The following is a 54,143-nucleotide window of genomic DNA, read 5'->3' as shown; positions in this document are numbered from 1 at the left end:
TTTAATTATAAAGGAATATTTTTCCAAGAGTCTATCAAAGGCCTTTATTTATTAAGGACATTTTTTCAAGGGTCTATTAGAGATGTGATTTTTAAAGAATATTTTTTCAAGTTACTATCAGAAGCAGGTATTTTAAAAGAATATTTGTTCAAGGGTCTATCAAAGACGTGGATTTTGAAAGAATATTTTTTCAAGGGTCTATTAGAGGCTTTGATTTCAAAATAATATTTTTTCAAGGGTCTAGCAGAGGCCTTGATTTATTAAGGAATATTTTTCTCAAGGTTCTATCAGAGGCCTTTATTTGTTAAGGAATATTTTTTCAAGGGTCTATTAAAGACCTGGATTTTAAAAGAATATTTTTTTAAGTAACTATCAGATGCAGGTATTTTAAAAGAATATTTTTTCGAGGGTCTATCAAAGGCGTGGATTTTTAAAGAATATTTTTCAAGGGTCTATTAGAGTCTTTGGTTTCAAAATAATATTTGTTCAACGGTCTAGCAGAGGTCTTCATTTATTAATGAATATTTTTCAAGGGTCTATCAGAGGCGTGGATTTTTAAAGAATATTTATCAATGGTCTATCAGAGGCCTTTGTTTATTAAGGAATATTTTTTTCAAAGGTCCATAGAGGCCTTTACCTATTAAGGAATATTTTTTCAATGCCCTATCAGAGGCCTTTATTTGTTAAGGAATATTTTTCCTGGGTCTATCAGAGGCCTTATTTTTTGACGAATATTTTTCGGGGTCCACAAAAGACATTTTTAACGGATTATTTTTTCCGGGTCCACAAAAGGCATGGATTTTGTAAAGGTATAATAAATTAAATATTTTCATGATGTTCCTCTGTGCGTATAACTAACGTCATAAAGTATACGCCTTAGGTGACACACTACTAAATCTCATGAATTAATTACAATTAGCTCCCGATAATTATTTGCATAATTCCTACTGTTTATAAAATATACATATAATTAAAATATATTGCTTAATTACCAGGCAGCTGTATAAAATAATCACTGCTATTAAAAGAAGAAGAAAAACCAAATAAGCCATACTTATTTACATACACACACAAATGTTTATAATTATGCTAAATATATGATAAGTTTCCATGATATTGCCTAAACAAAATAAAAAAAAAACCCTTATCATAAATTTCCACATGAATGACTAACTACCTATCTGTCTGTATGTCTGCTGGTCTCTAATTCCTCATGATATTAGAGATTGTTTGTACTTAATTTTTTATTCACCTCTTTTTGTGAGACATTTTATTTAAATCCCCCATTCTTCTTCTTCTTTTTCTGGTATTTTTCATTTCATGTCTGGCCGTACGTATGGAACAAATGATGATAACAATAAAAAAACAATTCACTCTGAACTGAACTGAACACTCAAATCCCTGCTGGTGATATGATAACACGGGCAAATACGGCACAACACAACCAAAACAACAACAACAATGATGCTGCTGTTGCTGACGACGACTACGACAATGATGAAACCTCTCAACGACAATACATTAATCTTTGATATCTGAATGTTTGCAACAATGACACCATACCACTAACAACAACAACACAACCACCGCCAACACATCACAACAACAATAACAATGCTACAATGTCGGCGCTAACATTGTTGACGACTTCTCATCTGTGTCTAACTTCGTGTGTGTGTGTGCTTCGATGTTCGTCTCTGTATAAATAATATTGTGTGGATTTCTTTACTCATTCACTCACCTTTACTCTCCACCTCTCCCCACTCTCTCACGCCATAACATTTCTCAATCCCATACAACCAACTGTGAATTCTAACATATTTTCACCGGCGGATGTAAATTAATGCCATCAACATAAATCCAAACAAACACACAACTCTTGCCTCATATGCACACACACACACACCGATACACTGATACATGTCTTAACTACTGTCTGTACATTCACAATAAATCCGTTAAATAATGTTATTGTATAATATATATAAACGAACGAATGTGTGGGGGAATGCCTCTCTCTCTCTCTCTCCCAATCACACACTCCCTCTCTATTACTGCACATGTCTGTGTCACTGTGTGTTCGTTACATATTTGTTGTTATGACAATGATAAAATCATATTTCCATTTTCCTGCATTCACTGGCGTGCTCATATCTGTCATAACTATTCATGTAAATACACTCTCACTCACTAACTCATTCTCCTCGTTGTCGCCCACCTCCCTCCCTCTCATAAACTTATTTCAACAACTCTTAACTAAAGCAGAAATGCAAACACACGAAGAGTTACTCGAGGATATCAGAGATGATACCGGCGTTAACATAATACCCGACAAAGGTAAGTGATGCAAATTTTGTTTTGTATGTGTAGTTGTTGGTATTGCTGATGCTGCTAATGTTGTTGTGTGTGTTATCAGCAACAGTGGCAATAGCAGCAACAGCATCAGTATAGAGAGTGGCAATAACAGCTGGTGTAGAAATAATTGGGAGGTATTAAAAAAAGAAAAGGGTTATTGAGAAAGGCTTCTAAATAGGTTGGGAAAAGATTTTTTAGGACCAACAATAGGCGAAGGTTTTTATACCCTTCACCACACAGTGGAACAGGGTATTATGTCTTTGTGCATATGTTTGTAAAAGGCAAAAGGAATCGAGATAGACCCATGGTTCCTTTTGAGAATATGAATAGAATCACTTTCTGAGTCGATTTATGCATGTCCGTCCGTCCGTCCATGTATTTTTGTGAACAAAGTACAGGTCACATTTATGATCCGATTTGGATGGCACAGCTCATTTGTTTGGCCCAAGGACGAACCCTATTGAAATTGGGCAAAATCGGTTCAGATTTCGATATAGCTCCCATATATATTTTCGTCTGATTTAATGTAAATGGTCCACCAATGTCCCTATATATCTTCCGATTTGCACGAAATTTGGCACAGCGTACTGAATTGAGTTTAAAACGATGTGTGTTAGGTTTACTGAAAATCGGATAAAATTTGGATACAGCTCCCATATATATTTTCGTTCGATTTAATGTAAATGATGCACCAAAGTTCCTATATATGTATCGATTTGCACGACATTTGGCACAGCGTAATGAATAAGGTCTAGAATGATATGTGTTAAGTTTCCTGAAAATCGGTCCAGTATAGATATAGCTCCCATATATATTTCGTCCGATTTAAGGTATATGGTGTACCAAAGTCCCTATATATCTTTCGATTTGCACGAAATTTGGCATAGCGTAATAAACTAGGTCTAGAATGATGTGTGTTAAGTTTCCTGAAAATCGGAAAAGATTTAGCTATAGCTCCAATATATATTTTCGTCCGATTTAGTGTAAATGGTGTATCAAATTTGGCATAACGTACTGAACTAAGTTTAAAACGATGTGTGTCGAATTTCGTTTTAGGATTCTGTTGAATATACCCAAAGTGGTTTAAAAATATTTTTATACCCTACACAACTATGTTGTCAGGATATTATAGCTTTGTGCAGCCCCAAGAGTTTATAACGCCGCGAAATATTGGTCCTAGACCCACGTTTAAGTATACCGATTGTCATATCTCGACTAGCTGAGTCGATCTAGACATGTGTGTCCGTCCGTCCGTCTGTCCATTATAATTTGTAAACACGATGCAGGCCACAGTTATGAACCAATCTTCACGAAATTTTGCATGTAGGAAGGGTTCGGCCCAATGAAGATCCATATTGTTTTTGGTAAAGATCGATCAATATTTAGGGGATGAAATAAACCAAATACTTAATTTTTGTCGGTTTTTCTGGTCGCTCCAGAGGCCGTAATTATGGCCCAAATATCGCGAATTTTTACATGCAGAAGAGAATCGGACCAAAGAATAAGCATAAATAACTATGTTGTCAGGGTATTATAGCTTTGTGCAGTACCAAGAGTTTGTAACGCCGCATAATATTGGTCCTAGACCCACCTTTAAGTATACCGATCGTCATATCCCGACTAGCTGAGTCGATCTAGACATGTGTGTCCGTCCGTCCGTCTGTCCATTATAATTTGTAAACACGATACAGGCCACAGTTATGGACCAATCTTCACGAAATTTTGCACGTAGCGTTGGTTCTGGCCAATGAAGACCCCTATTATTTTTGGTAAAGATCTGTTAATATTTAAGGAATGAAATGGACCAAATACTTATTTTTGTCGGTTTTTCTGGTTGTTCCAGAGGCCGCAATATAGCCCAAATATAGCGATTTTTACATAGAGAAGAAAATCGGGCCATAGAATAAGCATGCCTGGTTTGATAAAGATAGGCCAATATTTAGCGGGTCAAATGGACGCTAACTTTTGTGTAAAAAATTACAAAATTTGTTTTCTATGGGGTATAAATTTACCCGATAAGTTGATAGTATATCCAAGGGGAGTTGTTGGCCTTTAAATTGATACCAATCATATTGTCCGATGTGGGAGTTACACTTAAACATTTACAGGTACTGACGTATTCAGATATTATTTACCACACTGGAGGGCGGAAATATAGCGCTGATCGCTTTAAAATGTTCCCGGAGGTTCCAGTTATTGTCAAGGACAACGTCTATAATTTTTGGTGATGATCAGATAATAATTTTGGGATGAAGTGGACCGAAAACTTAATTTGTTTGTGTTTTTTTTTCGAGATGATCGCAACACAAACCACGGTGAAGGGAATCTGTGCAAGTAATTAGAAGGACTGTACTGAATATTAGTATTCGGAGAATTTGTCAGTGTAAGGAAGAGGTTCTCTTGAACTCTAATCGGGCAAGGGGTGCAAATATTACGAAATATTGGCCAGGCTCGAAATAAACATCCGCAGAAAGTTAGAGTTCCGTGGTAGTTCTGCCGGGTATCCTATGGTCGGCTCCGTCCGACTATACTGTTCCGCTCACTGGTTTTCTTGGGGATCAACAATAGGCGAGGTTTTTATACCCTAAACGACTATGTTGTCAGGGTATTATAGCTTTGTGAAGCCCCAAGAGTTTGCAACGCCGCGAGATATTGGTCCTAGACCCACCTTTAAGTATATTAGATATTATTTAGTAACCCATTACCACACTGGAGGTCGGAAATATTGCGCTGATAGCTGAAGTTCCAGAGAAGGTCAAGGACAACGTCCATAATTTTCGGTGATGATCAGTTAATAATTTTGGGATGAAATGGACCGAAACTTAATTTGTTTGTGTTTTTTCGAGTCGACTTATTGGCCACAATTTTAAGCCGAACATCACAACACAAGTCACGATGAAGTGAATATGTATACGTAATTAAAATGGCTATACTGAATATTAGTACTATTCGGAAAATATGTCAGAGTAGGGACCTCTAATCGGGCAAGATGATGCAACTATCTCCAAATATTGCACAGGCACGGAATAAAAAATTCGCTGAAACTTAGAGTTCCGTGGTAGTTGTGTAGGATATCGTATGTTTGGCCCCGTCCGACTATACTGCTCCGCTCACTGATTTTAAAATATATTTCCAAGGGTCTATAATAATATGTTCTTCCTCAAATAACCCCTTTCTTGCATTTTCAGCATGACTATAACAATGCTCGTTAAAATTCCAACATTAAAGCAACAGCTACAACAACAGCAATTGTATTAGCAACAACAATGATAAAAGTAATATTGTACAGGAAAAAAAAACAACAACAACAAATTACATATTTATGAATTATTCTAAATAATTCAATGGCGAACAGCTACATATCTCAACAGCTATGAAGAAGAAAGAAATAAAACACAATTGAAATGGAGATAGAGGAATACGAAAAAAACTCTGAATCAGACCCAGACACAATATGAATAATAACAATTTGTGATTTCTCCCACATTTTTCCCCATTGTTGTTGCAGCTGTTGTAGTGACCTTTTCTTATCAGCCCGCCAGGCTACCATCATTTTCTTATTAAGATAATAGAATCATTTTTATTTTGTTTTTAGAATTTGATAATTTGTTGGAATTTTATTGTAATATCATTTTGTTTTGTGTTGGTGCGTCCGTGTGTTCTATTTCAGATCTTCCAAAATTTGGTGAACCATTACAAAATGTTACCGTACCTGTGGGTCGTGAAGCTGTACTGCAGTGTGTTGTTGATAATTTACAGACGTATAAGGTAAGAAAGATTTATTTTTATTTATTTTAAAATTATTTAAAATAAAAAACAAACATATGCACAAAGACATAATACCCTGTACCACAGTGTGGAGAAGGGTATAAAAAATTGAATAAAATTGAAGCTCTAACATGCAGAAGTAAATACATGTGCATGTTTATGGGTCATTGGTTCGTATGATTCCTGATTATGGTCAAGCATTGTGTATACGTCAGACTGGACGTATAACTTCCTCTATATGAAGCGTGGATTTTTTAAAGAATTTTTTCTTGGCTCTATATGAGCCATGGATTATTTAAATTTACATTTTTTAAGGCTCTATATAAAGCGTGGATTTTTTATTCGACATACCCACACTTACTTAACTTTCGTTCCATACCAGGCGCGTCGGTCTTTTGCGCAGTTTTTCCAATTTGAAAGATCATTTTCGGCGATGTTGTCTTCGACTTGATCTTTCCATCGTATTCTTGGTCTTCCCCTTCTGCGTGAACCATCAGTTGGTTCGCTTTTATATGCCTTCTGGGCTGGGGTATCTTCATCCATTCTCACAACATGACCTAGCCAACGTAGTCGCTGCAGCTCTATATAATCCATGGATTGTTTAAATTTAAATTATTTGGGACTCTATATAAGGCGAGGATTTTTTAAATAATTTTTTCAACATACCCACACTTACTTACTTAGCTGGCTTGTGACAGAACTTTCGTTCCATAAGCCGAGCTTGAAAAGATTTCCAGGCGCGTCGGTCTTTTACGCAGTTTTTCCAATTTGAAATACCATTTTCGGCGATGTTGTCTTGGACTTGAACTTTCCAACGTATTCTTGCCTTCCCCTTCTGCGTAAACCATCAGCTGGTTCGCTTTTATATGCCTTCGGGGCTGGGGCATCTTCATCCATTCTCACAACATGACCTAGCCAACGTAGTCGCTGCTGCTCAATACGTCTAACAATGTCGATGTCCGAGAATAGCTGGTATAACTCATGGTTCATTCGACGGCGATATTCACCGTCAACACAGATCGGCCCACAGATCTTTCGGAGAATTTTTCTCTCAAACACTCTATGAGCTGCCTTCGCAAGTACCCATGCTTCAGATCCGTATAACATCACGGGTAATATCAGCGTCTTGTAAAGTGTGAGTTTGGTCTGGCGGGAGGTGGCCTTGTTTCTGAACTGCTTACTTAGACCATTGCAGCATTTGTTGGTCATCACTATCCTTCTCCGAATTTCAAAACTGATGTCATTCGTTTTGTTTATGGCGCTACCAAGGTATATAAAATCTTTGACTACCTCGAAGCTGTAGTTCTTAAGTTCCACTGTTTGTCCGAGTCTACTAGACCAACTGATCACACAGATCTTTCGGAGAATTGTTCTCTCAAACACTACAGGAGCTACCTCATCTGCTTGCACAAGTACCCGTGCTTCAGATCCATATAACAGCATGGGTAGCATCAGCGTCTTGTAGAGTGTGAGTTTGGTCTGGCGGGAGGTGGCCTTGCTGTTGAGTTGTTTGCTCAGACCATAGTAGCAGCTTTTGGTCTTCACTATCCTTCTCCGAATTGCAAAACTGATATCATTCGTTTTGCTTATGGCATTAACAAGGCATATAAAGTCTTTGACTTCCTCGAAGCTGTAGTTCTCAAGTTCCACAGTTGGCCCGAGTCTACTGGACGTCTTGCGCGTTGATGCCATCAGCTTGGTCTTCTCGCCGTTTACTGCCAGACCCACTTTGGCAGACTCCTTCTCAATTTGTTCAAAGGTGGTTGCTACCGCTCTCAATGTTTGACCCCTTATGTCGATGTCATCGGCGTAGGCGAGTAACATGTGTTGTTTGGTGTACACAGTGACATTTCTGTTCACTTTTGCCTCTCGTATGACCTTTTCCATCACGATGTTAAATAGATCATACGATAAACTATCACCATGTCTGAATCCTCATTCGGTATTAAATGATTCCGAGAGGTCCTTTCCGACTTTAGCTGCTGATCTTGTGCCCGTTAAAGTTATTCAGTATAGCCTTTATACACCTCTGGACAGATAGGGCTGTCGAATAAGGGTTTATAGTCGACGAATAGGTGGAATGTGTCAATGTGTTTTTCGTGGGTTTTTTCAGATTTTGGCGCATAGTGAGAATCTGGTCAATGATGGATTTGCCAGGTCTGAAGCCACATTGGTGTGTTCCAATAATGTCATTGACCATTGGCTTCAGTTGTTCACTCAGTACGATGGATAGCACTTTATATGCGATGCGAAGGAAACAGTTTCCTCTATAGTTGGCACATATCGTCTTGTCTCCTTTTTTGGGCACGGGACACAGAATACTGAGGATCCAATCATTAGGCATGCATTCCTCCAGCCAAATTGTACTAATCAGCTCGTGCATGCTCTTTACCAGCATCTGACCACCAATCTTGAATAGTTCGGTTGGTAACCCATCGGCACCTGCTGCTGTATTATTCTTCAGCCGATTGATTGTTATTCTGACTTCATCTTGGCTAGGTGGTATGCACTCTATACCGTCATCACTTATTGGTTCTGGGGTATCTTCTTCAATGCCAATATTTGATACCAGAAGCTTTTCAAAATGCTCATTCCAGATTCTCAACACGCTTTCTGTATCTGTAACCAGGTTGACATATTCATCTCTACAGGAGGATGTGCCTGCATCAAAACCCTCGGTTTAGTGTTTTATCCGTTGGTAAAATTTGCGGACTTCATTCTGACTCCTGTACATCTCGATTTGCTCACGCTCACGTTTTTCTTGTTTTTTCTTCCTTAGTTTCTGAAAATACGTTTCTCCTCTCTCCTTTTCTCCCGATAGTTCTCCATCGCATTACCTGTTGCTACTGTCTGCAGGGTTGCCCTATACGCTGCGTTTTTCACATCAGTAGCATTACGACACTCCTGATCGTACCATGGGTTTCTTGGCGATGGTTTTGGAACCCAAGAGTTGCTTTTGCTGCAGTTTGTAGGGAGTGTGCAATTATCTGCCATTGTGCTTCTATATTATTATCGGTACCAGGGGATGCTTTCGTCAAGCAGATGGGTAAGTTGAGCGGAGTAGGCTTCTGCTATCTGTTGTGTTTGCAGGTTTTCGACGTCAAATTTCCGTGTTACATTAGATCGCACCTTTGCTGCTACATTAAGACGGGTGCGTACCTTGGCTGCCACAAGGTAATGGTTCGAATCGATATTCGCTCCCCGGATCGATCGGGCGTCTAAAACACTGGATGAATGCCTTCCGTCTATCACAACATGATCGATTTGATTTCTCGTTGTTTGGTCGGGTGAAATCCAAGTGGCCTTGTGTATATCGAGATGCTTGAATCAAGTGCTGCTAACTACCATGTTTTTTGCTGCCGCGAAGTCAATCAACCTCATGCCGTTGTCGGATGTTTCTTCATGGAAGCTGAATTTTCCGACGGTGGGGTCAATGATATTTTCCCTTCCGATTTTTGGCTTAAAATCTCCTAGCAGAATTTTAATGTCATGGACAGGGCAACGGTCAGTTGCTGTTTCTAGGCGCTCGTAAAATATATCTTTGGTCTGTTCATCTGTATCTTCGGTCGGAGCATGGGCGCAAATGAGACTGATGTAGAAGAAATTCGCTTTTATACGCTTTTATACGGATTATAGCAATTCGCTCATCTACTTGAGTGAATCTGGAGATGAGGTCTTTTATTCTCCCGTTAACCATAAATCAGCAGCCAAATTCAGGTCTCGTTTCATGGCAGTTATAATACAGGGCGTAATCATCTGATTTACTTACGCCAGTTCCTTTCCATCGCATTTCCTGTAAGGCAATAATATCGGCTTTGTACTTCTTGAGTACATCTGCCAAAGCGAACACTGCTCCTGTTTTGTACACCGTGCGCACATTCCAATTGAGATGAAAGAGGGACCAAGATAAGCCTAGACTTCGCCATGTTAAAGCCAATCAGAGCCGTTGCTTGGTATTTATCATACCCTACGCCACCCAAACATACCCACAAGTCATGGATTTTTGAGGCATACCCACAAGGCGTGGATTTTTTAAATAGGAATTTGTAGCATACCACCAAGGCGTGGATTTTTTAAATAGGAATTTTTAGCATACCACCAAGGCGTGGATTTTTTAAATAGGAATTTTTAGCATACCACCAAGGCTTGGATTTTATACATTGGAATTTTTAGCATACCACCAAGGCGTGGATTTTTTAAATAGGAATTTTTAGCATACCACCAAGGCGTGGATTTTTTAAATAGGAATTTTTAGCATACCACCAAGGCGTGGATTTTTTAAATTGGAATTTTTAGCATACCACCAAGGCGTGGATTTTTTAAATTGGAATTTTTAGCATACCACCAAGGCGTGGATTTTTTAAATTGGAATTTTTAGCATACCACCAAGGCGTGGATTTTTTAAATTGGAATTTTTAGCATACCACCAAGGCGTGGATTTTTTAAATAGGAATTTTTAGCATACCACCAAGGCGTGGATTTTTTAAATAGGAATTTTTAGCATACCACCAAGGCGTGGATTTTTTAAATAGAAATTTTTAGCATACCACCATGGCGTGGATTTTTTTAAATAGGAATTTTTAGCATACCACCAAGGCGTGGATTTTTTAAATTGGAATTTTTAGCATACCACCAAGGCTTGGATTTTATAAATTGAAATTTTTAGCATACCACCAAGGCGTGGATTTTTTAAATAGGAATTTTTAGCATACCACCAAGGCGTGGATTTTTTAAATAGGAATTTTTAGCATACCACCAAGGCGTGGATTTTTTAAATTGGAATTTTTAGCATACCACCAAGGCGTGGATTTTTTAAATTGGAATTTTTAGCATACCACCAAGGCGTGGATTTTTTAAATTGGAATTTTTAGCATACCACCAAGGCGTGGATTTTTTAAATTGGAATTTTTAGCATACCACCAAGGCGTGGATTTTTTAAATTGGAATTTTTAGCATACCACCAAGGCGTGGATTTTTTAAATTGGAATTTTTAGCATACCACCAAGGCGTGGATTTTTTAAATTGGAATTTTTAGCATACCACCAAGGCGTGGATTTTTTAAATAGGAATTTTTAGCATACCACCAAGGCGTGGATTTTTTTAAATAGGAATTTTTAGCATACCACCAAGGCGTGGATTTTTTAAATTGCATACCACCATGGCGTGGAATTTTTTAGCATACCACCAAGGCGTGGATTTTTTAAATTGGAATTTTTAGCATACCACCAAGGCTTGGATTTTATAAATTGAAATTTTTAGCATACCACCAAGGCGTGGATTTTTTAAATAGGAATTTTTAGCATACCACCAAGGCGTGGATTTTTTAAATTGGAATTTTTAGCATACCACCAAGGCGTGGATTTTTTAAATTGGAATTTTTAGCATACCACCAAGGCGTGGATTTTTTAAATTGGAATTTTTAGCATACCACCAAGGCGTGGATTTTTTAAATTGGAATTTTTAGCATACCACCAAGGCGTGGATTTTTTAAATTGGAATTTTTAGCATACCACCAAGGCGTGGATTTTTTAAATTGGAATTTTTAGCATACCACCAAGGCGTGGATTTTTTAAATTGGAATTTTTAGCATACCACCAAGGCGTGGATTTTTTAAATTGGAATTTTTAGCATACCACCAAGGCGTGGATTTTTTAAATTGGAATTTTTAGCATACCACCAAGGCGTGGATTTTTTAAATTGGAATTTTTAGCATACCACCAAGGCGTTGATTTTTTAAATAGGAATTTTTAGCATACCACCAATGCGTGGATTTTTTAAATAGGAATTTTTAGCATACCACCAAGGCGTGGATTTTTTAAATTGGAATTTTTAGCATACCACCAAGGCGTGGATTTTTTAAATTGGAATTTTTAGCATACCACCAAGGCGTGGATTTTTTAAATTGGAATTTTTAGCATACCACCAAGGCGTGGATTTTTTAAATAGGAATTTTTAGCATACCACCAAGGCGTGGATATTTTTAAATATGAATTTTTAGCATACCACCAAGGCGTGGATTTTTTAAATTGGAATTTTTAGCATACCACCAAGGCGTGGATTTTTTAAATAGTATTATTTTTATAATATCCTTTAACAAATTGTCATGTCCTTTAACATATTGTCATGTCCTTTTTCCAATATTTATTTCTTCATTTCCCATAACATTTATTTAACTTTCTCACATTAGGAAACAAACAATGAGTTTATCATTGTGTGTATAAAAAACAAATTGCCGGACATTTTGTGGTAAATTTTTTGTTACTAGTCCAAGGCCTTGTTGCCATTGTCATTAGTTGGCCGGATGGTTGGATGGCCGTTTTGTTTGAGTTTTGTAATTTCAGCAATAAAATATTTCAACAATCTCACATAACATTTACTTAGCACACCATTACGAGGACCAACAACAACAACAATAATATTCAACAAAATAAAATTTATTTAGAGAAGAGAGGAAAAAATCCCAACAACAACAAATAAAAATATTTCTCTAAACTTTTGTTAAACATTTTTTGTCCGGTTGGTTTTTTTTTCCTTGTTGACCAGTATCCTCTGAAACTTTATTTACCCAAAGCCGGACTAAGGTCAATTTTCCTGCCGCCCACCTGAAGAAAAATTTTATTTTATATTTTTTTATATTATACTTCCGACCACCCACCTGATCGTCCACATTTAATGTCATTTAAACACGCACCTGTAAATTTACACTTCAACTAACTTTCTGGGTTGTGGGCAGTGGTTCGGTTCGTTTAAGGGCCAAGTTTATACCCCTCGATTTTTCTTCCTTCTGCTGCCGACCACCAGTCCTTCATTCTTCTTGACTTGTTAAGCGGATAATGTAGGTTATGGGTAGAGTTTAATATCTTTAGCCTAACTTTTGACCCAAACAAGAGAGGCAACAACAACGACACCAAATGTCTTAACAAGGAATGGACATGGCCAGCAACAACAACAACATCACGAAATATCCAAGAAAAAACAGTAAAAATAACAGATAACGATTACAAGGAAAAAAACAAACAGGCAGGCACATAACAAACAAGTTTGCAAAAAAAACAGAATTCCAAGATCCTTAAAGGATGTCTTCAACCATCATTGAATGGTTTGAATAGAAAGGATACCCTCTCATATTTTGTTTCTTTCTTTATTTCGATTGAAGTTTGAATTTGTTTTTGTTTCTCAATTGATGGTCATAATGATGATGACGACCTTTCCAAACAATTTACTCCCAAAGAAATGTGCAGAAGGGTGTGGAAGGAAACGTAAATTGTGTGTGCCATAATCGACAGGACTTTGACACCCATAGAAACATATTTGGTCAAGAGGTCCTTTTGTCAACATTTGTTTTGTTTTTTTGTGTGGGAACAAATTGTTAAAATTTCCTTTTTGTAGAACTCCGAACAAAAGGATATCACCATCATCTGTGTGGTGGCTACTACACATTCATTGGGAATGATAATTTTAATGAATTGCCAGGACATTATGGACAAGGAAAAAAATTGGCTAAATTTTCTTTTCTCAAGTTTATTTTTTCTGGAATTGTTATATTGTTGCCTAGCAAATGCAGACAATATAGTTTATTTTTATATTTATGAGTATGTCTGGGTTATTGATAACCTTTTTCTGTTTTTTTATTCCTCCCGAAAAAGGTAGTTTCTTAATTGAATTTGAAATATGAGGAAAGGAAGGGTGGTAAAACGTGACAAGTTTGGTATCAAGGGAGAAGCCCTGTTTCTTTTTTTTTTTGAATAAAAAAACTGAATAGGTATACATTAAAATTCCCATTTAAAAAATCCACGCCTTAATGGTGTGCCAAAAATTCCCATTTAAAAAATCCACGCCTTAATGGTATGCCAAAAATTCCCATTTAAAAAATCCACGACTAAATGCTAGGCAAAAAACTCCTATTTAAAAAATCCACGTCTTAATGGTAGGAAAAAAATTCTTATTTAAACCAGTAAGGAAAGTATGTCGGAAAAATTCCCATTTATGAAATCCACCCTTCAATGCTAATTCCCATTTAAAAAATCCACTTTAATGGAATGCTAAAAATTCCCATTTAAAAACTCCACGCCTAACTGATAGGCAAAAAATCCCCATTTAAAAAATCCACGCCTAAATGGTAGGGAAAAACTCCTATTTAAAAAATCTACGCCTTAATGGTAGGAAAAAAATTCCAATTTAAAGAAAAGTAGTAAAGTCGGACGGGGACTTTGGTGCACCATTTACCTTAAATCGGACGAAACTATATATGGGAGCTATATCTAAATCTGGACCGATTTTCAGGAAACTTAACACACATCATTCTAAACCTAATTCAGTGCGCTTTGCCAAATTTCGTGCAACTCGAAAGATATATAGGGACTTTGGTGCACCATTTACCTTAAATCGGACAAAGCTAAATATGGGAGCTATATCTAAATCTGGACCGATTTTCAGGAAACTTGACACACATCATTCTAGACCTAATTCATTACGCTATGCCTAATTTCGTGCAAATCGAAATATATATAGGGTCTTTGGTGCACCATTTACATAAAATCAGTCGAAAATATATATGGGAGCTACATCGAAATCTGAACCGATTTTCACGAAACTTACCACTCATCATTCTAGACTCAATTCAGTACGCCATGCCAAATTTCGTGCAAATCGAAGGATATAAAGGAACTTTGGAGCACTATTTACCTAAAATCGGAAGAAAATATATATGGGATCTACATTAAATCGGACGAAAATATATATGGGAGCTATACCTAAATCTTATCCGATTTCCAGGAAACTTAACACACATCATTATAGACCTAATTCATTACGCTGTGCCAAATTTCGTGCAAATCGAAAGATATATAGGGACTTTGGTGCACCATTTACATTAAATCGGACGAAAATATATATGGAAGTTTTATCTAAATCTGAACCGATTTTCAAGAAACTTAACACACATCATTATAGATTTAATTCATTACGCTGTGCCAAATTTCGTAAAAATCAAAAGATTTCCAGGGACTCTAGTGGACTATTTACCTAAAATCGGGCGAAGCTATATATGCGAACTATATATAAATCTGAACCGATTTTCATGAAACTTTGCACACATCACCTTACATTACACCTTATTCATTACGCTGTGCCAAAATTTCGTGCAAGTCAAAAGATTTCCAGGGACTTTGGTACACAATCTACCTTAAATCGGACGAAGATATATATGGGAGCTATATCTAAATCTGAACCGATTTTTGCGAAACTTTGCACACATCATTCTAGACCTTATTCATTACGATGTGCCAAATTTCGTGCAAGTCGAATGATATATAGGGATTTTGGTGCACCATTTAGATAAAATCGGACGAAAATATTTATAGGGAGCTATAGTTAAATCTGAACCGATTTTTTTCCCAATTTCAATAGGGTTCGTTCTTGGGCCAGGCAAATAAGCTGTTCCAAATTTCATCCAATTCGGATCATAAATGCGACCTGTACTTTGTTCACAAAAATACATGGACGGACGGACAGTCGGACATGCGTAAATCGACTCAGAAAGTGATTCTATTCATATTCTCAAAAGGAACCATGGGTCTATCTCGATTCCTTTAGCCTGTTACAAACATATGCGCAAAGACATTATACGCTGTACCTCAGTGTGGTGAAGGGTATAAATATAATTCGATCTTTACTAAAAACAATAGGGAAGATTGGTTCGTAAAGATTGGTTCATCACTGTGGCCTGTATCGTGTTTACAAATTATAATGGACAGACGGACGGACACACATGTCTAGATCGACTCAGCTAGTCGAGATATGACGATCGGTGGGTCTAGGGCCAATATTTCGCGGCGTTATAAAATATTTCTTTAAAAAATCCACGCCTTGTGGGTATGCCTTAAAATATTTCTTTAAAAAATCCACGCCTTGTGCTTATGCCTTAAAATATTTCTTTAAAAAATCCACGCCTTGTGCTTATGCCTTAAAATATTTCTTTAAAAAATCCACGCCTAGTGGTTATGCCTTAAAATATTTCTTTAAAAAATCCTCGCCTTGTGCTTATGCCTTGAAATATTTCTTTAAAAAATCCTCGCCTTGTGCTTATGCCTTAAAATATTTCTTTAAGAAATGCACGCCTTGTGGGTATGCCTTAAAATATTTCTTTAAAAAATCCACGCCTAGTGGTTATGCCTTAAAATATTTCTTTAAAAAATCCACGCCTAGTGGTTATGCCTTAAAATATTTCTTTAAAAAATCCACGCCTAGTGGTTATGCCTTAAAATATTTCTTTAAAAAATCCACGCCTTGTGGGTATGCCTTAAAATATTTCTTTAAAAAATCCACGCCTTGTGGGTATGCCTTAAAATATTTCTTTAAAAAATCCACGCCTTGTGGGTATGCCTTAAAATATTTCTTTAAAAAATCCACGCCTTGTGGGTATGCCTTAAAATATTTCTTTAAAAAATCCACGCCTTGTGGGTATGCCTTAAAATATTTCTTTAAAAAATCCACGCCTTGTGGGTATGCCTTAAAATATTTCTTTAAAAAATCCACGCCTTGTGGGTATGCCTTAAAATATTTCTTTAAAAAAATCCACGCCTTGTGGGTATGCCTTAAAATATTTCTTTAAAAAAATCCACGCCTTGTGGGTATGCCTTAAAATATTTCTTTAAAAAATCCACGCCTTGTGGCCATGCTTTAAAGGTATTTCCTAAAAAAATCCACGTCTTAGTTTCTTGTTCTCAACTTAAAATTGCATTTTCCCTAATTTTCTTTTATTGCCACGACCTTGACATAAATATTTTAACTGCATACCAGAAAAGTCTAAGTGGACAATTTATGAAATGTACAAAAAGCGCTATTAGACGTAATAAACATTTTCTTACAAGAACGTGATTCTTAATGGAGAGTAATTTATAGTCGTTGTTTATGGCGCTCCTTGCTCCCCTCCAAGGGTGGTGTTGATGAGCTAAATCAGCGTTTTTTTTATTTTTATGTTTTATCACACATTTGTTCATTTAGTTTGTTTACAAATTGTTATTTATGTTTTTTCAACCCCCTAGCAATCTTTCTCCCCCCTACAGGACATTCGGTTAAGGTACGCTTTTTTACAAGAGACGAAAACAACCGCCATTGAAACCGAAACAAACATTAATCTTTGTAAGATGTAGAACAACAACAGTACCAACAACAACAACATCTATGATGACAACAAGCAATCCTTTTTATTTCTTAGCAAACACATATATTTTATGTTTACCAACCTCTCACCCCTCCCAATTCACTCCCCTCCATCCTTTCTACTCTCCTTACTTGAGCACTTGAAACAAAATAATGTTATTTTTGCCAAAAAAGAAAAAAAAAACCCACGAAGACAACAATGTGAAACCGAAAATATTTATTTTTCTATGACTCTTCGTTTTCTTCTCTTACAGATTGCGTGGCTACGTGTCGATACCCAAACGATTCTCACCATCCAGAATCACGTTATTACGAAAAACCATCGCATGAGCATAACGCACGCCGAAAAACGTGCCTGGATCCTTCGTATACGCGATGTTAAGGAATCGGATAAAGGATGGTATATGTGTCAAATAAATACGGATCCGATGAAAAGTCAAGTTGGGTATTTGGATGTTGTGGGTAAGTAGAATAGAAGTTGGAGGATAAGCGTTTTTTATTAAGGAAAAAAGAGAAAGGAAAAATTGCTTTGATTTTTGTAAATGTGGTAAAATTCTCACGATATTTGGTGGTTATGGCAAAAAAATAGCACGAGATATTCTTAAGAAAAATTTTATACTTGAGAAAAAAACATTCTTTAATAAACCTGTGGCTTGGAGTGTCTCCAAGGCCTAAGCATTTTTCCTCCAAAAAATGCTGACCTTACTTGCAGCTTGGAGTGGCTCCAAGGCCTAAACGTTTATCCTTTAAAAAATGCAGACCTTTCCCAGGCCTTCTTTAATAAATCCAAGCCTTGTATTGGTCCAACACAAATTATTCTTTAATAAATCGAAACTTTCACTGGTCTCTTGACTTTCTGCAACCTAAGATACATTTAATTTAATTCGGGCAGATTTAGAGTCGTCTGCGTACCATGGGACAAATTTATGGAAAACGATTTATAGCAAAATTGATACACGCTCTTCGGTACGCCGCACTGCTAAAAATTTAATCTCAATCAGACACCCATTCGAAATACATATGGAAGCTATGACTGCATCTGCACCAGTTTCAACAAAACTCAATAACGTCATTCAAGTCTCAATTTGATACGTTGTACGAAATTTCGTGTTAATCGGTCAAACATTACGAGTTTGGTGCACCATTTATGTAAAATCGGACGAAAATATATATGAAAGCTATATCTACATCTGAACGGATCTTCACGAAACATAGCACACATAATTCTACTCTTAATTGAGAACGCTGTGAAAAGTTTCGTGCAAATCGGAAGATATTAGGGACTTTGGCGCACCATTTACCTTAGATCGGACGAACATATAGATGGGAGCTATATCTAAATCTGAACCGAATTTCACGAAACTTAGCACACATCATTCTAGACTCAATTCAGTATGCTATGCCAAAATTTTTGCACATCGAAGGTATAAAGGGACTTTGGTGAACTATTTACTTAAAATCGGACGAAAATATATATCTATGGGAGCTATATCTAAATCTGAACCGATTTATACCAAATTTAGGACACATCATTCTAGGCTCAATTCAGTACGCTCGGCCAAATTTCGTGCAAATCGAAAGATACTTATGGACTTTGGTGCACCATTTATATTAAATCGGACGAAATATATATGGCAGCTATATCTATATCTAAACCGAATTTCACAAAACTCAGCACACATATTCTAGAGTTAATTCAGTACGCTATGACAAATTTCGGGAAAATTGAAAAGGGTTTTTGGTGCCCAGTTACCTTAAATCGAACGAAAATATCTATGGGAGCTATATCTAAATCTGAACCGATTTATACCAAATTTAGGACACATCATTCTAGGCTCAATTCAGTACGCTCGGCCAAATTTCGTGCAAATCGAAAGATATATAGGGACTTTGGTGCACTATTTACATGAAATCGGACGAAACTATATATGGGAGATATATCTAAATCTGGACCGATTTTCACGAAACTTGGTAGACATAACTCTAGACCTAAATGATTAGGCTGTACCAAATTTCGTGCAAATCGAAAGATATATAGGGACCTTTTACATTAAATCGGTTAAATATATATATGGGAGCTTTATCTAAATCTGAACCGATTTTTCCCAATTTCAATAGGGTTTGTCCTTGGGCCGAATAAGTGACCTATGCCAAATTTCATCCAATTCGGATCATAAATGCGACCTGTACGTTGTTTACAATTTAACATGCACAGAATTTGTATTCTATAGCGTATATATTTACTCCTGCAGGACAGAGAACCGAGAAGTTGTTAGTATATCCTAGAGAAGTGGTTGGCCTTTAAATTCATACCAAATATATTGTTGTATGTGGGAGTTACACGTAAATATTTACAGGAGCTTATGTATTCAGATATTATATAGTAATCCATTACCACACAGGGATCCAAGAGATTCCAGGACAGCGCGGATAATTTCCAGTGATTATTAGATAATAATTTTGGGATGACGTGGACGTAAAAGTTAAGGGGACTCCCCATTCTCGGGGTCAAAAATTTTTTTGATTTAATTCGAATCTACACTAATTCAAGAATGTCCCTACAAAATTTCAAGAGAAAATCTCAAGAACTCTTGAAGATATAGCCGATTTATTGTGTCAGCATCAAGTGACGCCTGAAGGGCTTCTAGTTCATACGAGAGACAGACATGTGCTCTTTCTAACACCGTTGGAATTTTGGGATACCGATGTTCCAGTGGGGAGTTGTCATGCCCGCCATCAAAAATATGGACTTTTCTTTAATTACAAAAAACAATAAAAAAAATTTGTAAATTATTTTTCTTCCCGTTTAAATCTTCAAATATATATATATGCAAAGTTACAAACCTTAACAAGCATTGGTATTGATTTACCAGTCCATTGAAAATCTTGAAAAATTAAAATCGAGAATGGTTGGGGTTCCCTTAATTTGTTGTGTTTTTTTTTTTCGAGACAATCTGTAGACCACAATTATAAGCCGAACATCACAAAACAACCCACGGCGAAGAGAATATGGGCAAGTAATTAGAACGACTGTACTAAAGAGGTGCTTTTGACCTCTAATCGAGCAAGAGGGTGCACCTATCACGAAATAATCCCAAGGTTCGGAATGAAAATCCGCAGAATGTTTGAGTTCCGTGGTAGTTGTGTAGGGTATCGTATGGTTGGCCCCGTCCGACTATACTGCTCCGCTCACTGGTTGTTTTTTTTTTAATCCACCCCTATGTTGAGACCCATAAACAATAAAGAATCCACGTCTATATTGGGAGCATTAAAAAATCTACGTCTATGTTGGGAGCCATAAAAAATCTACTTTTTTGTTAAGACTCTGAAATTTTTTTTTAATAAATCCACGCCTTGAAAAAGAATTTCTTTCCACTGCCCCACATTTAAGTGTTGTCCGTATTGTGACTACTTTATTTACTGTGTAATTTTGTAACTGACATAAATATGATTTCAAAATGACAACTGTCACGTTTTCGTGACACTACTTAACATTTTTTGTTTTGTTGTCCACCAGATTTAAATGACAAAAACACAATTCACAATTTCCCCCCATTAACATCATGATTCTATCCTCCTCATCCACTTCTCGGTTTTCCGTTTTTATTCTCCTTCGATGTCAAATAAATAACATATTTATGTCATTACAAATATTTATATATTTTTTCTGTATTCACCCCGTTTAATTATTTCAATATTAATATTTATAAATCACTTCTCGGTAACACTTGCAGCTTTGTTGTCGTGGTTGTTGCAACTTTTGTAACTTCACACAGAACGTAAAAAAGTGATAAAGACAACAGACAGCGGCAATGGCAAACAAAAATACCGCTCTATTTGTCATTTATGTCAAGCGAGCGAACGAACGAACAAACGAGCGAGTTGAAATGAAAACATGTAAAAATTTGTTGTGATTTTTGTTGTTGTTGTTGTTGTTGCTGTTGTCATTCCTGGCACAGATTTTCCTTCCGTTACTCAGAAAACAACAATTGTTCGCCATTGTTGCTGCTGCTGATTTTTTGCTGTATTCTTCGTCGTTACACCCATTATTTGCTTTAAGGTCAGATCCACTGCAGGCGAAACAATCAACTGGGAAAAAACAGAGTTACAAAAAAACACAACCCGTTTTCCATTCATTCAATACTTTTTTATTTATTTTTTGGTGAAAATAAAATAATCCAACAACAGCAGCAACAACAATACAAATTAAAAGTTATGCCAAAAAGTCGCATGCAATGCAGAAATGCTGCCACCTCGTGCTAGCTGAGAACACTTTCATTCAACATCATTCGGCAACAATTGCATTTACATTTGTTAAATATTTAAAATACGAATATTTGTCGGATGGTTTCCAAAAAACAACAACAACATAAAATGGAGGACAAAAGTAAATAAAATAAAAACGAGGAGAGGGGATGTGGATCTCGTCTTATAGGACCTGTAATAAAATTTTATTTGCATATGAAAATGAAAGTAGTACAATGGTAGAATACAAGTTAATACCTGGGTATGAGTGAGGTGTTAATTTTTAAAACCAAAATGCGATTTAGTAAAAAAATAAATTAAAATAAAAAAATTTTAAAATATTTTTGGGCAGTGGCATGGATTTTTTACAAATATTTTTTGTAGACCTAATAATGGCGAGGATTTTTAAAAAAATATTTGTTTTGAAGACCTAACAGAGGACTGTAACAAAGGTGTGGATTTTTTTAAAAACACTTTTTGGGGACATAACAAAAGCGTGGATACTCAAAAAAAAAAAAAAAATTGTCAGAATATTTTTTAAATAAAATTTTGTAGGGCCTACAATAAGGCGTGAACTTTTAAAGAAAAATATTTAGGGCCTACAAACGGACGTGGATTTTTTAAAAAAAATATTTGTTTGGGCCTAAAAATATATATTCTTTAAACCAATGAGCGGAGCAGAATAGTCGGTCGTGGCCGGCCATACGACACCCTACACAACTACCACGGAACTCTAACTTTCTACGGATTTTTATTCCGAACCTGGGAAATATTTCGTGATAGTTGCACCCTCTTGCCTGATTAGAGGTCAACAGTACCTCTTCCTTACACTGACATATTTTCCGAATATTACTAATATTCATTATAGTTCTTCTAATTACTTGACCATATTCCCCTAACCGTGAGTTTTGTCGCGATGTTCGGCTTTCAATCGTGGCATATAGATCGATTCGACCAAAAAAAAGATTAAGTTTTCGGACCTTGTCCTTGATCATACCTGGATCCTCATGGAATATTTCAAAGCGATCAGCGCTATATTTTCGCTCTTTAGTGTGGTAATGGGTTACTAAATAATATATGAAAACGTAAGCACATGTAAATATTCAAGTGCATCTCCCACATGCGCTAAATATTGACCGATCTTTATCAAAACAGGCATACTTATTCTTTGGCCCAATCCACTTCTCCATTTAAAAATTCGAGATGTTTGGGTCATATTTTGCGGCCTATGGAGCGGCCAGAAAAACCGACAAAAATTAAGTATTTGATCAATTTCATCCCCTAAATATAAACCGATGTTTATCGATAGGGGTCTTCATTGGGCCGAACCCTCCCTACATGCAAAATTTCGTGATGATTGGTCCATAACTGTGGCCTGTATCGTGTTTATACCCTTCACCACACTGTGGTACAGGGTATTATGTATTTGTGCATATGTTTGTAACAAGCAAAAGGAAACAAGATAGACACATGGTTCCTTTTGAGAACATGCATAGAATCACTTTCTGAGTCGGTTTACGCATGTCCGTCTGCCCGTCCGTCCATTTATTATTTTGAACAAAGTACAGGTCGCATTTATGATCCGATTTGGATGAAATTTGGCATAGGTCATAGGGTAAAATCGGATTAGATTTAGATATAGCTTCCATATATGTTTTCGTCCGATTTAATGTAAATGTCCAATGTCCCTATATAACTCTCAATTTGCTCGAAATTTGGTATAGCCTAATGAATTAGGTCTAGAATTGTGTGTTAAGTTTCCTGAAAATCGGCTCAGATTTAGATATAGTTCCCATATATATTTCCGTCCGATTTAATGTAAATGGTGCACCAAAGTCCCTATATATCTTTTTTATACCCTTCACCATAGTATGGAGGGTATATTCTAAGACGATCTAGCCCTGTCCGTCTGTCCGTCCGTCCGTCCGTCTGTTGTAATCACGCTATCTTCTGAAGGAATTGAGATAGGGTGCTGAAATTTTGCATACGTTTTTCTTTTGTCTGCAGGCAGGTCAAGTTCGAAGATGGGATATATCGGTCCACGTTTAGGCATAGCTCCCATATAACAGTACCTCCCAATTTTCGGTATTTTGGGGTTCTTGAACGCGTTTTTCAACCGAATACGCTGAAATTTGGTACATTGAGTTCTTATTGGGTACTAAATGTCTCCACAAAAATTATAAATATATGTTCACTTTTTTTGGTAGCCCCCATATAACGGTACCTCCTAATTTTCAGTATTTTGGGGTTTTGATCGTATTTTTTCACCGAATTGGCTGTAATTTAGTATTTTGAGTTCCTAATAGGTACCAAATCTCTCCACAAAAAATTATAAATATAGGTAAATTTTTTCGGATAGTTACCATATAAGGGTACCCCCAATTTTCGGTATTTTGGGGTTCTTGAGCGCGTTTTTCAACCGAATTCTCTGAAGTTTAGAACATTGAGTTCTTATTTGGTCCCAAATATCTAAACTAAAAATTATAAATATCGGTCTCCTTTTTCTGGTAGCCCCCATATAACGGTACCCCCAAATTTCGGTATTTTGGGGGTTTTGTTCGCATTTTTTCATCGAATTGGCTGTAATTTAGTACTTTAAGTTCTTATTGGGTAGCAAATTTCTCCACTAAAAATTATAAATATAGGTCCATTGTTTCGGAAAGCCCCCATATAAGGGTACCCCCAATTTTCGGCATTTTGGGGTTCTTGAGCGCGTTTTTCAATCGAATTTGCTGCAATTTGGTATTTTGTAGTCGTATGTGGTAAGAAATCTCCCCACCAAAAATTATTAATATTCGCCCCCTTTTTGGGGTAGTCCCCATATAACCCCCTTTTTATATTAAAATAGTTATCTGATTTGTTCCGCGTTTTGGGTTTGGTTCTAACGCTCTGTTGTAATCATTTCTCCTGCGGAGGATATCGACATCAAAAAATAGAACGTAAGGTTCGATAATGAACTATATATGAACTATATCCCTCATTTAGGTCTAGCTCATGTGTGGGATCTTCGAACTTGAACTAAGCCCAATATGCCTGATGAGCCGCTTAACCGACGGCGAAACGCGTCGCATAATGGTGGGTACGTAGTTCTTCTCCTGGCTTTCCTTTTCATTGCAAAACTTAGATCATCAAGCTCGACTCGAAAGATTATAAATAATCACTTTAAATTACTTTGAAATGATCACTTCCCTTACAAGGCAAAATTCAAATAACAAAAAAAGTCCCTATATATCTTTCGATTTGCACGAAATTTGGCACAGCGTAATGAATTAGGTTCAGATTTAGATATAGCTCCCATATATATTTTCGTCCAATTTAAGGTAAATGGTGCACCAAAGTCCCTATATATCATTCGATTTGCACGAAATTTGGCACAGCGTAATGAATTAGGCCTGGAATGAGGTTTGTTAAGTTTCCTGGAAATTGGTTCAGATTTAGATACAGCTTCTATATCTGACCAAATGAAAAATTTAGTATCGGTTACAGAATGACATGTTTATGGATCCACTTTCATTTTACTGGCCCTTTAAAAATATGACGTCTGCTAGTATTCATCTGTTGAATATACCCAAAGTGGTGAAGGGTATCATGTAATCGTCATGCCGCAAAAAATATTCTTTAAAAAATCCACGCCTCTTATAGAGCCACAAACATTTTTTTTAAATATATATATATATATATATATATATATATATTTTCGAAACTTACCACTGTACCCATAATAAACTACATTACAAGATTACAGTTATTTATTTAGTTTTTTTTAATATTATGTGTTCGTTTGTTTGTGTGTGAAACCTCATCTGAAAAATGAGTACTCCAAAACAAACTGTCACAATTTATGTGGATATAAAGCGTAAAATTATTAAATATTTAAATTAAATAAACAACAACTACACACACAAACACACTATACAAAATAAACCGAACCGAAACGAAAAGGAAAACGACACATAAATATAAAACGCAAAAATAAAAAAAAAACTGAAAACAAATGTAAAAACCAAAACAAACACACATACACACGATTTTTATTCATAACATTTATGGCCATAAAAATTATCATGAAATGATAAATGGTGGAATGGAAGAGAAATAAAAGAACACCAAAAGGGGAGGCAGGAAAAAAGGAAACATATTTGGGTACAATCTCCTACAATATCCGTGCCATGGTCCCATCACTGTGAGGATAACCCGGCCAAAATAAAAACCCATGTAAAAATAAAACATTTAAATGTGTGTCAATGCTCTCCTTCTATGTGGATGTGTGACTGTATGTGTGTGTGTGTGACGACTACCCCTACCACTTAGCCAAAGCATTTAAACTCCACTTCACCAGACTCAATGGGAATTCCCCAATCTGACAAGTTTAAATCACTTCAAGTGTGAGCTTTTCTAGCCGGGTGTGTGTGTGTGTGTGTGAGAGTGTGTTTGTGTGTGTACGCCTGAGAGTAGACATGTGTTTTAGTTGGGTATTTAGGGGATTTGCAATACGCTTCCTCCTTTTTTTATAAAAAAGAAATGGCTTCAATTTATATCAGCGTTTATTTTCATTCTCCGGATTCGAGTTTATCAAGATTTTTATTAGCTCTTCCATAGCTAACCGCTCCATTGTTCGGTTGATGGTTAATGTAAACAAATTTGTTTTTTGGGGTTATTGGAACAAGATTTATTCACTTCATCCTATGACCTCTCAAAAGCCGCCGGAACCACCACCACCGCCGTCATCATCATCATTAAAATTACATTATTTTTGTTTTGACTGTTCGCCCATTGTTGTTCGCTGTGGGCCTTAACACAAAATATTTTCCAAATCGCTATTATTCAACGATATCGATTCATGGGTATGCATAAATAATCGATGAAGTTTAAATTGGACTGTATTAAACAAAAGGCAGCAGAATTTATATGAACACAATAAATTAAGCAATTTTTGTCAGGCAATTTTTAAAGCGTACATTTTAGGGTTCTACCTGGGGCGTGTATATTTTTAAAGAATATTTTTCTAAGGTCCATAAAAGGCGTGGATTTAAAAAATCGAGGGTCTATATAAGGCGTGGATTTAAACAAAAAATCTAGGGTCTATATAAGGCGTGGATTTTTTAAAAAACCATTTTCTAGGGTCTATATAAGGCGTGGATTTTTTAAAAAACCATTTTCTAGGGTCTATATAAGGCTGCGGATTTTTTAAAAAATATTTTCTAGGGTCAATATAAGGCTGCGGATTTGTATATATATTTTTCTAGGTGGCTTAGGGGATGATAGATACCAAGCAACGGCCATGATTGGCTTTAACATGGCGAAGTGCAGGCTTATCTTGGTCCCTCTTTCATCCCAATTGTGGACTCTGTCCTCCCCGCGGTGCCAACTTGGGAGCTACTTTCATCACCCGATAAATAGTGAGCTAATATGTGCCGCGAGTTCACCCATAAAAACTATAAAACATGTGTTGAGGCGTCTGGTTAGTTGCCCATTCTCGGAAAACCCAACCTACTAAGAAAAAAGCAAAGAAAAAGAAAATCAAACCCCCTCTAATGTTGACGACCCCCGCAAACGTATAAAGGACCACGATCTGCGAATCTGTACTTGGAATGTGCGCACGTTGTATAGAACAGGCGCAGTGTTCGCTTTGGCGGATGTACTCAAGAAGTACAAAGCCGATATTAGTGGCCTTACAGGAAATGCGATGGAAAGGGACTGGCGAAAGTAAATCAGATGATTACGCCCTGTATTATAGCTGACATGAAACGATACATGAATTTGGTTAACAGGAGAATAAAAGACGTCGTCTCCAGATTCACTCCAGTAGATGAGCGAATTGCTATAATCCGTATAAAAGCGAAATTCTTCTACATTAGTCTCATTTGCGCCCGACCGAAAATAAAGATGAACAGACCAAAGACATATTTTACGAGCGCCTAGAAACATCATATGATGGTTGCCCTGGCCATGACATTAAAATTCTGCTAGGAAATTTTAATACAAAAATCGGAAAGGAAAGTATAAACGAGACAAAAAAAAGACCTCGTCTCCAGATTCACTCCAGTAGATGAGCGAATTGCTATAATCCGCATAAAAGCGAAGTTGTTCTACATCATTCTCATTTGAGCCCATGCTCCGACCGAAGATAAAGATGAACAGACCAAAGACATATTTTACGATCGCCTAGAAACAGAATATGATCGTTGCCCTGGCCATGACATTAAAATTCTGCTAGGAGATTTTAATGCAAAAATCGGAAGGGAAAATATATTTGGCCCCACCATCGGAAAATTCAGCCTCCATCAAGAAACATCAGACAACGGCATGAGGTTAATTGACTTCGTGGGAGCAAAAAAAACGTGGTAGTTAGCAGCACCAGATTCAAGCATCTCGATATACACAAGGCCGCTTGGATTTCACCCGATCGAACAACGATAAATCAAATAGATCATGTTGTAATAGACGGAAGGCATTCATCTAGTGTTTTAGACGTCCGATCGATCCGGGGAGCGAATATCGATTCGGACCATTAACATGTGACAGCCAAGGTACGCACCCGTCTTAATGTAGCAGCAAAGGTGCGATCTAATGTAACACGGAAATTTGACGTCGAAAAGCTTCAAACACAACAGATAGCCGAGGCCTACTCCGCTCAACTTAACCAACTGCTTGACGAAAACACCCTTTGTCCCGATAATAATATAGAAGCACAATGGCAGAGTATTGCCCACTCACTACAAAGTGCAGCAAAAGCAACATTTGGGTACCAATAACCACCACCAAGAAACCCATGGTACGATCAGGAGTGTCTTAATTCTACTAATGTGAAAAACGCAGCATATAGAGCAACCCTGCGGACAGAAGCAACACGTAATGTGATGGAGAACTATGGGGAGAAAAGGAGAGAGGAGAAACGTGTTTTCAGAAAAAAGAAGAAAGACCAAGAAAAACGTGAGCGTGAGCAAATCGAGATGTACAGGAGGCAGAATCATGTCCGAAAATTCTACCAACGGGTAAAAGACAGAACCGAAGGTTTTGGTGCTGGCACATCCACCTGTAGAGATGAAGAAGGAAACCTGGTGACAGATACAGACAGCGTGTTGAGGATTTGGAAGGAGCATTTTTAAAAGCTTCTGGTATCAAATAGCGACGGTGAAGATGATACCATAGAACCTATAAGAGATGATCGTATAGAGTGTATACCACCTAGCCAAGATGAAGTCAGAATAGCAATCAATCGGCTGAAGAATAATACAGCAGCAGATGCCGATGGTTTACCAGACGAACTATTCAAGACTGTTGGTCAGATACTGGTCAGGAGCATGCACCAGCTGATTAATACAATTTGGCTAGAAGAATGCATGTCCTATGATTGGAACCTCAGTATCCTGTGTCTCGTACACAAAAAGGAGACAAGACGATATGTGCCAACTATAGAGGAATAAGTCTTCTTCCCATCGCATATAAAGTGCTATCCAGCGTACTGTGTGAACGACAGAAGCCAATGATCAATGGAATTATTGGACCATACCAATGTGGTTTCAGACCTGGCAAATCCACCATTGACCAGATTTTCACTCTGCGCCAAATCCCTGAAAAAATCCTCGAAAAAAACCACATTGGCACATTCCACCTATTCGTCGACTACAAAGCCGCTTTCGACAGCCCTATCCGTTCAGATGTGTATAAAGCCTGGCAAATCCACCATTGACCAGATTTTCACTCTGCGCCAAATCCCTGAAAAAATCCTCGAAAAAAACCACATTGGCACATTCCACCTATTCGTCGACTACAAAGCCGCTTTCGACAGCCCTATCCGTTCAGATGTGTATAAAGCCATGTAAAGCCAGATTTTCAATCTGCTCCAAATCCTGGAAAAACCCACGAAAAAAACCACATTGGCACATTCCACCTATTCGTCGACTATAAAGCCGCATTCGACATCCCTATCCGTTCAGAGGTGTATAAAGCCATGTCTGCGTTTGGCATTCCTGCAAAATTAATTCAGCTATGCAGGATAATTTTAAATGGTACAAGGACAGCAGTTAAAGTCGGAAAGGACCACTTGGAGCCATTTAATATCGAACGAGGATTCAGTAATGGATTCATCGACGTAATGGGTCGAACAATTGAGAAAGAGTCTGCCAAAGTGGGGCTGGTGGTAAACGGCGAGAAGACCAAGCTGATGGCATCAACGCCCAAGACGTCCAGTGGACTCGAAATATAGCTACGAGGTAGTCAAAGATGTTATATACCTTGGTACCGCCATAAATAAAACGAATGACATCAGTTTTGAAATTCGGAGAAGGATAGTGATGGCCAACCGACGCTACAATGGTCTGAGCAAACAACTCAAAAGCAAGGCCACCTCCCGCCAGACCAAACTCACACTCTACAAGACGCTGATACTACCCGTGCTGTTATATGGATCTGAAGCATGGGTACTTACGCAAGCAGATCAGACAGCTCTTGGAGTGTTTGGGAGAAAAATTCTCTGAAAGCTTTATGGGCCGCCTTATAGAGACCCTAGAAAAAAAAAATATATATATATATTTTTTTTCTAGGGTCTCTATAAGGCGTGAATTTTTAAAAACATATTTGTTTTAGGGTATATTTAAGACGTGATTTAAAAAAATGTCCACAAGTCTTAAAAGTTTTTTTAATACATCCACGCCTCTTCAAAAGCCTTTAATTTTTATACCCTTCACCACACTGTGGTACAGGGTATTATGTCTTTGTGCAATAGAACCATGGTTTCTTTTGAGAATATGCTTAGAATCACTTTCTGAGTCGGTTTATGCATGTCCGTCCGTCTGTTGGTTTTTAATTGTAAACAAAGTACTGGTCGCATTTATGATCCGAATTGGATAAAATTTGGCACAGCTCATTTGTTTGGCCCAAAGACGAACCCTATTGAAATTGGGAAAAATCAGTTCAGATTTAGATATAGCTCCAATATATATATTTGTCAGATTTAATGTAAACGGCCCCTATATATCTTTCAATTTGCACGAAATATGGTACAGCCTAATGATTTAAGTCTAGAATGGTGTGTGTTAAGTTTCTTGAAAATAGGTTCAGATTTAGATAAAGCTCTCTTATATATTTTCGTCCGATTTAAGGTAAATGGTGTACCAAAGTCCCACATATCTTTCGATTTGCACGAAATTTGGCACAGCGCACTGAATTGAGTCTAGAATGACGTGTGTTAAGTTTCCTTAAAATCGGTCCAGATTTAGATATAGCTCTCATATATATATTTGTCCGATTTAATGTAAATGGTGTACCAGAGTCCCTATATATATTTCGATTTGCACGAAATTTGGCACGGCGTACAGATTTCGATCTAGAATGACGTGTGTTAAGTTTCCTTAAAATCGGTCCAGATTTAGATATAGCTCACATGTATATATTCGTCCGATTTAATGTAAATGGTGTCCCTATATATCTTTTGATGAGTGACGGAATTTGGTACAGCGTACTGAATTAGGTCTAGAATGATGTGTGTTAAGTTTCCTGAAAATCGGGTCAGATTAAGATATAACTCCCATATATAGCTTCGCCCGATTTTCTGTAAAAGTACTTGTGTATCTTTTGATTTGGACGAAATTTGATACGCCGTACTGAATTAGGTCAAGAATGATATGTGTTAAGTTTCCTGAAAATAGGTCCAGATTTAGATATAGCTGCCATATATATTTTCGTCCGATATAAGTTATATCGTGTACCAAAGTCCCCATATATCTTTCGATTTGCACGAAATTTGGCACGGCGTACAGAATTACGTCTAGAATGATGTGTGCTAAGTTTCTTGAAAATCGGTCCAGATTTAGATATAGCTCCCATATATAGCTTCGCCCGATTTTCTATAATATCTTTTGATTTAGACGAAATTTGGCACAGCGTACTAAATTAAGTCTAGAATGATGTGTGTTAAGTTTCCTGAAAATCGGTCCAGATTTAGATATACATAGCTCCCATATATATTTTCGACCGATTTAAGGTATATGGTGTACCAAAGTCCCTTAGTATCTTTCGGTTTGCACGAAATTTGGCACAGCGTAAAGAATTAGGTCTAGAATGATGTGTCCGACTTTACTACTTTCCTTACTGATGTTTTTTTTTATAAATCCGCGCTTCATCTAGAACCTTAAAAATATGATCCACTCTTTTTATAGAGTGTCAAAAATATTTAACTTTTTTCCACTAGAATTTTATTGTATTTTTTAGAAACCTCAACAGGTTGCCCTGTCAACTGTCACCTTTAATCATATCAATCAATATAGCCGCTATACCAAATGAACACATACACACATCCGTGTGTGTGTGTGTTTGCACTGTGAAAATATAAAGCGATACAATGATATTTATTGATATTTTTAGGTGCTATCATGTCAATATTGATACAGACCAAACACACACACAGAGACATCACAATGACATGAATCCAAAAAATTCGCAATATTTGTTGAGCTTCAATGTGTATTTATAAAATTCCACGAATGAAGGATGGCATAGATGTGGAATTAATTGCGAGTGCATGAAAGACAGTGGAACCTCTGAAAATAGGATTTGTTTTTATCAAAAATTAGCCCTACGAGTGTTAGCCTAATTTTTTGAAGAGTGTGTGTGTGTGTTATGTTTCCACTTGTCCAGGTTCCGCTGTTTATGTAAACGAATATTATTTGTTACGTTTAATTAAAAAGGCTAGCTTTGCCCTCCAACGACCCCGTCTGAATTTAGTACCGGAAAAATATATCACCTCGTTCGATGCTGCTACAAAAATGTGACTAAATACACTTTGTTTTGAATTGAATTATATAAATAAATAATAATAATAAAATATTGAATAATTTTTTTTGTATATGAAATCTCTAAATGATAGACATTGTTTATGTATGTGTGTATCTCTATATTTGATTGACTGATTCGCCGAAGCTTTGAATTGATTGGCTGGGTGGATAAATGAATAAATGGCGTAGACATTGTCAAAGTGAATTTTCCTGATAATATAAATAATAATAAATTTTATATATTGAATAAATTGTTGTTGTTGTTGATTTTATTGTTGACACAGTGAGTTTTGTTACTGCCACCAAATATATATATATATATACATATAGTGGGAATTTTTAATAAATGGTGGAAGCCACCATTCGAACAGCAATGGCCTGATTTTATTACTGCATTGATCATTGTAAATTTTTGTATCGAAATTTATTGCCTAGTTTTGCTATTGTTGTAGTAATTAAATTAAACAGCAAAATAGATTTAAGTGTTTGAAATTAAATATATGCAATTTAATAATATTTTAAATTTAATTAACTTGAAATTTATTTAGTGAAATTTAATGAGAATTTAAAAAAAATACTCATTAAATTGTTTTTCCAATTTGAAAGACCATTTTCGGCAATGTTGTCTTCTTCGATCTTTCCATCGTAGTCTTGGCCTACCCCTTCTGCGTGAACCATCAGCTGGTTAGCTTTTATATGCCTCCTGGGCTTCTGGGCATCTTCATCCATTCTCACAACATGACCTAGCCAACGTAGACGCTGCAGCTCAATACGTCTAACAATGTCGATGTCCGAGAATAGCTGGTACAACTCATGGTTCATTCGACGCCGATATTCACCGTCAACGCAGATCGGCCCATAGATCTTTCGGAGAATTTTTCTCTCAAACACTCCAAGGGCTGCCTCATCTGCTTCAGATCCATATAACAGTACGGGTAGTATCAGCGTCTTGTAAAGTGTGAGTTTGGTCTGGCGAGAGGTGGCCTTGTTTCTAAACTGCTTACTTAGAACATAGTAGCATCTGTTGGCCATCACAAGCAGATCGGCCCATAGATCTTTCGGAGAATTTTTCGCTCAAACACCTCAAGAGCTGCCTCATCTGCATGCGCAAGTACCCATGCTGCAGATCCATATAGCAGCACGGGTAGTATCAACGTCTTGTAAAGTGTGAGTTTGGTCTGGCGGGAGATGGTCTTGCTTTTGAGTTGTTTGCTCAGACCATAGTAGCATCTGTTGGCCATCACAATCCTTCTCCGAATTTCAAAACTGATGCCATTCGTTTTATTTATGGCGGTACCAAGGTATATAAAATCTTTAACAACCTCGAAGCTGTAGTTCTCAAGTTACGCAGTTGGTCCGAGTCTACTGGACGTCTTGGGCGTTGATACCATCAGCTTGGTCTTCTCGCCATTTACTGTCCGATCCACTTTGGCAGACTCCTTTTCAATTTGTTCAAAGTTGGCTGTTACCGCTCGCAATGTTCGATCCATTATATCGATGTCATCGGTGTAGGCGAGTAACATGTGTTGTTTGGTGTACAGAGTGCCATTTCTGTTAATCTCTGCATCTCGTATGACCTTTTCTAGCAGGATGTTACATAGATCGCACGACAAACTGTTGCCTTGTCTTAATTCTCGTTCGGTATAGAAGGACTCCAATAGGTCCTTTCAGACTTTAACAGCTGACCTTGTGTCATTTAAAGTTATCCTGCATAGCTGTATTAATTTTGGAGGAATGCCGAAAGAAGACATGCTTTTGAACACCTCTGAACGGATAGGGCTGTCGAATGCGGCTTTATATCGACAAATAACTGGTATGTGCCGATGTGTTTTTCGTGGTGCTTTTGAACACCTCTGAACGGATAGGGCTGTCGAATGCGGCTTTATAGTCGACAAATAGGTGGTATGTGTCGATGTGTTTTCGTTGGTTTTTTCCAGGATTTGGCGCAGAGTGCAAATCTGGTCAATGGTGGATTTGCCAGCTCTGAAGCTGGATTGGTATGGTCAAATAATGTCATTGACCATTGGCTTCAGTCGTTCACACAGTACGCTGGATAGCAGTTTATATGTGACGGGAAGGAGACTCATTCATTTGTAGTTGGCACATATCATATTGTCTCCTTTTTTGTGCACGGGACACAGGATGCTCAGGTTCCAATCATTGGGCATGCATTTTTCTAGCCACGCTTCGTTTTTCATATCAGTAGCATTACGACACTCCGGATCGTACCATGGGTTTCTTGGTGGTGGTTTTTGGTACCCAAGTGTTGCTTTTGCTGCAGTTTGTGGGGAGTGGGCAATTCTCTGCCATTGTGCTTCTATATTATTATCGGGAGAAGGGGTGCTTTCGTCAACCTGTCGGCTACCTGTTGTGTTTGCAGCTTTTTTCGACATCGAGTTTCCGTGTTGTGTTAGATCACACCCTTGCTGCTACATTAAGACGGCTGACAACCATGGCTGCCACAAGGTAATGCCCCGAATCGATATTCGGTCCTCGGATCGATCGGACGTCTAATACACTGGATGAATGCCTTCCGCCTATCACAATATGATCAATTTGATAACTCGTTGCTTGATCAGCAGAGACCCAGGTGGCCTTGCGTATATCGAGATGCTTAAATCTGGTGCTGCTATCTACCATGTTTTTTGCTGCCGCGCAGTCATCAACCTCATGCCGATTTCGGATGTTTTTTCATGGAGGCTGAATTTTCCGACGGTGGGGCCAAAGATATTTTCCCTTCCGATTTTTGCATTAAAAAATTTCATGGTCAGGGCAAAGGTCATATGTTGTTTCTAGGCGCTCGTAAAATATGTTCTTTCTCTGTTCATCTTTATCTTCGGTCTGAGCATGGGCGCAAATGAGACTGATGTAGAAAAAATTCGCGTTTATGTGGATTACAGCAATTCGCTCATCTACTGGAGTGAATTTGATGACGAGGTCTTTTATTCTTCTGTTAACCCTTAATCCGCAGCCAAATTCATGTCTCGTTTCATTGCAGCTATAATACAGGGCGTAATCATCTGATTTACTTACGCCAGTCTCTTTCCATCGCATTTCCTGTAAGGCAATAATATCGGGTTTCTACTTCTTGAATACATCCGCCAAAGCCAACACTACGCCTGTTCTGTACAACGTGCGCACATTGCAAGTGCAGATTCGCAGATTGTGGCCCTTTATACGTTTCCTGGGGTCGTCATCGTTAGGGGGGATTGGTTTTCCTTTTTCTTTGATTTTTCACAGTTTGTTGGGTTTTCCGAGTGTAAGCAACTAACCTGACGCCTCAACCCATGTTTTTATAGTTCTTGTGGTTGAAATCGCGGCACATATTATCTCACTATTTCATGGGGTGATGAAAATAGCTCCCCAGGTGGCACCGTGGGGAGGTCAGTGTCCATAATTAAGGTAATAATATCGGCTTTCTACTTCTTGAGTACAACTTCTTCTGTACAACGTGCGCACATTCCAAGTACAGATTCGCAGATCGTGGTCCTTTATACGTTTGCGGGGATCGTCAACATTAGGGGGGTTTGGTTTTCTTTTTCTTTGCTTTTTCATAGTAGGTTGGGTTCTCCGAGAGTGGGCAACTAACCCGACGACTCAACCCATTTTTTATAGTTCTTATGGGTGAACTCGCGGCACATATTAGCTCACTATTTCATCGGGTGATGAAAATAGCTACCCAAGGTGGCACTACGGGGAGGGCAGTGTCCACAATTGAGGTGAAAGGGGGACCAAGGTAAGCCTTGACTTCGCCATGTTAAAGCCAATCAGAGCCGTTGCTTGGTATCTATCATCCCAAATATATTTGAATTGAATTTATTAAAAAAAAAATATTTTTAAGGCTCTATAACAGCCGTAGATTTCTTAAAACATAGGTTTAAAGCTCTAAGAGAGCCACGGATTTATTAAAAGATATTTTAAAGGCTATAGAAGAGGCATCGACTAATTAGAAAAATATTTTAAGTCTCTAGAAGAGGAGTGGAATTATTAAAAAATATTTTTACGCCTCAAGAAGAAGCGTGGATATATTAAATAATATTTTTAGGACGCAGTATGAGACGTGTATATATTAGTATCACATTTTTAAGGCTATAAAATATTTTAAGGGCTCTATAAGAGGTGTGACCTTTTTAAAAGAATATTTTAAGGGCTCTGCAAGGGGCGTGAACTTTATTAAAGAATATTTATAAGGCTCAATAAGAGACGTGGATTTATAAAAAAAAATATTTTTTCAATGGCACATGAAAAAAACAAATATTTAAAATTTCTCCATTTCCGCTCATAAATGCTTCGCAACAGCTGTTGTGGCAAATGCTACTTGAAACATCATATCACATAAAACTGCGGAATACAAATATTCAAGCTTCAAGGAAATTCCGCATGAAGTTTATGGCAGCAATGGCATTGTATAAGACCCTGTGTGAAATAAAATTCTTGAATTCGCAAAGTAGAGAATTTACAACCCGAACAATATAAATTAAAAGCAAGCGGAAAGCGTGCTGGTACTTGAGCATAGAAAAGCAAATAGCAACAACTATATACGCAGAACGAAACACATTCATATGAAAATTTAGTTTTGTTTTGAAATTTATTTGCCACAATCAGGGGAGAAAGAAAAACCTTGAGGGTATTAAAAAAACCGTAAACAGCCGAATAATAAAAATATAGGATTTATAAAATGTTTAAAAATTATTTTCTAAGGGTCCTTGGCAAAAGCTGTACATAGTAAAATAATATTTGCAAGGGTCTTTAGAAGTTTGAATTTAAGAGAATAATTTTTCACAGCTTTAATTGTGTTTCCATTATTTTCAGTATTTTTTTTTTTGCATTATTTGGTGGTTTTCTATATTTGTCCCATTATTGTACTCCACATTAGCCATCCATTCGGAGACCATCTGTTTGTCACACAAAACTCAAAATCAGATTATTTTCCAATTGCAATAGAAACAAAAATCCCACAAAATTTCTAATTGAATAATATGTGCAAATAGAGATATGTCTAAATTGTAAATATGTACAATATGATTTATACGTAGTATATACATATGTAAACAAATCATGTCCATATGAAAAAGTAACCGAACTTCATACATAGTTCATTGAAATAATATTGACAAAATTCGTGATAAAAATGGAATTTATATCCAAAATAAATTATTTTTTCAAGGTTTTTTTCCTCCTGTTTACAATTGTAATTAGAAAGAAACACATACATACATAGAACAGAAATGACATTGATATTATATCAGTATCAATACCAATGCATAATCATACGCTCCTATTATCATAATATATTTTCAGGGGTGAATGTAAGGCGCGGATTTTTCATACCCTTTACCACACTGTGGTACAGGGTATTATGTCTTTGTGCATATGTTTGTAACAGGCAAAAGGAAATGAGACAGACACATGGTTCCTTTTGAGAATATGCATAGAATCAGTTTCTAAGTCGATTTATACATGTCCGTCCATGGTTAATTGTAAACCAGCAAGGAAAGTAGTAAAGTCGGACTGGGCCGAGTATATGATACCCTTCACCACTTTGGGTATATTGCACATATGTAACCTAACAGACTTCGCGGTTCACCACTCATCATTCTAGACTCAATTTAGTACGCTAAGCCAATTTTTGTGGAAATCGAAACATATAAAGGGACTTTGGTGCACTATTTACCTAAAATCGGACGAAAATATATATGGGAGCTATATCTAAATCTGAACCGATTTTCAAGAAACTTCCCGTACGCCATTCTAGGCCCAACTCAGTACGCTATGTCAAATTTCGTACAAATAGACAGATATTTAGAGACTTTGCGCACCATATACCTTAAATCGGAGGAATATATATGGAAGCTATATCCAAATCTGAACCGATTTTTCGGAAACTTTTCACACATCATTCTAGATCTAATACATTACGCTATGCCAAATTTCGGGCAAATCAAAAGATATATAGGGACTTTGGTACACCATTTACCTCAAATCGGACGAAGATATATATGGAAGCTATATCTAAAATATCTAAATGTGAACCAATTTTCATGAAACTTGTCACACCTTATTATAGACGCAATTCAGCACGCTATGCCAAAATTCGTGCAAATCAAAAGATTTCCAAGTGGACTATTTACCTAACATCGGGCGAAACTATATATGGGAGCTATATCTAAATCTGAACGGATTTTCACGAATTTGTGCACAGATCATTCCAGACTTAACTAAGTACGATGCAATGTGGAAATCGAAAGATATATAGGGACTTTGGTACAAGATTTACCATAAATCGGACGAAGATATATATGGGAGCTATATCTAAATCTGAACCGATTTTTTCAATAGGGTTCATCCTTGGGCCAAATAAATGAGCTGTGCCAAATTTCATCCAATTCGGATCATTAATCCTACCTGTAATTTGTTTACAATTTGGCATGGACAGACGGACGGCCGGACGGACGGACAGACGGACATGCATAAATCGACTCAGAATGTGATTCTATGCATATTCTCAAAGGGAATCATGGGTCCATCTCGATTATTTTTGCCTGTTGCAAACACATGCACAAAGACATAATACCCTGTACCACAGTATGGTGAAGGGTATAACAAAGTACAGGTCGCATTTTTGATTCGAATTGGATGAAATTTGGCACAGCTCATTTATTTGACCCAAGGACGAAACTTATTTAAATTGGGAAAAATCGGTCCGATTAATTGTAAATGGTGCACCAAAGTCGCTATATATCCTTCGGTTAGCACAAACTTTGGCACAGCGTAATGAATTAAGTCTAGAATGATGTGTGGTAAGTTTTGGGAAAATCGCTTCAGATTTCTATATAGCTCCCATATACATTTTCGTCCGATTTTATGTAAATGATTTTTTTGCACAGCTTACTGAATTAAGTCTTAAAAGATGTGTGTTAAATTTCATAGAAATCGGTGTAGATTTAGATATTGTTCCATTTATTTTTTCGTCCGATTTTAAGTAAATGCTACACCAAAGTCCCTATATATCCTTCGATGTGCACGAAAATTTGCACAGCGTTTTGAATTAAGTTTAGAAAGATGTGTGTTAAATTTCGTAAAAATCGGTTCAGATGCAGATATAGCTCCCGTATAGATTTCGTCCGTTTTTATGTAAATGGTGCAATTAGACCCTGTATATCCTTCGATTTGCACGAAATTTGGCATAGCGTACTGAATTGAGTCTAAAATGATGAGTGGTAAGATTCGGGGAAATCGGTTCAGATTTATATATAGCTCCCATATATATTTTCGTCCGATTTTATGTAAATGGTGTACCAAAATCCGAATATATTTTTCGATTTGCACGAAATTTGGCTTAGCATGCTGAATTGAGTCTAAAATGATGTGAGCTAAGTTTCGTGAAGTTCCGTTCAGATTTAGATTTATCTCTCATATATATATATATATATATATATTTGTCCGATTTTACATAAATGTGGCACCAAACTCCTAATGTTTGTCCGATTAACACGAAATTTTGCACAACGTACCAAATTGAGAATTGAATGACGTTATTGCGTTTCGTTGAAATTGGTGCAGATGCTTCCTTGTGTATTTCGAACGGGTGTCAGTGCGGCGTGTGTCAATTTTGCTGTTTTCCATAAATTTGCTCAATGATACGCAGACGACTCTAAATCTGCCCGAATGAAATTAAATTTAAAATAGGTTGCAGAAAGACATGAGTGTGGTCCTTCGAGGGAACATGACATACAATTGTAAGGATACATATGTACAACATACCAAAAGTGGTGAAGGGTATCATATAGTCGGTCCAGTCCGACTTTACTAATGTCCTTACTTGGTGTTTATTTTTGAGTCGATCTATAGGCCACAGTTATAAGCCGAACATGAAGGCAATCTGGACATGTAATGAGAAGGGTTGTACTGAATATTAGTAATATTCGGAAAATATGTCAGTGTATGGAAGAGGTGCTTTTGACCTCTAATCGGACAAGAGGGTTCAAATGACACGAAATAAGCATCCGCGGAAAATAAGAACTCCGTCGTAGTTGTGTAGGGTATCGTATTGTCGGCCCTCCGACTATACTGCTCCGCTCACTGGTTTAAAAAATATTTTCAAGGGTCTTATATTTTTTAAAAGATATTCTCAAGCGTCTATATAAGGTGTGTATTTTTCTTAAAATATTTTCAGAGGTCTATACAAAGCGTTGATAAATTGTCTAAATAAAATATTCGCCTTGTCCTTGAAAATTAATTTATCTTTCCACTTTTCTTTATTTCCACTCTTCGTTCCACGTACTGTCATAATTGTTGCTTTGTTCTGTTGGTTGCTCCATTTGTTGGCTGTTGTCTTTGAAATAAGACACACACACATACGACAACAACAACAAATACATTCAAATAGATGATAAAAAATTAAGTCAGCTACACTCAATTAAAGTAATTAAGTTAAGAAGCACACACACACAAACACACATCTCGTATTCATGGATGTCTACAAATGTTGTGTAGACATGTATAATTAATACATGTCCCTGAACTTTAGAGACGTGCCAAAATTATATCCAAATGAAAGGGAATTAATAAAAATACTATGGAGAACATAGAGAAAAAAACACGGTGCGGAACAAATTTCTTCGAAGACAAATTTTTGTTTGACAAATTTCTTAAATAGAATTACAAATGCGTGTGTGTGTACCCAAGAGGAGAATGTGTTATATTGTTGGAGGGGGTTGGGGGAGGGTGGAAGGATTGAGAGATAAAATGCAAAGGGACAAAATTCATGGAGGTTGTCTTTATAAGGGAACTATTGTTTGTTCGATATTTAAGATAATTTTCAAAGAATTTTTATTGACCCATTTATTTTTAAAAATTCAGTTTCCATTCAGAGTGCCCAGTTGCTGGTTCCTGCTATCTTTTGAAGGAATTGCAATTGAATTGAAAATATTTATTTTTCGCATGCTATTTGCTGTCTGTGAATGTAACGCCAACCGAAAATCGTTATATATACAAATGCATTGGCAACAACTGTTACCATATATGTACATAATAACGTTCAATATTGTTGTGGATTAAAAGCCTTTGCCGATAATTGTCGGGATAAACGGTGGGCACTTCTGGATTTTTTAAGAAAAATTTTCGAGGCTCTATAATAGGCGTGGATTTTTTAAATATTTAATTCTTGGCTCTATATAATGCTGGGATTTTTAAATAATTTAATACTTTTTTCTGGACTATAAATAAGGCGTGCATTTGTTAAATAATTTTTTTTTCTGAGCTCTATATTACTTACTTACTTCGCTGGCTTGTGACAGAACTTTCGTTCCATAAGCCGAGTTTAGAAAAGATTTCCAGGCGCGTGTGTCTTTTGCGCACATTTTTTCAATTTGAAAGACCATTTTCGGCGATTTTGTCTTCGACTTGATCTTTCCAAGGTATTCTTGGCCTTTCCCTTCTGCGTGAACCATCAGCTGGTTCGCTTTAATATGCTTTCTGGGCTGGGCCATCTTCATCCATTCTCACAACATGACCTAGCCAACGTAGTCGCTGCAGCTCAATACGTCAAACAATGTCGACCTCCGAGAATAGCTGGTGCAACTCATAGTTAAATATTCAATATTCACCGTCAACGCAGATCGGCCCATAGATCTTTCGGAGTATTTTTCTCTCAAACACTCCAAGAGCTGCCTCATCTGCTTGCGTAAGTACCCATGCGTCAGATCCGTATAACAGCACGGGTAGTATCAGCGTCTTGTAGAGTGTGAGTTTGGTCTGGCGGGACGTGGCCTTGCTTTTGAGTTGTTTACACAGACCATAGTAGCACCTTTTGGTCTTCACTATCCTTCTCCGAATTTCAAAACTGATGTAATTCGTTTCATTTATGGTGGTACCAAGGTATATAAATCCTTTGACTACCTCGAAACTGTAGTTCTCAAGTTCCGCAGTTGGTCCGAGTCCACTGGACGTCTTGCGCGTTGATACCATCAGCTTGGTCTTCTCGCCATTTACTGTCAGATCCACTTTTGCAGACTCCTTTTCAATTTGTTCAAAAGTGGCTCTTACCGCTCGCAATGTTCGAATCATTATATCGATGTCATCGGCGTAGGCGAGTAACATGTGTTGTTTGGTGTACAGAGTGTCATTTCTGTTCACCTTTGTGTCTCGTATGACCTTTTCCAGCAGGATGTTAAAAAGGTCACACGACAAACTCTCACCTTGTCTGAATCCACGTTCGGTATTAAAGGGCTCCGAGAGGTCCTTTCCGACTTTAATTGCTGATCTTGTACCAATTAAAGTTATCCTGCATAGCCGAATTAATTTTGCAGGAATGCCAAACGCAGACATGGCTTCATGCACCTCTGAGCGGATAGGGCTGTTGAAAGCGGCTTTATAGTCGATGTGTTTTTCGTGGATTTTTTCCAGGATTAGGCGCAGAGTGAAAATCTGGTCAATGGTGGATTTGCCAGGTCATTGGTATGTTCCAATGATGTCATTGACCATTGGATTCAATCGTTCACACAGCACACTGGATAGAACTTTATATGCGATGGGAGGGAGACTTATTCCTCTTTAGTTGGCACATATCATCTTGTCTCATTTGTTGTGCACGGAACACAGGATGCTGAGGTTCCAATCATTGGGCATGCATTCCTCTAGCCAGTCTTGAATAGTTCGTCTGGTAACCCATCGGCATCTGCTGCTTTATTATTCTTCAGCCGATTGATTGCTATTCTGACTTCATCTTGGCTAGGTGGTATACACTATATACCGTCATATATTATTTGTTCTAGGGTATCCTCTACACCGCAACTATTTGATACCAGAAGTTTTTGAAAATCCTCCTTCCAGATACTCAGCACACTGTCTGTATCTGTCATCAGGTTTCATTCTTCATCCCTCCAAGAGGATGCGACTGCACCTAAGCCTTCGGTTTGGTGTTTTACCCATTGGTAGAATTTTCGGACTTCATTCCGACTCCTGTACATCTCGATTTGCTCACGCTCACGTTTTTCTTGCTCTTTTTTTTCTTTTTTCTGAAAATACGTTTCTCCTCTCTCCTTTTCTCGCGATAGTTCTCCATCGCATTAGGTGTTGCTACTGTCCGAAGGGTTGCCCTATACCCTGCGTTCTTGATGGTGGTCTTTGTCCTATACGTACAACGGATTTATTGATGGTGGTCTTTGGTACCCAAGTGTTGCTTTTGCTGCAGTTTGTAGGGAGTGGGCAATTCTCTGCCATTGTGATTCCATATTTTTATCGGAAGGTGGGTAAGATGAGCGGAGTAGGCCTCTGCTACCTGTTATGTTTCCAACTTTTCAACGTCGAGTTTTCGTGTTACATTAGATCGCACCTTTGCTGCTACATTAAGACGGGTGCATGGTCCGAATGGTCCGAAACGATATTCGCTCCTCGTATCGATCGAACGAATACCTTCCGCCTATCACAACATGATCGATTTGATTTCTCGTTGTTCGATAGGGAGAAATCCAAGTGGCCTTGTGTATATCGAGATGCTAGAATCTGGTGCTTCTAACTACCATGTTTTTTGCTGCCGCGAAGATAATCAACCTCATGCCGTTGTGGGATGTTTTTTCAGGGCGGCTGAATTTTCCGACATTGGGACCAAAAATATTTTCCCTTCCGATTATTGCATTAAAATCTCCTAGCAGAATTTTAATGTCATGGTCAGGGCAACGATCATATGCTGTTTCTAGGCGCTCGTAAAATATGTCTGTTGTTGGTCTGTTCATTATACCCTTCACCACACTGTGGTACAGGGTATTATGTCTTTGTGCATATGTTTGTAACAGGCAAAAGGAAACGAGATAGACACATGGTTCCTTTTGAGAATATGCATAGAATCACTTTCTAAGTCGATTTATGCATGTCCGTCCGTCCGTCCGTCTGTCCGTCTGTCTGTCTGTCTGTCTGTCTGTCCATGTTAAATTGTAAACAAAGTACAGGTCGCATTTATGATCCGAATTGAATGAAATTTGGCATAGGTCACTTATTCGGCCCAAGGACGAACCCTATTGAAATTGGGAAAAATCGGTTCAGATTTAGATATAGCTCCCATATATATATTTAACCGATTTAATGTAAACGGCCCCTATATATCTTTCGATTTGCACGAAATTTGGTACAGCTTAATCATTTAGGTCTAGAATGATGTCTCCCAAGTTTCGTGAAAATCGGTCCAGATTTAGATATAGCTCCCATATATAGTTTCGTCCGATTTCATGTATATGGTGCCCCAAAGTTCCTATATATCTTTTGATTTGCACGAAATTTGGTATAACGTACTGAATTAAGCCTAGAGTGATGTCTGCCAAGTTTGGAGAAAATCGGTCCAGATATAGATATAGCTCCCATATATAGTTTCGTCCGATTTCATGTAAAAGGTGCCCCAAAGTCCCTATATATCTTTCGATTTGCGCGAAATTTGGCATAACGTACTGAATTGAGCTTAGAATGATGTCTAACAAGTTTGGAGAAAATCGGTCCAGATTTAGATTTAGCTCCCATATATAGTTTCGTACGATTTCATGTAAATGGTGCCCCAAAGTCCGTATATATCTTTTGATTTGCACGAAATTTGGCATAACGTACTGAATCAAGCCTAGAGTGATGTCTGCCAAGTTTGGAGAAAATCGGTCCAGATTTAGATATAGCTCCCATATATAGTTTCGTCCGATTTCATGTAAATGGTGCCTCAAAGTCCCTATATAACTTTCGATTTGCACGAAATTTGGCATAACGTACTGAATTAAGCCTAGAGTGATGTCTGCCAAGTTTAGAGAAAATCGGTCCAAATTTAGATATAGCTCCCATATATAGTTTCGTCCGATTTCATGTAAATGGTGCCTCAAAGTCCCTATATAACTTTCGATTTGCACGAAATTTGGCATAACGTACTGAATTGAGCCTGGAATGATGTCTACCAAGTTTCGAGAAAATCGGTCCAGATTTAGATATAGCTCCCATATATAGTTTCGTACGATTTCATGTAAATGGTGCCCCAAAGTCCCTATATATCTTTTGATTTGCACGAAATTTGGCATAACGTACTGAATTAAGCCTAGAGTGATGTCTGCCAAGTTTGGAGAAAATCGGTCCAGATTTAGATATAGCTCCCATATATAGTTTCGTCCGATTTCATGTAAATGGTGCCTCAAAGTCCCTATATAACTTTCGATTTGCACGAAATTTGGCATAACGCACTGAATTGAGCCTAGAATGATGTCTACCAAGTTTCGAGAAAATCGGCCCAGATTTAGATATAGCTCCCACATATAGTTTCGTACGATTTCATGTAAATGGTGCCCCAAAGTCCCTACATAACTTTCGATTTGCACGAAATTTGTCATAACGTACTGAATTGAGCCTAGAATGATGTCTGCCAAGTTTCGTGAAAATCGGTCCAGATTTAGATATAGCTCCCTTTTATTATAGATTGATTTTAAGTAATTGACGTACTAAGGAACCAATAGAAACAAAACGTTCTGAAATTAGTATAACCTAACCTGTGACAAGTTTGTTTGAAATCGCTTAATATTTGGATAGAGCTTCCATATATATTTTCGACCGATTTCAAGTAAATTGGGCATCAGACTCCTCATGTTAGTCAGATTGACATCAAATTGTGCACAACGCACAAAATTGAGCATACAATTACGTAGTTGCGTTTTCTAGAAGTACAGACATAGCCCAACGGACTTATTTATATTTGTTTGAAGTCGATTAACATACTTTATGGATAGATCTAGGTAGATTCACATTTAAATAAATATTACTTTTTTTCATCCAATTACATGTTAATAGTCCTGTTTAATATACCCATAGTGGTGAAGGGTATCATATAGTCGGCCCCGTCCGACTTTACTACTTTCCTTACTGGTTTTTATCTTCGGTCAGAGCATGGGAGCAAATGAGACTGATGTATAAGAACTTCGCTTTTATACGGAGCAATTCGCTCATCCACTGGAGTGAATCTGGAGACGAGGTCTTTTTTTCTCCTGTTAACCATAAATCCGCAGCCAAATTCATGTCTAGTTTCATGGCAGCTATGATACAGTGCGTAATCGTCTGATTTACTTACGCCTATCCCTTTCCATCGCATTTCCTGTAAGGTAATTTTATCGGCTTTGTACTTCTTGAGCGAACACTGTGCCTGTTCTGTACAACGTGCGCACATTCCAAGTGCAGATTCGCAGATCGTGGTCCTTTATACGTTTGCGGGGGTCGTCAATATTAGGGTAGTTTGGTTTTCTTTTTCTTTGCTTTTTCATAGTAGGTTGGGTTTTCCGAGAGTGGGCAACTAACCCGACGTCTTAACCCCTTTTTTATAGTTCTTATGGATGAACTCGCGGCACATATTAGCTCACTATTTTTTTAAATAATTTTTTTCTGGGCTCTATATGAGGCGTGGATTTTTTAAATAAATTTTTTTTTTTGGCTTTTTTAAATAATTTTTTCGGTCTTTTTTTAAACAATTTTGTTTTTTTTTTTTTAAAATTGGGTTTTTTTTTAAATCATTTTTATCCCACTGTCCACTCTAAGGCCTCCATCTCGATATGTCCATGGCTTTGCAGTTAACATCAATAACAATTAAATTACTTTTTTCCCCAACCATCATCACAAAAGCCATTTGCCTTAACCACCACCAACGCCAACAACAACAACAATACCGCCATCAAATTCATTTATTATTGTATATTTGCAATGTTGTTTCGATATGCTCTTGTTGTTATTGTTGTTTTTTCTGTATTTCATTCGATTTTTTTCCTCTCTTTATTTGTTGTTCGTTTTAGTGCCACCGGATATTTTAGATTATCCCACCAGCACGGATATGGTTGTACGTGAAGGTTCTAATGTGACACTCAAATGTGCGGCCACCGGATCGCCAACACCCACAATAACATGGCGTCGGGAGGGTGGCGAACCAATACCGATACCGAACGGAACTGAAGGTATGTAGCGAAGTGTTTACTGGTATTACGAGTGAGTGTATGAATGTCGGAATGGTTGACTGGATGAATGAATGAATGCATGCATGGTTTCTGATCGGAAGCCACCCCATCAGCAAATAGTAATACTAAAGTGCAAGGGGTTAGGGGGTAAGGGGTGTGGTGAGGACAAACATTAAATGTGAAATGTTAAACGGAAACGGAAATACACATGAGCACATGAGCGCGGAAATGCAATATGGAGAAAATTCAAACATATGGATTTGCCAAAGCAAACAGCAAAAAGGACGGATGAAATAAAACAAAAGCACCAACACACACTCACACAACTCCTCTAACATCGTTACAATCACATTTTTCATTAAAAACATGTTTAATGATTTCTGCAGTGGGAAAATACTGAAAAAACAAAAGAGCAACACCAACAACAAATTGCATTTCCATCCTTCAGTATTACTGCAGCTGATAGGTGGGGGGATGGTGGGGTATTACATTCCATGAACTTTTCAATAATTGATTACCAGGTCTTTTGCACAGCTGGTATCCTGCAGGTAGATTATGTGATCAAATAATGTAACTATGGTAACATTTATCAATGCAAATTATTCCAAGAAAGGAATGGATTTTTAAAATAATATTTGAGGGGTCCTCCATGAACTATGGATTTTTAAAATGATTTTTTTCTGGGTCTACACATAGGTGTAGATTTTTTATACCCTTCACCACACTGTGGTACAGGGTATTATGGCTTTGTGCATATGTTTGTAACAGGCAAAAGGAAAGGAGATAGACACTGGGTTCTATTTGAGAATATGCATAGAATCACTTTTTAACTCGATTTATGCATGTTAGTCCGTCCGTCTTTATCTCCGTCTGTCTGTCCATGTTAAATTGTAAACAAAGTACAGGTCGCATTTATGATCCGAATTGGATGAATTTTATTATAAGTCACTTATTTGGCCCAAGAACGAACCCTATTTAAATTGGGAAAAATCGGTTCAGATTTAGATATAGCTCCCATACATATTTGTTTCCGATTTGCTATAAATGGTGCACCAAAGTACCTATCTATCATTCGATTTGTACGAAATTTGGCATAGCGTAATAATTTAAGTGTAGAATGATGTGTGTCAAATTTCGTGAAAATCTGTTCAGATTAGATATAGCTCCCATATATACTTTCGTTCGATGTTAGGTAAATATGGCACCAAAGTTCTTTATATCCTTCGATTTGCACGAAATTTGGCACAGCGCACTGAATTGAGCCTTCAATAATGTCTGTCAAGTTTCGTGAAAATCGGTCCAGATTTAGATATAACTCCCGTATATATTTTCGTCCGATTTTATGTAAATGCTGCACCAAAGTCCCTAAATATCTTTCGATTTGCACGAATTTTGGCACATCTTACGGAATTAAGTCTAGAGTAATGTGTGCTAAGTTTTGCGAAAATCGGTTCAGATTTAGATATAGCTCCCATATATAATTTCGTCCGATTTTATGTAAATGGTGCACCAAAGTCCCTTAATATATTTTGATTTGCACGAAACTTGGCGTAGGGTACTGACTTGGGTGTAGAATGATGTGTGCTATGTTTCGAGAGAATCGGTTCAGATTTAGATATAGCTCCCATACACATTTTCGTTCGATTTCAGGTAAATAGTGCACCAAAGTTCCTTTATATCCTTCGATTTGCACGACATTTGGCAAAGCGTTTTGATTAAAGTCCTGAAAGATGTGTGTTAAATTTCGTGAAAATCGGTTCGGAGTTAGGTATAGCTTCCATATATATTTTCGCTCGATTTTAGCTAAATATTGCACCAAAGTCCCTTTATATCCTTCAATTTGCACGAAATTCGGCATAACATAATGAAATTTGGATCCTTGCTTTTTTTTTAAATCCAAGCCTTTTATGGGTCCCAAAAAAGTTTTCTTTAAAAAATCTACGCCTCTTATAGAGCCCTTAAAAATATTCTTTACAAAATCCACGCCTCTTATAGAGCCCTTAAAAATATTCTTTAAAAAATCCACGCTTCTTATAGAGCCCTTAAAAATATTCTTTAAAAAATCCACGCCTCTTATAGAGCCCTTAAAAATATTCTTTAAAAAATCCACGCCTCTTATAGAGCCGTTGAAAATATTCTTTAAAAAATCCACGCTTCTTATAGAGCCCTTAAAAATATTCTTTAAAAAATCCACGCCTCTTATAGAGCCATTGAAAATATTCTTTAAAAAATCCACGCCTCTTATAGAGCCGTTCAAAATATTCTTTAAAAAATCCACGCCTCTTATAGAGCCGTTGAAAATATTCTTTAAAAAATCCACGCCTCTTATAGAGCCGTTGAAAATATTCTTTAAAAAATCCACGCCTCTTATAGAGCCGTTGAAAATATTCTTTAAAAACTCCACGCTTCTTATAGAGCCGTTGAAAATATTCTTTAAAAAATCCACGGCTCTTATAGAGACCCAAAAAATATTCTTTAAAAAAAGGTCCTGAACATTTTCCAACAAATTATTTTAAAGCACTCACTGAATTGTTTTCCTGTATATCTGCTCCTGTCACGATTTGTAGCAAAATGTCATCCTTTATCTTTTCTATTTTTCTTCTGCTTCTTCTTTTCATTTTCTATTTTTGTCGCAGCCATCAGTTACAATGGTTCATTCCTAACGATTGCCAAGGTGAAGCGTTTAAATATGGGAGCATATCTTTGTATTGCCTCGAATGGCATACCGCCATCAGTTAGCAAACGGGTCATGCTGATAATACATTGTAAGTATTTGTGTGTTATTATTTTTCAAAGTTTTTTTTTTATAAAAAAAATAAATAAATATTGTCCCATAAAAAAAATATTTGCAACCCAGGATTTTTGATTTTTTTTTAAATTTTAAGGCAGAAAATTTTAATATAATTTCTCAAAATTGTCTTATTAGTATTTTTTATTTTTTCTTAATTAAAAATCGGCCTTCGAGGGAGAGACCCATTCTCAAATTTTACAAATTTTTATTTATCATCTGTTGAATTTTCCTCTGTCCAAATAAAAATTAATTACCACTTTAATGTGTCCACAGCTGCAGTAGAATGTTGCAGCCACACAATTGCTCAATTTTATTTGTTACTTTAATCACAGAAATGCCTTTCCGTTCTCTGTTCTTCCTCTCCCTCTTCTCTAGTCCCGCCAATGATTTGGATACAAAATCAATTAGTGGGTGCTGCAATTGGACAAAATATAACATTGGAATGCCAATCGGAAGCATTTCCAAAATCAATAAACTATTGGATGAAAAATGACACCATAATAGTGCCGGGTAAGTAATCGAACTGAAATTGCAGATACTACAGCATGTTTACTATAAATCCAAAATACACACACACACACACACACACAAATACACAGACATTAAAACATACACCCGCAATACATGACAAAATTCCATGAAATGAATCTCTATTGAATTTAGAGAATTTGATGGTGAGAGAGTCTCCTCTCGTTCCCCCTATCCACCGTGGAGTCACCAGTGTAATCGAATAAGTGTGTGGGAGTAATATTCTCTTTAACCCACAAGCTGAAATTGACGAAGGAGAAGTAGTGCTAGTCCCAGCCATGTTACTATTTAATATTCCAAATGGGAATACTAGTTCGTCGACGATTGCCTTACTTTGCCACAAAACTGGAATTTCATTATCTGAACAATTAAATTGGGTTTAGAGGTTTTGTGGAGAAAATATTAAGGGGGAGGACAAAGGAAATCTCAGTAAAGCCAGATAAACAATTACTTTACAAATCCACCTCTTATATAGAACCATGAAAAAACCAGTAAGGAAACTAGTAAAGTCGGACGAGGCCGACTATATGATACTCTTCACCACTTTGGGTATATTCAACAGATGAATCCTAACAGACGTCGAATTTTTGAAGGACCATTAACATGAAAATGGATCCAAAAACATGTCATTCTGGAACCTATACACAATTTTAGGGTACAATGGGACAAAATTATGTAAATCCGGTTAAGTTATACTAATTTCAGTATGTTTTGTGCATATCGGTCACATTTTGAGTTCTTGCTGCATCATGTACTTAACATCGGGAGAAAATATATATAGGAGCTCTATACAAATCTCAACCGATTTAAAAATTTTCCGCACGCTAGGTTATATTAACTTCAGTACGTTGTGCAAAATGTTGTGTCAATCGGCCTACCTTTGGGTCTTTGGTGAACTATTTACTTAAAATCGGACGAAACTATATGGGAGCTATATCTAAATCTGAACCGATTCTTACATTTAATCGGACGAAAATATATATGGGAGCTATATCTAAATCTCAACCGATTTTCAAGAAACTTAGCACACATCATTCTGAACTTAATTCAGTACACAGTGCCAAATTTCGTGCAAATCAAACGATATATAGGGACTTTGGTACACCATATACCCTAAATCGGACGAAAATATATGTGGGAGCTATATCTAAATCTGCACCGATTTTCACATAACTTAATATACATTATTCTAGACCTAATTCAGTGCGCTATGCCACATTTCGTGCAAATCGAAAGATATATAGAAACTTTGGTACACAATTTACATTAAATCGGACGAAAATATATATGGGAGCTATATCTAAATCTGGACCGATTTTCACGAAACTTAACAAACATCACTTTAGACCTAATTTAGTACGCTATACCAAATTTCGTGCAAATCGAAAGATATATAGGGGCATTGGTACACAATTTACATTAAATCGGACGAAAATATATATGGGAGCTATATCGAAATCTGAACCGATTTTCACGAAACTTAACACACATCATTCTAGACCTAAGTCATTCCGCTGTGCCAAATTTCGTGCAAATCTAAAGATATACAGGGACTTTGGTACACCATTTACCTAAAATCGGACGAAAATATATATGGGAGCTATATCGAAATCTGAACCGATTTTCTCGAAACTTAATACACATCATTCGAGACCTAAGTCAATACGCTGTGCCAAATTTCGTGGAAATCGGAACTTTGGAGCACCATTTACATAAAATCGGACGAAAATATATATGGGAGCTATATCTAAATCTGAACCGATATTCAGGAAACTTACCACACGTCATTCTAGACCTAATTTTGTACGCTATGCCAAGTTTCGAGCAAATAGAAAAATATATAGGGACTTTGGTGCACCATTTTCATTAAATCGGACGAAAATATATAGGGGAGCTATATCTAAATCTGGACCGATTTTCACGATACTTAACAAACATCACTTTGGACCTAATTTAGTACGCTATGCCAAATTTCGTGCAAATCGAAAGATATATAGGGACTTTGGTACATCATTTACCTAAAATCGAAGGAAAAAATATATGGGCGCTATATCTAAATCTGGACCGATTTTCACGAAATTTACCAAACCTAATTTTAGACCTAATTCAGTACGCTATGCAAAATTTCGTGCAAATCCAAAGATATATAGGGACTTTGGTAAAACATTTACAACCGATTTTTCCCCATTTCAATAGGGTTCATCATTGTGCCAAATAAATGAGCTGTGCCAAATCTCATCCAATTCGAATCAGGCATGAGACAGACGGGCGGATGGGCGGACGGACGGACGGACATGCATAAATCGACTCAGAAAGTGATGCTATGCATAGTCTCAGAAGGAACCATGTGTATATCTCGTTTCGTTTTGCCTGTTACAAACATATGCACAAAGACATAATACCCTGTACCTCAGTGTGGTGAAGGGTATAATTAATTACAAAATCTCGCCTTATAGGGACCCCAGAAAAAATGATTTGAAAAATCCACGCCTTATATGAACCCAGAAAAAAATATTTTAAAAATCCAGGCCTTATATGGACCCCAGAAAAAATGATTTTAAAAATCCACGCCTTATATGGACCCCAGAAAAAATGATTTTAAAAATCCACGCCTTATATAGACCCCAGAAAAAATGATTTTAAAAATCCACGCCTTATATGGACCCCAGAAAAAATGATTTTAAAAATCCACGCCTTTTGTAGACTCCCTGAAAAATTACTTTAAAAATCCGCGCCTTATATGGACTCCAGAAAAAATGATTTTAAAAAATCCACGCCTTATATAGACCCCTGAAAAAATTATTTAAAAAATCCACGCCTTTGGTAGACCCCCTGAAAAAATTATTTAAAAAATCGACGCCTGTGGTATATCCTTAAATAAAATTTTCCCTATCAAAATGTGTGGGATATAACAAGCAAATCATTGTTAGACAAATTTATGAACTTGTTTCGTTTTTTTTTTCTTGCAAATTTTCCAACATTTTTCTCTTCCACCCACAAAAATCTGCTGTAATTTAATGCCCTCTAGTGGCTGTGAGGAAGGGGGTAGGAAATTATATACTAGATAAACAATGGCACCAGAGGAAAATATTGAATTCATGGAAGTGAAACTGTAGCCCTTTCGACAACTCTTAGAAATTTATGCTAATAGAAAATGTCTGACAGGTATGAAACTATATACCATGGTCTCCTACGCACACACATACACTCAAACCCACACATATATGCAATCCCTGCAAGCATTTGGAAGTGAGTTTCTCACTCCCTCGCCCAATAAGTCACTTCCGCGTCACTTCTTTTCGGATAAAAGGCGATAGTTTTTATAATTACAATAACAAAACTGTTCTTGTCTACTTTATATCGCCTTTGAGTTACTTCTGAGTGACGCCTGGGAAGACAAAAGAAGATTGATCAAATGCTACAAAAACAATTTGCTCTCTTTCAAAATTGTCTCTCATCTGCTTGTAAAAACAGTTAGAGGAGAAAACATATAAATCAACTCAGTTAATGTTAATTTTTCAAAAGTGATCTGTGTGTATCAATAATGAGATATTTAAATAATTA

At 37.1% G+C, this 54,143-nt stretch overlaps 1 protein-coding gene across 1 annotated transcript; it reads left to right on the top strand.

Annotated features, from left to right (window-relative positions):
- Positions 1-2,267: 2,267 nt before the first annotated feature.
- LOC133330961 (lachesin-like) lies at positions 2,268-50,561 on the top strand (the record flags this gene model as incomplete). The annotated part of the gene is made up of 6 exons (XM_061539359.1): positions 2,268-2,337; positions 6,026-6,123; positions 17,541-17,748; positions 47,102-47,260; positions 49,897-50,025; positions 50,427-50,561. Coding segments are annotated over exons 1-6 (799 nt in total), but the record flags the coding sequence as incomplete, so codon positions are not given.
- Positions 50,562-54,143: the final 3,582 nt, after the last annotated feature.

This window comes from Musca vetustissima, unplaced genomic scaffold (assembly GCF_032173495.1).
Source record: "Musca vetustissima isolate MV318-11 ecotype Yass unplaced genomic scaffold, APGP_CSIRO_Mvet_v1 utg134994, whole genome shotgun sequence".
NCBI lineage: Eukaryota > Metazoa > Arthropoda > Insecta > Diptera > Muscidae > Musca > Musca vetustissima.
The sequence above is the reverse complement of the archived record's forward strand: the minus strand, read 5'-3'. Positions and strand labels throughout refer to the sequence as shown.